Below are 72,089 nucleotides of genomic sequence, written 5' to 3'. Positions count from 1 at the left end.
ATCCTTGTTGGCAAAAGGCGATCAATCCAAACCCGGTATTTTGTTCCCTGACGATCTCCATAGCATTTTTTGAGTTTGTCTATGCTGTCATAAAGAGAGAGCTCCTCGCCAGATGGATGGATAAAACCCCCTGAAGGATGCTGTAATAATGCAACAAGAATGAGATTGGATGTAAAACACAGAGAATTGGAAGGATTCACACGCATATAATAACACGACGAAAAATAATAATCCACTACGACTTTAAGACATAATTCAACCATTTGGTTTTTCCATTTAACTCTTAACGACCCTGTTCAGAACAACTGCTAAACAAACTAGTTAAGCATTGTCCCAGATCTAATACAGAAGATAGAAGTCAATAACAGATGCAACTATAACAGATAAAGTGAATATCTACAAAGTAGTCCTCGATATTTCTCCACCACCAGCCAAACACAAAGAGGAAAAAATCTTAAAATTTACGAAAAAGACTACAGATGCATATTATTCCTGAACCTACATATACATGTACCATAACTCTTTAAGCACTTATGTTGTCCAAGTTTAACAAGCAAATATCAGATAATCGGAAATAAGGTACCTGGAAAGGACAGCATTAAAACAAAAATCTTGTGATTTTAATGCAATAAGAAATCATTACACACACAGGAATATAAGTAAACTAAACCATGTCAAAATAATAGATTTTATCAGAGACAAAAGGAAAAATTCACATAAACAATACCAACTATGCTGTTTCTTCCAAGAATAATATTAATCTAGTATAATCCTGACTATGGGGAGTACCTTCCCAGAATAAACCAATAACTTAAATTATCTGATTTAGCAGGTTACATGGGCCATGTGGCAAGTTGTGATTGTCACAAATTAATATTTTTTCTCAGAAAATCTACCTTCATTTTCCCACAACCTTTCTTAACTAACGACTCCAATCGTCGCAGGTAAGAAGTAATTTCCAATTTAACGCACGACTCTACGCTATGGGATGATTTCAGACTTTAAATTTTACCAAGTGATGTTGCGAAATGGTGTTGTATCTGGTGGTCTTAGGTGGCGTTGATGCGGGCACGAGGTATGAATGATGGTGGTGTTGGAGGCAGGAGGATAGAGAGATGAGGCGGCAAGATGGAATGAGACTTGGATGTAGCTGGGGCAGGGCTGTGAAGGGCGTGGTTTGGCTGGACAAGGAGAGTGTGGTTTGGGCTGGCATGGATTCGTAGGTGGTTGCATGGGGGCAGACAAAGGAAAGGGTGGCTAGGCAAAGAAGGGGGCAGGGAGAGGGGCGAAAAGAAAAAAAGAAAGAAGAAGTTACTGGTTCAACAAGTTGATTATAAAATCGGTTTGTTTTGGGAAGACACACCCTAATGTTGAGATTATATTAGAATAATTTATAGTTGGGTTTATTATGAGAAGAACAATTTTTCCAAAACAAAATAAGATTTAGATATCTAATAATGCAAAACCTTCTTCTGCCTTGCATAATTTACAAGAAAGCTGTCCAACTTTGGACTATAATGGCACTGCTCTCCTGCTGCTTCTTTAAAATACATTTATTGAAGAAGAAGCTCTGAGACAAAACACAGCATAAAAAACAGTCCACTCTCAGTTAAAAGAAAGCTTAGCCAATACCACTCTGAAAGTCTGAAGAAAAACAAAAGCATTACCAACTTAATTTTTCATAACATGTACTCTGTAGATCTCATCATCAGCCTTCAAATTTCAGCAACAAAAACTTTATACCAACATTTCCCAAGTACAAAACTTTTTTTCCCCAGAAAGCAAGCATACCTATAAGATTAATCAACTTTAAGCTGTAGATTGAAGACAAAAGGACAGAGCATATCCATTTATCACAAGCTCTCTTTTTGCATTTTGTTGCAACAGAATATAATACTCATGCTCTAATTTGGAAAGAATGAATGTACAAGGTTGTATCATCAAGAAATCTAGTCAACTAAAACAACGTTGCAACAAGTGAGAAAAGGTGAAACTCAATTCTGTTAAACAAGGTACAAAGGACACTAGCACTTTGAAGTTGGAATAAGAAAAGGGTTACAATGTAGAGTCAGCGAGTTACCTCAGAAACACCCCACAAAGGAAAGACAAAAAAGAGACTTGTATTGTCATAGAGAATATAGTGTTGCAAGTGCAAGCAGTATAATGCTGCTTCTGCTACAGACCTACAGTATACACTCAGCAAGAAACAATAAACAATCGAAACATATGATTCACTAATGAAAAAACAGACCCATGCTTAAAGCAGCTTACAGACAGATGCTAGATACCAAGGTGACAATCACAATTCATAGGACAAGCAAAAATAAGGAAAACGGGAAGCGTAAATCTCATAACAGCTATCATAAGACAAAAGACACTATTAACACAATTTCTACATTATGTATACTCTATGAATAAAGGACATACTGGCTTGTGCTTTGTTTCTAGCAAAATCATCCTGCACAGTGCACACTAGTAGCAACTCTTCCATCAAAGTAAACCTTCAAGCATCAGTTTCTAAATACCAGTTGGGGATAAAGGGATGTTCGTTCATTACAATATGCACCATTACGTATAAATGTCACAGAAAAGACAACACGAAACAGTTTTAAGGTTCCTCGCCATATCGCTTGTCCCTGAATCCCCACCACCGCAGCGATAAACACCAAAGTACAATACATAATTTCCCAACAAGGGCTAGTTGAAACTATATCATGAACTTTAGCTTAGTTTCTAATTGCCTGGATAGCAAACCATTGTCTTTTCCAGTAACTACAGGAACACACCGGAACAGCCAACAGCCAACAAAATCAACAAAATCAAAATAAAAATAAAAGTTGAACAAACGAAAATCAAAAACGAAAATCAAAACGAAAATCAAAACGAAAATCAAAAACGAAAATCAAAAACAATAATCAAAACGAAAATCAAAAACTAAAATTGAACCCTAATCTGAAAACGAAAATAAAAAACGAAAATAAAAATTGAACACACCATACCGAAACCACCGGAACCACGACGCCGAGCAACCACCGGAACCACGACGCGACGGGGAGATGCTGAACCCCCGGCCGACCAAGAATATATCTTTCAGTGACAGGCCGCGCGAGAATTGAACGGGATGGGGGAGATGAGGCGAGAACACCACACACCGGCGAAGACAGCGACGCAGGGCTGAGCAACGCTTGGGTTCGACGGCGACGCAGGGCTGAGTTCGACGGCGACCTTGGATATTTGTTTAAGGGAAAAGGCTTGGAGCTATAGCAGAGAAGGAACAACGTACGTTTCTCGTTTGAGCGCGGTTTGTTGCAACTAGGAAAGTAAAAATTTTGATTTGAAACGCGGACTTGTTGCAGCGGGCATTAACATGTACGCTGCAATAACTTCGGGTTGTTGCTGCGGGCTTTTATTTTGTACGCTGCAACAAACGCATTTGTTGCGAACAACTAAAATGTACGCTGCGATAACCCTTTAAAGGGTTTGACCCGCGTTGACCGACTGGTTGTTGAAGCGTATTTATACATGTACGCTGCAACAAGGGGGCTGCAACAGGGGTTTTTTCTACTAGTGTTAGCTGATTTTTTTATATTAGCTTTATGACTTCTTTTTTTCCCCACATGGAATCCTTCTCCAACTAATTCCATTTATTACTTAAATGAGAAAACAAATTAAAGAATTAACAACCACCAAAACACATGCAAGAAACAAAATTATGTAACTTACTTTTTCCCTCACCCAGCTTTCCTTGTTGCCTCACGGTTCTGAGCAAGCCTTCGTAGAGTCTACAATAATAAATCCTTAAAGATGTTACAAAAATGAAGCTACATGATGTCAAATTTCATGAAAAGAGAATGGTGAACAACTTTTAACCTTCTGATCTTTAGTCTCCTTCAATCTGTCACTCGAATCATAACCTGAATGAGTTGATGGAACGTTATCAAACTGCACAATAAGCGTCCGCAATATTATGCCGCAAGACATTAGTTACATCTATCAATAAATATAACTATTCAATAATGAGGTTGATATGCACATAAAGTGCATTCGAACTTCCCCAAATTCAAACAAAGATTTTAGAAAATTAGAGGGAAAAGGGCCAATGTTCCCTACAAGAAAGCTTCTAAACAATTCCTCCATTAACAAATATCATAAAGATGATGAGATATTACCCTCTTGTTTCTTTCATTTGTGTTTGCATCTGTTGGAATAGCAGTCACTGGACTACCATCTGCCATATTAGACTCTCTCCAACTTTCCAAACTGCTGGAAGAAATAAAAACCAGATTCTTTTGTAAACTGCTTTGTGACTTAGTACCACAATGATTTATATTAAGTAAACTTGATGCTTGTAGCATACAAAAATTAATAAAATAAATATTAAAGAGACACGTTAAGCCAGCAAACAAACACACAGATGCATATGAACAAACAAAAAACTCATCAACTTTGCTCTTTACCACATGGTATGCTCGAATAACCATCAACCAACATACTCTCCAGCCAACCAGCATTGGGTTGCAGAGAGAAAGAATTGAATCCAATAATGGTACACAAAAAATCACCCAAATCTCCGAACATTTCGTATATAACTAAGAACATAGGAACCCAAAAGAAAGTATAAGGCGCATTGTTAAGATCCAGGATGTTAAGTGGGGGAGGCGGTTGAGACTAAATCACAAATATATACTGAAGGAAATAGTGCCCTTGGTCCAAGTATGCATATAATATTAAGTCTAATAAATGCGGTTCAGTATTAATTAACAAGTTAATAATTCAGTGAGATCAAGTGAGCTGAATGCCTAGCTAGAGGCCGCTTCAGTTCAAGTGGAATTAATGATATTAATCCACAGCTTACTCTTGACTGAACCCGTAGGGTCACACAAATAGTACGTAAACGGATCAAGTATTTAATGGCATTAAATACTCCATCTATGGATATTCGGAATCGACGGATCTTGGTTTCAGTGGGAGCTGAGATCGTCACAGGCAAGAAATGAATACTCCGGAAACGATGATATTGCCGGAAACGGAAATATGGATCGTATCGGAAATATAAATATTATCCAAGTCGTAGATGTTGCCGGAAACGGAAACATGGTACGTATCGGAAACTATTATCGGAAATGGAAATATTGCCGGAATCGGAAATATTGCCGGAAACGGAAATATTGTCAGAATCGGAAATATTATCGGAATCGGAAAATAATTCCGGAAACGGAAATATTAAATATTTGTTCGAAACGGAAATTAATTCCGGAATCGGAAATATTAAATATTGTTCGTATCGGAAATGAATTCCGGAACCGGGAATTTAATCGGAAGCGTATCGTACGAATTAGCATCGGACGAGGCCTGCCAGACGAAGGCCCAGCACGAAGCCGGGCCATCGCCCAGCAAGCCAGCGCGCCACAACGCACCAGCCAAGGCTGCGCCAGGCCCACCGCAAGGCAGGCCCAGCGCGCGCCAAGGCTGCGGCAGCGTGTGGGCCTCGTGGCAATGGGCTGCGAGCTCGCGGGTTGCGCGCGCGCGCATGGCGCCCCTCGTGGGCTGCTGTGCGTGAGTGTGTGTGTTTGTGTGCTATACGAATCCTAAAGCTATCAGGTTTCGACATATGATTAAATTCCTAAACCTAAAAGGATGAATTAATTAAATAAGAATTCTATTAGGATTCTAGTTTAATTAATTCGTATCCTAATAGGATTCCAGTTCCTTTTCCATACCTCTATAAATAGGTGCCTAGGGTCATAATTTATAGACACGATTCAAGTATTCAAAATGATTTTTGAGAGCAAAAATTCAGTCATATAATTGCCTACATTAGCCGAAAATTCTAAGTACCTTAAGGGCGATTCTAGTTGGTCAAGCTTAAGGCGGATCCGGACGTGCTGTGGACTATCTACGGAGGGACGACATTTGGAGTCCTAAAGACTTGTTCTTGTTCGATTCGGGCGCAGATAGGGAAGGCACGCAACAAAGTGTATGCATCTAAACTATGCTAAATGATTATGTGTAAATAATATGCTTTCCTGGCTTTATGGTTTTTCCGCATGATTTATGAATTGTCATATGTATCATAACCTAACAGTGGTATCACGAGCCTCTTATTATTTTCATAATCTAAATTGCATGAACATGGTTAAATATTACAAATTTGCAAGAATTAAAAGGGGTGATTAATTTTCGTAATTGTTAATTAATTGCAAATTGCGTTTATTTAATTATACGTACGCAGTTTTTCGGCAGTTTCTTCGTTACTCATCCAAATCGAGTGATTTTTGTGTAAATTCCGCATGTAAAAGGCATTCTAAAATTTTGACAAAAATAAATTTTTTTCGGCCGAACCCAGAATTCTCAAATTCGAAGCCTAACTATGACTTTTCGGAGGTTTTAGTTTTTCGAATGCAAAATTTCGTAAATTTAAGATGTTAAATTAAATATTTGCGATTCTTGTTGATAAATCTTGAATTTTTGATTGACCTACTGTATATGTTTAACAAGTTTGAATGCCTAGCCTTGTTAATTATGCAATCTAATTTGTAATTATGATTAATTTGTTGAAAATTGGAATAATTTAGAATTAATTTGATTTTCATAATTAGTTATAATTTAATTAGATACCTATGATTAAAAACCACCATAAAAATTGTAAATTTATGTTAAATTTTAAATTTTTATGACCTAGACTTGAATCCATGTTAATCGGAAATCAATTAAATAATAAATTTTCGATTTGTCGCCCTAAAATTATGAAATTAATATTATTTATTAATTTTGAATATAAATTTTTAATTTTTTATGCGACTCGCTCATATAACTTGCACGCACAAAGCAATGGATGCTATGTGTTACCCTTAAGGGGTGTTGTATAGTGCGGGCATGCGACGACGAGCAAGGGAGCTCGTCGCCCATGCGGTACGAATGCAGCGAGCAAGGGCATGGTGCACGAGCACAAGGCAGGAGCCCTGCCTTGTGTCGTGGGCTGTGAGCAATGGGCGTGTGGGCAGGGGCGAGAGCAAGGCACGAGCAGTCGCGTGTGGGCAGCAAGCGTGCTGCGCCACAGCGCGCACTGCCTCGCGCAAGCAGGTGGAGCCTCGCGCGCAGCGAGCGCAAGCTCGCGTGCCACGAGCGCTACGCACAGCGTCGATGGCTCGCGCGCAGCGAGCGCCAGCTCGTATACTGCTGCCTCGTGCGATGAGCGCAAGCTCGCGTGCGGGAAAGGCAGGCGCGCAGCGAGCGATGGCTCGCATGGATCGAGCGATGGCTCGCGTGCATCGAGCACTGGCGCGCGCAGCGAGCACCAGCTCGCGTGTTCGATTGATGCCTTGCGATGGTGAGCAGCAGCGATGCGACGCAGCGCATGGGCTGCGCGCACATGGCCAGCGATGGCTGTGTGCGTGTGGCCCATGGGCGTGCATTGCGTGGGATTGTTGCGTTGCGATTAGATCGTTTTGAAATTTTAATTTGAAATTTTCAGTTTACGTAATTTTAATTAATTTTAAAATTAATAATTTAAATTATTTTCTTGGATTTTAATTTTAAATATTGTAATTATAATAAATTTTATTTATTCTAATTATTTTACTAAAATTAAAATCATGAATTAATTTAAATACGACTGAAATTAAATTAAACTTTTTGGATTCAATTATAAATTTATATGAGCTTTAAATTTTAATTAAATTTGTATGTTTCCGGTTAGACTAGAAATACATTTTTATGTTTAAAATTAGTAAAGCATATGAATTTATTGGTTTAAGTGGGAGCCCTTTTTAGTCATAAACTCTTGATTCGGTCTACAAATCCTTAAGGTTAAAACAACTTGATTAGAATTAATAAGGACTGAATAATTTGTAGATTATTGGTGCCCTTGATTAATTCCTGCAAATGTTTATGTGATGCATAATGTGTTTTACTAACCAGCAATGTGGGCCATTCATGATAATGAATGGGTGAATGGTATATATTGTATATGTACTGTTTTGCAGGTTATGAAGTGACTAGTATGGCCCAAATAGGATAGAAAATATGGTCTGCGTACCATTAATTTGAATGTAATTGGTCTAAAGTACCAAAGTTGTTTTTCAATTCAAATATGGTCTGCGTACCATCAAATAGTTGTAATTAGTTTTAATTATAGCTTATCCTATTTGAAGAAAATGGTGCCTCCCACGGAGATTTTCAAGACGGACTTTGAAGTTGAAGCTTCAAGATGAAGTCGGGCCATACTAGATCACATTTATCTTATGCATGTTTTAAGTTATTTATTGCTTTTAAATATGTCTTAAAATGCATGAGATCAAAGCTTGATTATGTTGCATGATTAAGGATTTTAGTTCACTTAAAATCTAACCAACATAGTAAGAGCCTTAAGTTCCAAACTTAAAAATTGAGTTAAAAGGTGCCATGCCAAAATATACACTTGCTTGGATATCCTTTACATCAATCTAGTAATAGTTTTCGCTCAGCGAGGTGTTACTTATTGGTCCTAAAGGGGCAAGGTACACAAATAATTGTGAGTACATGTTAGTTTTGGTGAAACTCAACGATATAAGTAAGGAGTCCTTTTATGTCGTGGCAAAATCGATAGGTTTACCTAATAAGTTCTTAGACGTACCTATCAACCAAGAATAGTTTCTAGACTATTAGCAAAAGGCTTTTGCTTACCTAAGATGTTTTAGGATTAAGTCGACAAACTGTGCTTAGTTCTTCAATGATTTTAGGATCTTGGAATCATTTTATTCACACCTGCCGGAACAATAAATTCGAATAAAATGCTAATAACTTGTTTGAATTGCATGATTGCTTTAATTTTCAAGTTATTACTCATGATAAATGTTTAGACTTTGCATGCTTCAATGTATGTTTTAATTATTGTTTATAATTAAATATCTTGCACTGCAATAAATCCTTTTAGAAAGGTAACAGTAAATTTCCTCGATTGGTAGTGAATCCAAGAACGATTCACGGAAATGAGAGAAAGTGAGCAATTTAAAATGTACATTTCTTATACCGACTTTTATGGTTGTTTTCGAATATCAAAATCGAATGACAAAACCAATTGGTGCTTGTGAATTCAAAATACACTGTAGTTTTGAGATCATAAAGCATTGAGTTTAATACGCTCAGCTTTACCAATGGTTAACAACCTAATATATTTGTCCATTTAATTCTCGAATGAGTCTAGTCCCTAGACATTCGAATAGATCGATGCTTAGAGAACTTTAGAAGCTTCTGGTACGATCATCTAGTTGAAACTTAATATTCAACATAAATTAAATGGTAAGAACCTTGTTGGGGTGACATTGGACATGTCTAACAAAGTATAAGAGTCAACACTAAAGAATTTAATTCTTAAGACTATAAGAAAGGGTACAAGAAATAGGAAAACGAGGAACAAATGAAAGGAATTTATGATTCCGTTTCTACCTATAAGTTTATGTTTAAAGAGAAGTGACCTAGCAATCAAACTTCCTTGGTATCATATACCGCTTGAGGTTCTTACTTCGGTAATAACTCAAACAATGGAAGCTAGGCTACACTAATGACCTACAAGTGGGAAATGAAGCATGGCAATGCTACATTAGTTGTAGGGTCATCTAGTTTGTTTTAAGTCCTTTCAAAGGCTGGAACTTAATGGCTATTTTGTTCCATAATCAGCATACCTAAATTTCTGTTTCAAACACAGAAAGACTCACATTCAGAAGAACAAAAACAATGTTTGTTTGTTTATTTGAATGAAATGGTCAATTACAGGTTGAGTCAATATGCTTGATTAAAACAAACAACTCTTTAAAGAACTTTACTAGGTTCAATCAACCCCTTGATTTGAGTTCCACTAATCTTTGGCATTGTTGCTTAGACCATATCAACAAGTTAACATTCAAAAGCTCTATTTTGATGGACTTTTGAAAGTTGATTGATTTCTAGATCATTTTAAGACAACTAGTCTTACTTGTTGAAAGTAACAAAAGATATGAACTATTGTTAGAACGCCTAGACAATAGAGTTCAAAGCTAAAGAAAGATTTTATGACTTTATTATTTCACATGGATTTGAGTGAATATAGGTTTATTTACTCAAATGTGATATAAGTTGAATCTGTTTGGCTAGTTCAAAGATTCAGAAGTATAAAATCCACTTGGCAAGAAATCATAAAAATCTAGGTTAGATCATGTTGATGATTACTTAAGACCAAATATGATCATCAATGATTGTGTGTTGTAATTTCACAATCTAGGTCCATAAGATATGGCATATCTTAGTTGGAATAATCGAAGTCAATTAGTACTTGATTCGATTAATGATGAATCATAAAGACTTTTCCTATAATTTCTAAAACAAAATGCTCAACTACCACCAAACTAAACCAAATTCGTCAAAGCTATTGAAAAGTAATTTCAGAATAACTTTTTATAAAATATATCTAGAGAGTTGCAAAACTCAGTGGGAGCTTAGTGTTTGTCGTTCGACAAACTAAAGCTCAAGTATAGATATATGTTTCATTGTGATTTATTCAAATGAGACACAAGGGTATTGTTTCTACCACGAATTTTTGAGAACATAATGTTTGTTTGCTCGAAATAATGTCCTTTCGGAGATTCGTTTCCAAAATGACAAGTGGGAGAAAATAGACCTCGAAAGTTTTCGAGGCGAACAACAAATATAAACGGACATTCCGGAGGCTTTTCGAAGTGCTTCAGAAAATCCGAACTTATTCTTTAAAGACTTTAGAAGTGGCTTTAAAGAATAGACATCTCTTAGAAGACTTTACAAGTGCTTCAAGGAGAACAGAATATTCAAAGGACTTTCAAGTGGCTATTGATATTCTATTGTTTGATGTTCTATACCCAAGTAGGCATAGAGTTCAAGTCACTGAAACTATGAGATTCTTCTATTAAATAGTGAAGAATCATGGAGTTCAGGTCACTGAAGCTATGCGATTCTTCTATTAGATAGTGAAGAAACCTACAACTTACAGTCAAACTATTATCATGTAGATTAATGAGTTTGTGACCTGTAAGAAAGCTACGACGAAACCCAGATTATATAGACTCAAATGTTTTAAATGGTTAGAGGCCATAAAACATACTCAATGTTTTGATGACAAAATTGAAATTTTGTTGATTTGCAAGAATAGTTTCACACCTATTGGTTGCAAGTTTGTTTTAAGGATAAAAACCATCAAACATGAAATTGTGTTCACACACAAAGCTAGATTAGTTGCTAAAGGTTACAAGCAAATTCACGATGTGGATTGTGTTGAAACCTCATGCAAAATCGTAATGCTTAAGTCTATAATTCAAGAAATGATTGCATATTGGTACATATGGCAATTGGATGACAAAACATCTTCCTCAGTCAAATATTGGAAGAAACTATGTACATGGTATGTCATAGGATTTGTGGATCCAAATAAATGCTTGAAAAGAAAAGCTAGTTTATAAAATCTAAGTACAGATTTAAGCAAGCAATTGGGAATTAGAACTATATTTTAGTGAAGCTAATAAGTATTTTAGTTTCATAAAATGTACATGATTCTTATAGATATATAAGAAGTTTAGTGGGAGTATATAAAAACTTAACTGGTCCTGTGTGTATCACACACATATCTCTCTATTGTGAAATAACATTCAAATGCTAATGACTTAGATTTGAAATTATTCATCAATGATGGACCAAGGCGAAACTTAGTACAAACTGGGTATTAAGATCTATTTACAAAGATCTTATATTATTGTTTTGGATTAAGTAATGGCATTTACTAAATCAAACACGAAATACTCCATTGGAGATATTCGACCCATGTGAATAAATCTAAGTAAAGAATGTTTGAACTATGTATAAGCATTTACTAAGTTAAAACATCAAAGGATCTAAGTGAGATTCTTAACCTATATTATATGTCAAAGAATTTAGCTGGATTCAGTATCTACTGAAATTGAATGAGCTAAAGTTACATGAATAGAATTCAATTGGAATTATTCTGCAAAAGAATTTATCATGTATGATATAATATGAGGATCGCCAAAAACGTATCGTATGACTTTAGGCATGACGAACATATACCAATCTCTATTGATCTAAGTAAAGATCAACTAGATTGAGATCAAGAATACTTATGGTACTTGAAAAGGTACATAGGAATAGTTCTTGATTCAAGGAAATAAAGATATGCTAAATATTGATGTACACGCATAAACACTGGCAAAGGATCAAGCAAAGACCCTTTGGAGTTAACCATTGACAAGGACGAGCTAAAGAGCATCGTGTTTCGAAATGGCAACATGGATTGGAGACCATGAGTTGTTGCGTGGGAAATTAAAATATTAATTTCTATGTTCTAAGATACAGCTGGAAAGTCTTCCACATATCTGTGAACTGCTTGGATAAGCAAATCCAAACAAAGCATCACTAGCAACCTAAACAGTTCAAGTAAAAGTACTTATTGCCTAAGAAGCAATAAAATAGAGTTGTTTATATTAAAGAGTTCTTCATTGAACTTGGGTGGATCACATGTCTGCTACCTTGATGGTTCTTCATTGAAAAAGGCGTAGAACCACTATTTAAGTAAGAAAGACTAGATCACATAATAAACAAACTCAAAAGATCTCATAATCATATCTCGAAAATCATTCGATGAAAAGGATGTTAAGATTGGCAAAGCATGATAACTAAACCTATGCAACAAGTGAGAAGCAACACTTACATTGTAGCACTGGAAATCAAGCATAGCTTTGAAATTCCATGAACTGTTTTAGAAGATGGGTTTGAGGCCCATGGTTGTAAAACATTGGGGTTGAACATTTATCATATATGAAATGTATTTTCATATTCCATTTAATCTTGGTTTAGTATTAAATGATGAGTCCCTTCAATTTGACGAAATATTCAAGATAGACTGTCAGGACCAGTCCTGTGACTAAGAAATGTCTATCAAGTGAACTTGAATGTCAAAAGTTGAAAATGGTCCCTGGTCGGAGTTTCTATAAAATTGGACGCATAGAAAACGTTAGACGATTAGAATGCAAGATGACTAGTAGTTCTGTTTCTTGAACTATGTGGACATGGCAATGTCATAATCATTTGCATAGATACTTACTTTGGGAAGACTAGTATCGGACAAGACCTATGAAACTTTACTGTAAGAGATGAAAATCTGTCATAAGTAAATTTCATTAAAATTATTAGACACTAAATCCTCAATACCTGAGTGATTTGAGATTACTTGTTTGAGAACTGGTTGATTTGACGTTGCCAACCGTCGCACCGTAAAAGGAGGCTATAAAGGCAACGCTCAGGTAATCACCTATCAAACGAAGTCTAATCTCAAGATCGCAAGATTGGGATTGTCCTCCCATAAATCGGGATGAGATGCTTAAAAGTTGTACAAGGCCACTCGGAGAGCTAGAAACTGTGAAATGCATGGCCGTGCTCGGATGAATCATAGGCTATGATTATCTGTTTATTTGATCAGTTGAACTCTGAAACCGAGGAACACCTCTGGACATAATAAGGATGACAACTCTTACCTTATGTTCAAGAGCAAGCATCGAGCGACAAAGGAATTAGGAAATGCACACTTGTCCCTAAGGACAAGTGGGAGACTGAAGGAAATAGTGCCCTTGGTCCAAGTATGCATATAATATTAAGTCTAATAAATGCGGTTCAGTATTAATTAACAAGTTAATAATTTAGTGAGATCAAGTGAGCTGAATGACTAGCTAGAGGCCGCTTCAGTTCAAGTGGAATTAATGATATTAATCCACAGCTTACTCTTGACTGAACCCGTAGGGTCACACAAATAGTACGTAAACGGATCAAGTATTTAATGGCATTAAATACTCCATCTATGGATATTTGGAATCGACGGATCTAGGTTTCAGTGGGAGCTGAGATCGTCACAGGCAAGAAATGAATACTCCGGAAACGATGATATTGCCAGAAACGGAAATATGGATCGTATCGGAAATATAAATATTATCCAAGTCGTAGATGTTGCCGGAAACGGAAACATGGTACGTATCGGAAACTATTATCGGAAATGGAAATATTGCCGGAATCGGAAATATTGCCGGAAACGGAAATATTGTCAGAATCGGAAATATTATCGGAATCGGAAAATAATTCCGGAAACGGAAATATTAAATATTTGTTCGAAACGGAAATTAATTCCGGAATCGGAAATATTAAATATTGTTCGTATCGGAAATGAATTCCGGAACCGGGAATTTAATCGGAAGCGTATCGTACGAATTAGCATCGGACGAGGCCTGCCAGACGAAGGCCCAGCACGAAGCCGGGCCATCGCCCAGCAAGCCAGCGCGCCAAAACGCACCAGCCAAGGCTGCGCCAGGCCCACCGCAAGGCAGGCCCAGCGCGCGTCAAGGCTGCGGCAGCGTGTGGGCCTCGTGGCAATGGGCTGCGAGCTCGCAGGCTGCGCGCGCGCATGGCGCCCCTCGTGGGCTGCTGTGCGTGCGTGTGTGTGTTTGTGTGCTATACGAATCCTAAAGCTATCAGGTTTCGACATATGATTAAATTCCTAAACCTAAAAGGATGAATTAATTAAATAAGAATTCTATTAGGATTCTAGTTTAATTAATTCGTATCCTAATAGGATTCCAGTTCCTTTTCTATACCTCTATAAATAGGTGCCTAGGGTCATAATTTATAGACACGATTCAACTATTCAAAGTGATTTTTGAGAGCAAAAATTCAGTCATATAATTGCCTACATTAGCCGAAAATTCTAAGTACCTTAAGGGCGATTCTAGTTGGTCAAGCTTAAGGCGGATCCGGACGTGCTGTGGACTATCTACGGAGGGACGACATTTGGAGTCCTAAAGACTTGTTCTTGTTCGGTTCGGGCGCAGCTAGGGAAGGCACGCAACAAAGTGTATGCATCTAAACTATGCTAAATGATTATGTGTAAATAATATGCTTTCCTGGCTTTATGGTTTTTCCGCATGATTTATGAATTGTCATATGTATCACAACCTAACATATACTACACGTGTTATTGTACATGGTAACCCTGAGTTTGTTCTGTTGGGGCAAAAGGATGAATACTTGTGAATTCAGGCCATGTAACTGGCATCATTTCAGCTGTGGAATTCAACTTACAAGATCCAAGTGGAATCATATTATGGCATAGTGACAGATCCTTTGACTGTAACTTATAAAGGTATCTCATCAGCTCATGCTCCTTGTGGTATCTAATAAAGAAAATGGCACTCAGAATTCAGCATAAAACTCATAACTATTGCATATTGAATACAGTGAAGAGAATCCATACGAGCAAAAAATTGGGTTAGTCAAATATGGGCTTTCCCTCACAAGGGAAGCAAGGATGACATTATCGACTTCTGGAGCAATAGATGCAACAATAACCTGACATATGATCAACATTATGTTGAGAAAATTGTCAGCATACTTTCAAGTATTGTGTGGTATCGTGAACTTCATTAAAACTATCAATACAAATAAACGAAACTCACAGCGTTGCCACCAGCAAAAACTTTGAAGAGCTTATATTTACCATATAAACATTTACCATACTTGTAATAGACAATCAGCACAAGTAATAGAATAGATACATAAGTGTTCTAAAACTGCAGGCAAAAAGAAAATGGCTACTTAAAGCGAGAGACAGACAAGCCTCGGGGTTTCCTGTTTTACAATGGCACGGAAGGAGAGAACAATATTCCAGAAAAGGAGCCATGGATTATTTTTGCTCCCACTATGCCCTGGCTAGGTAAACAAATCTCTCTAACCAATCAATCCTTGAAGGATTGGGTTCAAGGCTTAATTTAAAAAATACAGTATATTTATATGAAAGAAAGAAACACCATAGATGAGACTGTATTTTGAGCATTATAGCTCCAGGATAAGTAGTAAACTACCATAGAGATGGTATGAACTACATAATTAATGGATCATCGCAATAAAATTAACAATCAAGTCATGAAGTTATAATGACCAACACACAAGCATGCACTGAACAACTTCCATAACTCAAAGCCAAAAACAAAAGACAATAATAAATTGCAAACAAGAACATTGTTCATCACAAGAGTCAGATATTCAACTGCATGCCGCATGGTAATCCCATTAGAAAAGAAAAAAAATGCAACCAAACAAAAAAGATGCATCCACGTGCTGAAAATTCTATGAAGTTAAAGAATAGAGAATAGCAATGACATACCTCCTCCATCTCCTTATTCGGGGATGCTTTAGAATCAGACCTCCCAGAATTGTAAAGCAGGCGCAAACCAAAAAATAGATAAAGAACTGCATTAAGAGAAGATATACATCAAAACAAAAAGTCAAAAGAATAAAGTTCACCAATCTGCTAATGAAACCAACACCACCAACCAGACTCCCCTCAGACCCACCAACACTGGCAGTAATTAGAATAATATAGGAGTACAGGGTATAATAACATAAGTTGACTATGATATGTGATGTTCAATTATTACAGTAATGGTCAGAGAACAAACCTAGCTCATAAGTATCATACATAAACTTGCGAAAAGGCATCCAAGAACTCCTAAACCATAGTTTAAATTATGCCCAAATGTATGGAATCAACCTCTTTCCCCAGATGCTCGAGCACAATCTGCAACAATAACCCATATCTATTAAGTGATAATTGAAAAAATATAGGATAAAACAAAAATGGAAATATGAGTTTTTGTAAGATTGAGGAAATAAAACATACTTAGGGAAATGATTAATAAATCAATACAAGCAAGCCTGATATAAAAAATAAGCAAGCCCGAAAAGTGGGAAAATTAGACTCTTGAGTTTGTAAAATAGAAAAGTGTGATTGGAGAAGGTGTCCTACACAAATAACTATTTCCATCCCCTGTCTCTCACAAGATAGCACCTTTCTAAATTTCATCAATTTGAATAGTTAATCTCATTACTGCCACTTCCAGAAGGGACTGTCATGGAGTATATATGCATTAGTAGTTTAGTACCAAAAAGACATCGAAATTTGCAGTGCATGCCGCTGCATGAGGTGTTGGCAGCCTACTCTTTTCGTCATCCTTGGATGAGGAAAAACACATATATGACTTGTTGCCTCTTGTACAGTTGCCAGTTTGCTACCACAAAACTGCAAGAACTTTGATATTGCATGAGTTCAAAACCTCACGAGGGTATAATGGTTATCACCATGGGAGTCTTCTTGTAGAACTTCTCAATAAACTTTCTGTTGTTGCAACCGCGATGTGCTTGTAATATGTCATCTTTCACACATTGGCCTCCTTGTGTTTTTCTTCCAAAGGATTCCAATGGCAATATCCACCATAAATTCTTGCTAAACTTTTAACCTATGTTACTCAGACACGGGTGTCGGTGTCGTGTCGGACACGGGTGTCGGAGTATTTGACACTCCGATCCAAATATTTGCAGACACTCCGACACGGTCAAAGGAGTATCTTGACTTTTTTTTAGACACGGCTCCCGTACAAAGTGTCGGATAAAAAAGCGACACTTTATCTAAACATACAATAATAGTTGTTAAAATTAAAAAAGTAATAAAAAATAATTGTTAAATTAAAAAAAGATGAAAGATTAAATGAAAAACAGGAAAAAAAATGAATGGAAGAAACCAAACAGTCAGCACGTGGGTTTACCAGTTTTCCTTCCCAGTTCCCACAATCCCACACCTTATTAATTTATTATAAAAGGTAAAAAAAAAGAAAAGTTTTATTAAAAATAAAAACAAAAACTGAGAAAGTAGCCATGTGTCGATATTAATGTGGCAGATGTGGGTACCTACCACATAGGATACCTACTTTTCTAGATTCCCTGCCCTTTACAATTAATTATTTATTTTTATTTTATTAAAAGAGTAAAAGAACACAACACCAGCAAACCAGCAGCAGTTATTTTCATTCCTCTTTTCCACGGCATCAGCAAATTGACCGGCAAGATGGTCGCCGGAGACAACAAGATTTTCACCCTTGTACTCGCCTCAACCTCGCGAACAAAAGCCCTATCATTCCAACAAATAAATTGAATATATAACCCTTCAATTCCAGACCTAGGGTTTAATACTCCATCGGATCACCGATTTCGACACTGGAAATCGGACCCTATTCCGACACCGGTGTCGACACCTCCCCGGACACGTGTCGAGTGTCGTGTCGCGGGTCGGGTCGTGTCGACACCGACACCGACACCCACCTCCGACCGGAGTGTCGGAGTAACATAGCTTTTAACTCAACAACATAAAAGAAATTGCAATTTCTAACAATGACAAGTGATCCATATCCCAAGAAAATAGTAGACGGTATTTGTCCCAGTCATGGATAATAAAAAAAATCTATGTTAGGTTATGATACATATGAATAAACATAAATCATGCGGAAAAACCATAAAGCCAGGAAACATATTATTTACACATAATCATTTAGCATAATTCAGATGCATACACTTTGTAGCGTGCCCTCCCTAGCTGCGCCCGAACCGAACAAGAACAAGTCTTTAGGACTCCAAGTGTCGTCCCTCCGTAGATAGTCCACAGCACGTCCAGATCCGCCTTAAGATTGACCAACTAGAATCGCCCTTAAGGTACTATATATTTTCGGCTAATAGGTCGAGAATATGGCTGATTTTTCTACTTAAAAATCTTAGTTTTTTATTGTTTGAATACTTGAAATTGTGTGTCTATAAATTGTGACCCTAGGCACCTATTTATAGAGTTATGGAAAAGGACTTGGAATCCTATTAGGATACCAATTTGTTTAATTAGAATCTTATTAAAACTCTCTTAAACAAATTTTATCTTATTTAGGATTAGGATTTAATCATAGAACAAATTCCATTAGCTTTAGGATTTGTATTGAAACACAAACGTTGCACGAGCACGAGCATCGCACAAACCCGCGCAGGCCTTGCGGCCCACACGAGCTGGCGCTGCTCGCAGCCCACGAGCATCAGCACTCGCGCGCGCGCCATGCCTTGCTTGGCCTGGCGAGGTTTGGCAGCGTGTGTTTGGGCGCTTGGCTTGCTGTGGGCCTGGCTTCGTGCTGGGTCTTCCTCTAGCAAGTCTCGTCCGATGCTAATTCGTACGACGCGCTTCCGATTAAATTCCCGATTCCGGAATTCATTTCCGATACGAACAATATTTAATATTTTTGATTCCGGAATTAATTTCCGTTTTGAACAAATATTTAATATTTCGGTTTCCGGAATTTATTTTCCGATTCCGATAATATTTTCGATTCTGACGATATTTCCGTTTCCGGTAATATTTCCGATTCCTGCAATATTTCCATTTCCGATAATATTTTCCGATACGTACCATGTTTCCGTTTCCGGCAACATCTACGACTTGGATAATATTTATATTTCCGATACGATCCATATTTCCGTTTCCGGCAATATCATCGTTTCCGGAGTATTCATTTCTTGCCTTTGACGATCTCAGCTCCCACTGAAACCAAGATCCGTCGATTCCGAATATCCATAGATGGAGTATTTGATTCCATTAAATACTTGATCCTTTTACGTACTATTTGTGTGACCCTACGGGTTCAGTCAAGAGTAAGTTGTGGATTAATATCATTAATTCCACTTGAACTGAAGCGGCCTCTAGCTAGGCATTCAGCTCACTTGATCTCACTGAATTATTAACTTGTTAATTAATACTGAACCGCATTTATTTGATTCAACATTAAATGCATACTTGGACCAAGGGCATTATTTCCTTCAGTCTCCCACTTATCCTTAGGGACAAGTGTGCATTTCCTAATTCCTTTATCGCTCGATGCTTGCTCTTGAACATAAGGTAAGAGTTGTCATCCTTATTACGTCCAGAGGTATTTCTCGGTTTCAGAGTTCAACTGATCAAATAAACAGATAATCATAGCCTATGATTCATCCGAGCACGACCATGCATTTTACAGTTTCTTACTCTCCGAGTGGCCTTGTACAACTTTTAAGCATCTCATCCCGATTTATGGGAGGACAATCCCAATCTTGCGATCTTGAGATTAGACTTCGTTTAATAGGTGATTACCTGAGCGTTGCCTTTATAGCCTCCTTTTACGGTGCGGCGGTTGGTCAACGTCAAAGTAAGCAGTTCTCAAACAAGTAATCTCAAATCACTCAGGTATTGAGGATTTAGTGTCTAATTATTTTAATGAAATTTACTTATGACAGATTTTCATCTCTTACAGTAAAGTTTCATAGGTCTGACCGATACTAGTCTTCCCAAAGTAAGTATCTATGCAAATTATTATGACATTGCCATGTCCACATAGTTCAAGAAACAAAACTACTAGTCATCTTGCATTCTAGTCGTCTAACGTTTTCTATGCGCCCATCTTTATAGAAAACTCCGACCAGGGACCATTTTTAACTTTTGACATTCAAGTTCACTTGATAGACATTTCTTAGTCACAGGACTGGTCCTGGCAGTCTATCTTGAATATATCGTAAAATTGAAGGGACTCATCATTTAATAAACCACAAATTAAATGGAAAATGAATTCTATTCATTTATTGTGAATGATTAACCAATAATGTTTTACAAAGTATTAAACTCTAAAACTTTAAAACATTAAACAAGCACATCAAAGCCATTCTCCAATATGCTTGATTCCCATAGTTGCAGTGTGCGAGTTGTGCTTCGCCAGCGGCAGAGGTTTAGTCAATGGATCTGAGATGTTGTCATCAGTTCCAATCTTGCTTATCTCGACTTCTTTTCTTTCAACGAACTCTCGTAGAAGGTGAAATTTACGAAGTACATGCTTGACTTTTTGGTGGTGTCTAGGCTCCTTTGCCTGTGCAATAGCTCCGTTATTATGACAATATAGGGCTATTGGCCCTTTAACGGAGGGGACTACACCAAGTTCACTTATGAACTTCCTTAGCCATATATCTTCCTTTGCTGCTTCATGTGCAGCAATGTACTCTGCTTCAGTTGTAGAATCCGCAATGGTGCTTTGCTTAGCACTTTTCCAGCTTACTGCACCTCCGTTGAGGCAGAAGACAAACCCAGACTATGATCTGAAATCATCTTTGTCGGTTTGGAAACTTGCGTCCGTATAGCCTTTAACAATTAATTCATCATCTCCACCATAGACCAGGAAGTCATCTTTGTGCCTTTTCAGGTACTTCAGAATATTCTTGGCAGCAGTCCAATGTGCCTCTCCTGGGTCTGACTGGTATCTGCTCGTAGCACTGAGTGCGTACGCAACATCCGGGCATGTACATATCATAGCATACATTATTGAACCAATCAATGATGCATATGGAATCCCACTCATTCGTCTACGCTCATCAAGTGTTTTTGGGCACTGAGTCTTGCTTAGAGTCATTCCATGAGACATGGCCGGGTAGGTAGCCTCGCTTGGAGTCTGCCATCTTGAACCTTTCAAGCACCTTATTGATATAAGTGCTTTGACTAAGTCCAATCATCTTTTTAGATCTATCTCTGTAAATCTTGATGCCCAATATGTACTGTGCTTCTCCTAGATCCTTCATCGAAAAACATTTCCCAAGCCAAATCTTAACAGAGTTCAACATAGGAATGTCATTTCCGATAAGTAATATGTCGTCGACATATAATACTAGAAAAGAAATTTTTCTCCCACTGAACTTCTTGTATACACAAGATTCGTCTGCGTTCTTGATGAAACCAAAGTCACTGACTGCTTCATTAAAACGTATATTCCAGCTCCTGGATGCCTGCTTCAATCCGTAGATTGATTTCTTTAGCTTGCATACCTTTTCAGCATTCTTTGGATCCTCAAAACCCTCAGGTTGTGTCATAAACACAGTTTCTATTAAAACACCGTTTAAGAAAGCGGTTTTGACATCCATCTGCCATATTTCGTAATCGTAATATGCAGCGATTGGTAACATTATCCGAATAGACTTTAGCATTGCAACTGGTGAAAAGGTTTCATCGTAATCCACACCGTGGACTTGCCTGTAAAATTTTGCAACCAATCTAGCTTTGAAAACTTCAAATTTCCCATCCTTGTCCTTTTTCAGTTTAAAAACCCATTTGCTTCCAATGGCTTGGTAGCCATCTGGCAAATCGACCAAATCCCATCCTTGGTTTTCAGACATGGAGTCTAATTCAGATTGCATGGCTTCATGCCATTGCTTGGAGCTAGGGCTCGTCATAGCTTGTTTGTAAGTTGCAGGTTCATCACTTTCAAGTAATAGAACGTCATAGCTCTCGTTCGTCAAAATACTTAAGTACCTTTCCGGTTGAGATCTATATCTCTGCGATCTACGCGGGGTTACATTTCTAGATTGACCATGATTCTCACCAGATGCTTCTAAAGATCTCTGAGTTTCATCCTGAATGTCATCTTGAGCATTCTCTAGAGTTTGTTGTTCGACTCGAATTTCTTCGAGGTCTACTTTTCTCCCACTTGTCATTTTGGAAATGTGATTCTTTTCCAAAAATATACCATCTCGAGCAACAAACACCTTGTTCTCAGATGTATTGTAGAAGTAATACCCCTTTGTTTCCTTTGGATATCCCACAAGGATACATTTGTCAGATTTTGGATGAAGTTTGTCTGAAATTAATCGTTTGACGTATACTTCACATCCCCAAATCTTAAGAAAAGACACATTTGGAGGCTTTCCAAACCATAACTCATATGGAGTCTTTTCAACAGCTTTAGACGGAGCTCTATTTATAGTGAGTGCAGCTGTATTTAGTGCATGTCCCCAAAATTCTATTGGAAGTTCGGCTTGACCCATCATTGATCTAACCATGTCTAGCAAGGTTCTGTTCCTCCGTTCCGACACACCATTCCATTGAGGTGTTCCAGGAGGAGTCAATTCTGATAGAATTCTACATTCTTTTAGATGGTCATCAAATTCATATCTCAGATATTCACCGCCTCAATCAGACCGTAGTGCCTTAATCTTCTTGCCTAATTGATTCTCTACTTCACTCTGAAATTCCTTGAATTTGTCAAAGGATTCAGACTTATGCTTCATTAGGTAGACATAACCATATCTACTGAAGTCATCAGTGAAAGTGATAAAGTAGCTGAAACCACCTCTAGCATTTGTACTCATTGGTCCACATACATCTGTATGGATTAAACCCAATAGTTCAGTTGCTCTTTCTCCAACTTTAGAGAAAGGTTGCTTTGTCATTTTGCCAAGTAAACATGATTCGCACTTACCATAATCCTCTAAGTCAAATGGTTCTAGAATTCGTTCTTTTTGAAGTCTTTCCATGCGTTTCAAGTTAATATGGCCTAATCGACAATTCCATAGATAGGTGAGATCTGAATCATCCTTTTTGGCCTTTTTGGTATTTATGTTATAAACTTGTTTGTTGATCTAATAAATAAAGTCCATTGACTAATCTAGTAGATCCATAAAACATCTCTTTAAAATAAAACGAACAACTATTGTTTTTTATTAAAAAGGAAAATCCCTTAGCATCTAAGTAAGAAACAGAAATGATGTTTTTAGTAAGACTTGGAACATGGAAACACTTTTCCAGTTCCATTACTAGCCCAGAGGGCAACGACAAATAATAAGTTCCTACAGCTAATGCAGCAATCCGTGCTCCATTTCCCACTCGTAGGTCGACTTCACCCTTGCTTAACCTTCTACTTCTTCTTAGTCCATGTGGATTGGAACATAAGTGTGAGCCACAACCTGTATCTAATACCCAAGAAGTTGAATTAGCAAGTATACAGTCTATAACGAAAATACCTGAAGATGGAACGACTGTTCCGTTCTTCTGATCTTCCTTTAGCTTCAAGCAATCTCTCTTCCAATGCCCCTTCTTCTTGCAGTAGAAGCATTCGGATTCAGAAGTGAGTTGACTGACCTTCCTCTTTTCAGACTTGGCGCCATGTTGCTTAGTTGGGCTGGCCTTGTTGCCACCTTTCTTAGCATTCCTCTTCTTTCCAGATTTCTTGAACTTGCCCCCACGCACCATAAGCACATCTTGCTTATCACTTTTGAGCGTCTTTTCAGCGGTCTTCAGCATACCGCGAAGCTCAGTGAGATTTTTGTCCAGACTATTCATACTGTAGTTCAGCTTAAACTGATCATACCCGCTATGAAGAGAATGGAGGATGGTGTCTACAGCCATTTCCTGAGAGAACTGCTGATCCATCCGACTCATATTCTCAATGAGTCCAATCATTTTGAGAACATGTGGACTTACGGGCTCGCCTTTCTTAAGCTTGGTCTCAAGAATTTGCCTATGGGTCTCGAACCTTTCGACTCGAGCCAGATCTTGGAACATGTTCTTTAACTCACTGATGACCGTGAAAGCATCTGAGTTGATGAACGTTTTCTGCAGATCTGCACCCATGGTTGCAAGCATTAGACATTTCACATCCTTGTTGGCATCAATCCAACGATTGAGGGCTGCCTGAGTGACCCCTTCGCCTGCGGCTTCGGGCATCGCCTCTTCCAGGACATACTCCTTTCCTTCCTGCTTATGAACTATTTGCAAGTTCCTTTGCCAGTCAAGGAAGTTTTTCCCGTTCAACTTCTCCTTTTCGAGAATTGATCGAATGTTGAATGAATTGTTGTTTGCCATAATTAAAACTACAGTTGAAAAAGAATAAACAAATAAATAATCATTCACAGTTTCTCTTAATAAACTTAAATTCATGCATAATTTAATGTTCATTAAGCATTTTATTCAAGTTATGTGTTCCGGTAGGTGTGAATAAAATGATTCCAAGATCCTAAAATCCATTGAAGAATTAAGCACATTATGTATTTAGACTCAATTCTAAAATCTTTTAGGTAAGCAAAAGCCTTTTGCTAATAGTCTAGAAACTACTCTTGGTTAATAGGTACGTCTAAGAACTTATTAGGTAAACCTATCGATTTTTCCACGACATAAAAGGACTCCTTACTTATATCGTTGAGTTTCACCAAAACTAACATGTACTCACAATTATTTGTGTGCCTTACCCCTTTAGGATCAATAAGTAACACCTCGCTGAGCGTAATCTATTACTAGATTGATGTAAAGGTTATCCAAGTAAGTGTTATTTTGGCATGGCACCTTTTAACTTAATTTTTTTTAAGTTTGGAACTTAAGGCTCTTACTATGTTGGTTAGATTTTAAGTGAACTAAAATCCTTAATCATACAACATAATCAAGCTTCGATCTCATGCATATTTAAGACATATTTAAAAGCAATAAATAACTTAAAGCATGCATAAGATAAATGTGATCTAGTATGGCCCGACTTCATCTTGAAGCTTCAACTTCAAAGTCCGTCTTGAAAATGGATGGAAACTTCGTCTTGAATTTCACCGTGGGAGGCTCCATTTTCTTCAAACAGGATCAGCTATAATTAAACTAATTACAACTATTTGATGGTACACAGACCATATTTGAATTGAAAAACAAATTTGGTGCATTAGACCAATTACATTCAAATTAATGGTACGCAGACCATATTTTCTATCCTATTTGGGTCATACTAGTCACTTTATAACCTGCAAAACAGTACATATAGAATATATACCATTCACCCATTCATTATCATGAATGGCCCACATAATTGGTTAGTAAAAACACATTGTATGCATCACATAAATATTTGCAGCAATTAATCAAGGGCACCAATAATCTACCAATTATTCAGTCCTTATTAATTCTAATCAAGTTGTTTAACCTTAAAGAATTTGTAGACCAAACCAAGAGTTTATGACTAAAATTGCTCCCAGTTAAACCAATAAATTCATATGCTTTACTAATTTTAAACATAAAAATGTATTTCTAGTCTAACCGGAAACATACAAATTTATTTAAAATTTAAAGCTCATATAAATTTATAATTGAATCCATTTTATTTATTTTATTTTTCAGTTGAATTAAATGAATTTAAATTAATTCAAGGTTTAATTTTAGTAAAATAATTAGTATAAATAAAAATTTATAATAATTATAATATTCAAAATTAAAATCCGAGAAAACAATTTAAATTATTAATTTTAAAATTAATTAAAATTATTTCCAAACTGAAAATCTCAAATTAAATTCAAAACGCGTCAATCGTAACACGACGAGGCACTTGGGCTTGCGCCCAAGCCCCATCGAGTCATGAGGCAACCGCGCCCCATCGACTGATCGCTAGGCGCGCACGAGTAGGCCACACACATCGCAGCCATGCCAGGCCACGCTGCGCGCAGCCCGCATAGCACAACGCTACTGCTTTGCTCGCTGGGCGAGGCAGCGCGCGCTGTGGCGCAGCTCGCTTGCTGCCCACACGCGACTGCTCGCCTGGCACACGCCAAGCCCTCCGCCCATCGCCCATTGAGTCGCACACGCCCAGCTCCCTTGCTTCGCGCGCGCGCCTCTTGCTTGTTGCTCGTTCCATTCGTACCGCATGGCGACGAGCTCCCTTGCTCGTCGTCGCATGCCCGCACTATACAACACCCCTTAAGGGTAACACGTAGCTTCCTTTGCTTTGTGCGTGCAACATTTATGAGCGTTTTCATAAAAATGTTTAATTTTTAATTTAAAATTAACGACAAATTAATAAATCATATTAATTTCATAATTTTAGGGCGAAAAATCGAAAATTTAATAATTAATTAATTTCCGATTAACATGGATTCAAATCTAGGTCATAAAAATTTAAAATTTAACATAAATTAACCATTTTTATGGTGGATTTTAATCATGGATACCTAATTAAATTATTAATTAATTATGAAAAACAAATCAATTCTAAATTATTCGAATTTCAACAAATTAAACATAACTACAAATTAGGTTGTATAATTAACAAGTCTTCGCATTCATAATTGTTAAACATATACTGTACATCAATCAAAAACTCAAGATTTATCAACAATAATCGCAAATATTCAATTTAACATCTTAAATTTACAAACTTTTGCGTTCGAAAAACTTAAACCTCCGAAAAGTCATAGTTAGGCTTCGAATTTGGGAATTCTGGGTTCGGCCGGAAATTAGGATTTTTGTCAAAATTTTAGAATGCCTTTTACATGCGAAATTGACACAAAAATCACTCGATATGGTTGAGTAACGAATATTCTGCCGAAAAACTGCGTACTTATAAACACAATTTGCAATTAATTACGAAAACTAATCACCCCTTTAATTCCTTGCAAATTTGTAAAATTTAACCATGTTCATGCAATTTAGATTATGAAAATAATAAGAGGCTCGTGATACCACTGTTAGGTTATGATACATATGAATAAACATAAATCATGCGGAAAAACCATAAAGCCAGGAAACATATTATTTACACATAATCATTTAGCATAATTCAGATGCATACACTTTGTAGCGTGCCCTCCCTAGCTGCGCCCGAACCGAACAAGAACAAGTCTTTAGGACTCCAAGTGTCGTCCCTCCGTAGATAGTCCACAGCACGTCCGGATCCGCCTTAAGATTGACCAACTAGAATCGCCCTTAAGGTACTATATATTTTCGGCTAATAGGGCAAGAATATGGCTGATTTTTCTAATTAGAAATCTTAGTTTTTTATTGTTTGAATACTTGAAATTGCCTGTGTCTATAAATTGTGACCCTAGGCACCTATTTATAGAGTTATGGAAAAGGACTTGGAATCCTATTAGGATACCAATTTGTTTAATTAGAATCTTATTAAAACTCTATTAAACAAATTCTATCTTTATTAGGATTTAATCATAGAACAAATTCCATTAGCTTTAGGATTTTTATTGAAACACAAACGTTGCACGAGCACGAGCATCGCACAAACTCGCGCAGGCCTTGCGGCCCACACGAGCTGGCGCTGCTCGCAGCCCACGAGCATCAGCCGGCGCGCGCCATGCCTTGCTGGGCCTGGCCTTGCGCTGGGCCTGGCGAGGTTTGGCAACGTGTGTTTGGGCGCTTGCCTTGCTGGACGTGGGCCTGGCTTCGTGCTGGGCCTTCGTCTAGCAAGTCTCGTCCGATGCTAATTCGTACGACGCGCTTCCGATTAAATTCCCGATTCCGGAATTCATTTCCGATACGAACAATATTTAACATTTTCGATTCCGGAATTAATTTCCGTTTTGAACAAATATTTAATATTTCCGTTTCCGGAATTTGTTTTCCGATTCCGATAATATTTCCGATTCTGACAATATTTCCGTTTCCGGTAATATTTCCGATTCCGACAATATTTCCATTTCCGATAATATTTTCCGATACGTACCATGTTTCCGTTTCCGACAACATCTACGACTTGGATAATATTTATATTTCCGATACGATCCATATTTCCGTTTCCGGCAATATCATCGTTTATGGAGTATTCATTTCTTGCCTTTGACGATTTCAGGTCCCACTGAAACCAAGATCCGTCGATTCCGAATATCCATAGATGGAGTATTTAATTCCATTAAATACTTGATCCGTTTACGTACTATTTGTGTGACCTTACGGGTTCAGTCAAGAGTAAGTTGTGGATTAATATCATTAATTCCACTTGAACTGAAGCGGCCTCTAGCTAGGCATTCAGCTCACTTGATCTCACTGAATTATTAACTTGTTAATTAATACTGAACCGCATTTATTAGATTTAACATTAAATGCATACTTGGACCAAGGGCATTATTTCCTTCAATCTAAAGGCCACACCGTTTGATACAGAAGAAAGAAAATTCCCCAACTCACACTGGAGGTTGGCCCAGACATTTGCGAGGTCACCGACGGCTCTCTCTCATTACTTAGGGAATTGAGGGAGGGGATTGGTGCGTCGGAGGACATGCATCACCTATTTGGAGGTTGATATATACAACAACCTATGATGAGTTACACACCATTACATGTGTTTGCAAAAAGAAGCACAAATTTGATGAGTCTTAAGTTGGTAAGATGAAAAGGTTCAACAGGTAAAAGATTTAAAGTGGGCCACCGCCAGTCCGCCATTGAAACATGTTTGGAAGAACTTGTTTCAATGAATGTTCATATAATTGCTTCCCTATTGTGCCGATATTCACCCATAAAATCTTACCCTTCACAAGGAAAAAAGGTATTCCCCACCACATATTTCTACTATGACCTAAACTCCGAAGCAATAACTTAATTGAATTATTAGACAATGACACATGGAAGATGCCAAAAGTTTGACATTCAACAGTTTGTTAAATTTCATCTTTCCAAATCCTGAAAACCACACATGCCCTCATTTAAGTAAAACTCGAAAGCTTTAAAATGGGGATTACAATCGTATAAACTCAACTCCAATTACAATCATATAAACTGACATATCTCCACCTTCACAGTAACTCGTGACCAAAAAACCTCAGCAAAACCCTTATGGTGATGATGGGAGACATTGCAGAAGAGTAATTTTATTCTCTAAATCAAAATGGAAAATCGACTATGATCCCAGATTCTGCCAAATGAATTTAAATTACAATTCCTAGCTAAAATATGCGCCAAAAAACTAAGTCGTGTTTCAAAGAAAACAAAAACACCAAATAATATTCCAATTCAATTAAACCAGCCACAATTCAACAAAATCAACAATTAAAAGCAAGAAACAAAACCCTAATTGAAAAAATCAGGAAAAAGGAGAATCATACCAAGGAGAAAGAGACGAATAGATAGTGAAGAGATTCAAAATGAGTGAACACGGTGCCGCTTGTTGAAGAGGCGAATTATGAAGCAATCGGTTCCTCGCATGAGAGGGGATAGCTAGGTTGAAAATGGAAGTAAGCAGTAAGTTAAACCTAAAATAGCAAAATCGAACAAAACCATCGAAAACAATCGATTTTCACCTTCGAATGTATCAATGGTTCCATAGTTGGACTCCTCCTCGGAATCCTCGAACATGGGCCTTCGATCACCATAAACCAACATCCTCTTAAAGAAGAACGAAGATTGACGATATGAAAACCTAGGATGATGGAAGGAGATAGGTGAAGGGGGCGTAGGAGAAATCAGATATGAGAGTTAGGGTTTGATGAAAATGGAAGGGGAAGAAGATCCCAGAGTCGTGGAAAGAGAAAGGGAAACAAAGAGATCGAATAAGGAAGATGGATGATGAGAACACGTGGCATCATCCAACATCATGGCAAAATCCAGTAAATAAGTTTGGAAGGTGGGGGCAAAATCGGCACCACACTATTGTTGCAATAGTAACTTTAAATTTGCATGTTTTAAAGTGTTAGGATTATACTTTAGGCGTATATAGCCTACAGATATTCTCCTAACTAAAAGTAATTATGGATAAAGTTGTTATTGCCTAATTCGGTGGCTTATTTATTAAAAACAATAAACAAACAAGGGTACATAGACAAAATTATTTGCACCCCCATTCATCACATGTGTCAAACCAAGCCCTAGACGGCTGGACCCGACATTATTTTTTGGTAAGAGAGTTTAGAATTTTAAAACTCTATTCTAGAGTATTTGACAATTTGGTTGTCTGATTACATTATACTTTAGGCGTATATAGCCTACAGATATTCTCCTAACTAAAATTAATTATGGTAAATTGGTTATTGCCTCATTCGGTGACTTATTTATTAAAAAAACAAACAAACAAGGGTACATAGACAAAATTATTTGCATCTCCATTCATCACATGTGTCAAACGTACCATAGACGGATGGACCCGACATTATTTTTTGGTAAGGAAGTTTTGAATTTTAACACTGTACTCTAGAGTATTTGACAATTTGGTTTCTGATTACATTATACTTTAGACACATATAGCTTATAGATATTCTCCTAATTAAAATTAATTATGGATAAATTTGTTATTGCCCCATTTAATGACTTATTTATTAAAAAAATAAAAACAAACAAGGGTACATAGACAAAATTATTTTCATCCTCATTCATCACATGTGTCAAACGTAGCCCTAGAGGGATGGACCTGACATTATTTTTTGGTAAGAAACTTTTGAATTTTAAAACTCTATTCTCGAGTATTTGACAATTTGGGTGTCTATTTATAGAGCTTAAAATTTTAAAGCCGTTGGTATTTTTTTGAAAGTGTGTCAAAATATATCAAATTGGGTGTCTATTTATAGAGCTTAAAATTTTAAAGCCGTTGGTTTTTTTTTTATATAAATATTTTTAGCAAATATTATCGTTATAAAATAGAGTCGTTGCAAATTGTTGAGGAATTAATTTGATTGGTTGTTTGGCTGACTGAACATGTATCATGCTCCTAATGGATGCGTTGACGCGCCCAGTCAGCGTGACACTAGTTTTTTGGCATCTTGTTGTTTGGCATGAGAATTGGATGAAGATATACTGCAATTTTTTCGAGACATTTCAACAAGTGGGTCCCAATACGTGTACAACTACACATTTTAAAAAAACTCACGAAGAGTATTCCTTGAACAAAAGGTCTTGTGCGCACTAGGTGTACAATAAATTTATTGTACACCAAGATAACTTTTACTCAATTTTTGTAACTTTAACCTAGTTTTGATTAACTTTATATTAGTAATAAAAAAGTTGATAGATAAACATTTTAAAGGGTTAAATGATTAATTTTATACATTATTTGTCATTTTAAAGAAATAAGTTTTACTAAAATTAAAAAATTTATCACTAAAAAATACATAACTTTTACATATATAAGCTTAACTTTTAAGCATTTTGAGTTAACTTTTACTTTGGTGTACAATATTTATTGTACACCCATTGTAAATAAGAATTTGTGTTCCCTGAAAATATTCGTGAGTTTTTCTTCTACTCGTTGACGTGGCTAAGTGAAGTATTGTTTTTTGGATTGCTGGTAGTGCTCTTACAAATAATGTTCATCTTATCAAATGCATATGCATCTAGGAGTAAGTCCGTGTAACTAAAAGGTGTGCAACAAACCATCTCAGATCCGGATGAAAGTAAAAGGTTGGGACTGGGAGTAGCAAACATTGACCCAAAGGGCAACCATCTCGGCCTTGACTGAAAGCCCAAACATTGGAACTTGAAATAATAACAAAAAAAAAAGAGACACTCTGCACTTCAAAACTCTTAAACCCATAAACCCAGACAAGCGAAGCAGGTCTGAGAGTGTTTTCCATGGCGAAAAGGATCTTGGCTTCCCTCCACCACCATTTGCTCCGCCCTCATGCTCATCTTCCTTCCCTCGTATGTTTCTTCTCTCCTCCTTTCTCATGTATTTTCTTATCTTCCCCTTAAATCCCCTCTCTCAAAATAGTTGGAATTAATGGTACAGGGTAATGACAAAGAATACTATTTGACACACTTCAGTCGAACTGTTTATGGGTTTTTAGTTAAATTAATATATAATTTTTTTTATGGGAAATGATTAGTTTGATAACTTTGGGGGAAAAATGTTCAGATTATGATTCTAGGTTACAATTTTTTTTTAGTTTATTATGGGGTTTGTGTTAAATTAGGTATAATTAGTTCAACACATGATTAATTAGACAAAAATTTTTGGAGAAATGTTCAGTTTATGATTCTTGGTTTTGCATAACATGTGGTATATCAAAATTAAGCTTCTGAGTTTTTTTGGAATCATGAACATCTTTTTCTTCAGTAACTGTACTGTTAATATAACTTTATTAATGTGTATTAACTTTTCTGGGTTTTGATTGAACAGGGTGTTTCATGTAGTAGACTAATTTCAACAACCACTGTGACTTCAAATTCAAGTAATGATGAAATCCCATCTGATTTACTTATGCCCAAGAAAACTGCTTTCATTCCAGATCGTAATCAAGGTATGTGGTTTGGGGCAGAATTATTTTGCAATGTTTACCAATATAGCATCTATGACTATATAACTGTTGGAAAAGGCACGCTGACATTTCCAAAACTATGTTAACTTGACATTTTCATGTTGTTTCGAATGCTCATTTCGATTTTTATGCTTAACAGTTCATACGGGACTAAACTTGCAAGCTTTTCATAGAATGGTATAGTCTGACACATAGGCATGCACATATATTCAAGACGGGTGGCCGACAGTCGGCTAATTGTAGCTCAGAGCTTATGAGCTTATGGCATCATTAATAACACATTGATGTTAGTGAATGCTTTCCTAGACCCCCGCCCCCCTGCATTTCTCAATCCTCCGTAAAATGTCATAAAACATTAAATTTTAGCTAAAAAGCATCAGTTATAAGTTTAGCTCAACATCAATGTCGAGAGAAAAAAAATTATCTGCCACATCACAATAGTTTTAAGCTGAACTTCATGCAAGATACCATGTGACAGAAATTGGTAACAGCCGAGCCATATGCCGGATCAGTTGTTTCTAGTAATTGAAAAAAATGGAGTATCCAACTTAGCGTAGAGGGACCTGACTGGCCATTATTTCGATCCCTGTTGTTGTATAGCAGTACTAATGGGCCAGTGTATTTGAATACAATATCAACTGAAATGGCAGGCGTATTGGAAGCATGCAAGCATAGAAAACCCACAATTGAGCTTATCACATCTATTGGGGTTACTGTCACTAATCATATGAAATATTCAGGCAAACTAATAGTCGCGGATTCGAACTTCAAAGATAAGAATTATTGATACATACCTTTTAAAGTACTTAGTAGATTTTAAGGAATCCTAGCTATAAACTCTGACCCAAAACCCTATCAAACAATGTAAGGATTTTGGAGCGACACAATCTAATATTACGTATCCCATAACTGTCTAAACATTTACCAACCCTTATATGCCGCCCTAAAGAGTAAGTAAAAGAACCTAGTAGTAATAAACTCTCTTACGCTTTGTTTGGGTAGCAAGATAGAAGGGAAGAAGGAGAGGGAAAGAGGAGGAAGGGGAGGGGTAAAGAGAGGGAGGGGGAAGGCTAATCTCCATTTTCATCCAAATCCCTTCAATTTTGGAGGGGTGGTTTTTATTAAAGAGGGATCTTGTTCCCCCCCCCCCCCCCCCCCCCCCTCCCTTCCCTTCCTTCCCCAAGCGTATATCCAAACAAGGGATCTTGTTGACTTGTTCCCCCCCCCCCCCCTCCCTTTCTCTCCATCTTTCTTATCCATACCATGTGTATATATCCTCACTTATCAAAGAAATAATAATAATGAACCGCGATGATCTTGCATCGCATCACGAGGTATGATCAGTAAATAATGGCCGACGTCCATTTAAGATGAACGCAACAATCTTTGGTACTAAAATATTGCTACTAAACTACGTACAGTACACTTCTTTATTAATATTAGTTAGAATGTGACCCCTATTGATACCAATATGTGACCCTTGGCCCATAAGTACCTACAATACTATACCACACTAATTAGTACCAATAGTGGTCGCTTGAGTCCAAAATGGACGCCAACCACTTGTGTCAAAGACTCAACGACTTCCTCATCACATCACACCATGCAATGCTAAACTTTCAAATCTGCCTAAGTTAACCCAGTTTCCAAATACAACAATTGGCTCACAAAAGCCACAAACACCTCAGAATTGCTTCTCTTATTTTCCTTTCTTTCTTGTCATCAGAATCGACGTTCTGACAGAAAATACAACCAAATTAAGCATAGTTAAAAACAATAACTTATAAGTTAAAAATCTAAGTCTGAAACACGAAAATCAAAATCCATCTATCCATCACACACATTCCTACACCCCCTGGCATAATCATTCATAGCCTACTAATTGTTTGAACCTGTTTTTTTTATTCTAATAATTTCCGTCAGAGAATATAAATAATCATGTTCAACAATGGTGGGAAGCAACTCGAATGCATGACTGACGTTTCAATTTAGGTGATTAGTCAAGAATAGCTTTTCAGGTTTTGGATCAAATACTTGAAAGTAAACTTATACTTGGTGAAAATAACAATTATTGCCACTAATTGTGGAGAGATAATTAACACACACAACAAAAAATGAAAAAGATCCTAAATGACACAGTTTAAAACAACAAATAAAAAACATAACTCATTAAATCATCAAATTTAAGCATCACTTTTCACTCTTTATTTTTTGTGGGGATATCACTTTCCACCTACGAAGTAATCACATATTCACACAAATGAACAAAAGAAATTAACTAATTAGTGGCACTACATTCTCAACTTTGAGTGTTTACAATTATCTTCACAGTTACATTTTCCTTGAACCTAGCAATTAATACTTATTAGAGGAGGTCAATTACCTTTTAGATAAATATCATTGTCTTTATTCATTTTTCCCATTACTTCCATTCAAATTCCAATTAACCTTGTCCCTTCAAAAAAAGAAATACTCCATTGTTTTTAGGAACAAAGAAAAATCAGTATGAACAGATGCACTTATATTAAAAAAACCTACTAAAAAAATAGTGGCGGAATAAGGCCCACCCACATAAATAAATTGCAAGATGTAAATGAGCAGTTTACATGATTTAAATTAAATAAAAACAGAAAAAAAAAGGCATAATAAAATCATGACACCGCCAAAAATCATACCAGGTTTAAAAGAAGCAATCTGTCATTAACTTTTTTTCACCATGTTTCGTCACCCTTGATTATGAGGAGAGAGAGAGCGGGAATATGATTAGTGAAAGTGAAGAGGTGAAAATGAAGTGGAAAGGAAGGGGAGCAGTCAAATTTGTTTACAATGAATTTGTTTACAATCATTCCAACTTTCAGTGAAAGAGTGTGAAGTGGTGTATAAAAAAGCGCAAAGCGCAGTAAAGCGATATGAGTCCTAGAGCCTAAGCGCAAGAGTAAGGCGCGTGCTTGATCGTAGTGAAACACACTTTTTAAGAATTAAAGGTTTTTTTACTGTTATGCATATATATCTTACTACAATAACCACAAAAATATATAAACATCCAATTTGCTTCCAAAATATATTACTCTTTGTTTTAACAAAACTAAAGCATATAACATAGTGTTTATCAAGAAACTAGGGCCGGCTGCTGTGAGTCCTGTGACTTTTATCTTCTTATTTTCCCTTTTCTTTTGGACATTTGGACCACTTTCTGTTGTTAAGGATTAATAGGGTGTAGTCCAAAACACAATAACAATATATAAAAAAAGCTGTCAACGTAAAGTAACAAAAATAATAAAGAATTTCAATGAAGCGCCAAAAAGTGCGCCTTTTGCGCTTCATGCGCTTAAGCGCACCCGCTTTGTCCTATAGCTTGGCGCTTCAGCGCGCTTTTTTAAACACTGGTGTGAAGTAAGTATGTAAGATACTTTTTTTAATGAAAAAGACTGAGAGTACAGCTCATGTTTCTAAAGAAAAGGCCAAAAGGGAGTAGTCATCAGTCGCAGTTGAGGAAGGAAACCACAGTAAGCAAAAGATGTTAGTGTGGGAAAACAATTCATGTGTACATTTTTGGGGAAAGATGATGCCAACGGTTTTTGCTTTAGTTGTAGTTAAAGATATTATGCTTTAATTTGGTTATATATGGTTTCTCAATGTGTATCTATTGTAAAGACAAGACTATGATCAAAGGGTAAATGTGCCGTCACGCAGGGTTGAGCTTATTTGGTCTCACGAACCATTTGAAATTTTAGCTGTAACAAATATTGTATACTCTCAGTGATTGATTTGTTAATAATCTCATGTCTATGCTGTTGCTGATTTGTTGTGTTGTTTGTGTAGGGGTGTACCAGGATGTAGTAATCCCTGTGACAAATTTTCATTTTGAAAATAAGGGACTTATGTCATTAGCTGGGGATGTGTTTGATGTACCAATCAGGAAAGATATTGTTCATAGAGTTGTGAGATGGCAGCTTGCCAAACGTCAACAGGTGATTAATGATTTATATACTTGGAGACTGACCCCCCTCCCCGGGCTCGAATGAGAATGAATAAAATCATAAGATTTAAGGATCAGTTTTCTTGAAATTCACTTGTGTTGTTTTTACTTTTTAGTACCTGATGTCCTTGGTCCTAGATTTTTGTAATGGTTACATATTATGGAAGTAAATACGAGTGCAGCTCAGCATAGACCCCTTTTCTTGTGATCTTCTTCCACAATACGTATCACGACGTAGTACCTGATGTCCTTGGTCCTAGATTTTTGTAATGGTTACATATTATGGAAGTAAATACGAGTGCAGCTCAGCATAGACCCCTTTTCTTGTGATCTTCTTCCACAATACGTATCTTAATAAAGCATGTCGTGTATGGATTTCAGGGAACTCATTCCACTAAAACAATCAGTGAGGTAAGTGGAACTGGGAGAAAGCCGCATCCCCAGAAGGGTACTGGTCGAGCAAGGCAGGGATCACGACGTAGTCCTCATGTAAGGAATATTCTTCTTATTGATCCATTTTTCGGAATTTTTTTCTTTTACTTTACCATGTTGGGTTTGCTTATTAGTAATCGGCGGCTCAGTACTATAGAATAATTTGCCAAATTTTATGGAAAACGATAGATGAGAGGAGGTTCTACCATGCATGGTCCTAAACCACGGAGTCATGCTTTTAAACTAAACAAAAAGGTTCGGCGTTTGGGCTTGAAGATTGCATTATCAGCACGCGCTGCAGAAGGGAAGGTAAGACTCCTTTGCTTCTCTCACAAGATGCATCCAACACATATAGGTGCTCATGAATTTAAGACCATGCAGTATTTTACTGCTTCTGAAGATGTAACAAAGATCTTCTCTGTTCTTCCACCAATCCATCCATATTTTGAATGTGAACCATTTTGTGTCTAACCTTGGATGAATGGATTTGTTGCCTTTTTCTGTTATGACCTAGTTTTTGAGGCAAATTATATGGTGATATCTTATACGGCTCTGTAGTTAATACCTTACAGTTTTTCTTTTTCTTTTTCGGGGGATGGGGGTGACTGAGTGTTCCACTGCTTCAGAAGTGCTTTTAGTCCCGCTGAAGGTTCGCACTTATCTGGTCAAATAAAGTTGTGTAAATTTACTTGCATGTACAATATAGTTTGTAATGGCTTGGACTACTTGATCAGAATCGCCCTTTTTATATATGTAACTACGTTTTCGCTGTGTTTGGGTTGGTCATAATAGTTTGCATCTAAAGTCTGTTTAGATTTAGGGTCAAATGTTAAGGGTGCTTATAAAAAAAATATACTGACATTTGGTTTTGTTTTTTTGCACTCACCGAGCGTAGTTTAATGTTTAGGGGTATATGGTGCACAAATTTAGATAGGAAAGAGGGTGTATTTTTAGTTCTGCAGAAATACAAGGGTATCCAATGAAAATGCCCTGATACTTTTGGTGTATTTGCTACATTGGCTGATTTGTGAATTCTTACAGAAAGAGTTATCTCCCTTCCCTCACTGCTTTACTCAGTTTTAGAGTTATATTTTCTTTAACTTGTCATACCGATCTGCCCACTTGTGAGTTCTTATTTACCAAAATTTGCGTTAATAGTTTAGTTATGTACAGCTTGTGATTTTTGATGACCTGGAGGTCCCTACTCACAAGACCAAAAACATTGTTCATTGGGTCAACGGGCTGGACGATTCAAAGAAATTGCTGTTGGTTGATGATGGTGTTATTAATGAAAAGTTGAAGTTGGCTACACAGAATATACATTACGTTAATGTGTTGCCTTCAATTGTAAGTTGCAGCATTTTATGATCTAATCCTTTTTATGTAAGTGTGTGAACATAACAACTACAGGAAAGTCACAATGTTCCCACCAAACCATACCAAGTCTCATACTCTCCTTGTAGCCTTGCAGAATGTTTCTCTTCTTTCACCGGGGATTGTAAAACCTTTTTTGTTTAAGGGGGCGGGGACTTATTTTAGTTGGTTCCTTATTCGGGTTTCTTGCACATTTTGGTATATTCAAAGTCCCTGCTAATGCTCCATTTGTTTTCCAGGGTTTGAATGTCTACAGTATCTTGCAGCATGACACTTTGGTAATGTCTCGTGCTGCTGTGAACCGGATAGTTGAGCGGATGAACACCCCAATCAAACGGTGAGGATATGAGAATTCGTAGTCATATTTTTTCAGGAGATTTCAAACGACGTACAATTTGGCAGCTAAAAATGGGATGTAGTTTAAAGTTGTTCAAGTTCAACCCATTTCACTTAGCTTAGGATGAAATATACTTGTACTTTCTCTGTATGTGTCAACCAACCTGATTGAACTGTGTGCATGTATTACTTGGCACATTACATGGCTTTTCATGAAGCTGTAAATCGTCTTAGCTCACATGAGCCTTTCCCTGGCTTGTTAATGTGAGCTTGATACTTCAATAAGGAACAAAACCTCTAGATTGTGATTTATAGCTGTTTTTAAGAATTATGATGTGAATCAGTTTCGCTGACTTTCCTGTTTAAAATTGGGAAAATTTGTCAGAAAGGACCTTTTAAAACACAAAAATTGTGAGAAAGGACCTTTTAAAAAAAAAGTTGTGAAAGAAGGCCTAATTGGGTTTTTTTTTGTTGTGAATAAGGACCATAAGCCATATTCCGGTGGTCAACGACTATTTTTCGGCGTTGACCATCACGTGACATGCACGTGTCTTAAATTTTTACAATTTTTTTTGAAAAGTTTCCCTCCATGTTTCCCCCACCCCCCACCTAACTTATTCAGATCTTAAAAAAAAAACCGATTCTTGAAATTAGGTAAAGAACCCTAATTTCAAGAACCAAAAAATTGGAGAAATTTGAGGAAAAAAAATTAGGGCTTTTAGTGTTATCTCGTACGAAAAGGCCCGACAAGCAATTGGGTTGCGCGAATTAGGTCGATTTCAATTGGGGAGAAGAAATTCGTGGTTGGAAGGAAGAAGAAAATGGTGGAGGAGCAGCAGAGCAGGAGAGAGAAAATCGTTTTTTATTTAAGATCTGAATAAGTTGGGGGTAGGGGAAACTTGGGGGGAAACTTTAAAAAAAAATGTTATACACGTGCGTGTCACGTGATGGTAAACGCCGCAAAACAATCGTTGACCACTGGAATATGGCTTATGGTCCTTATTCACAACAAAAAAATTCAATTGGGCCTTCTTTCACAACTTTTTTTTAAAAGTTCCTTTCTCACAATTTTGATGTTTTAAAAGGTCTTTTCTGAAAAATTTTTTCTTAAAATTGTTATGATTCAACATCAAATAGTCCATTTGTCCAGTTCAGCCCATGTGGAATTTAGCAATGTTTCATAGCAAGAAATCTCAGGTTATTTCCATTGATATGAGCATAAAACGCTGCGATGCTGCCTCTATCTTTTTTTTACGAATAAAATTAACCAAACCCCATCAACATTGGAAGAAAGAATGAAGTTGTACTTTCACACGTACTTTCCTCCCAACACACATGGATATGAAAACCATTATGCTACCAACAAAATGAAACAATAGTTTCAAAGAGGGAATATATCATATTTCAATAATTGTGTTTCCAATCTTTTTACAAAAAGAAACAATAGTTTCAAGAGGGAATGTATCATATTTCATTCGTCGTACTCTCTTACAAGAAAATGCTACTCCCTCTTACAGAACTAGAAATACTACTCTATGGAAGAAGTGATATGGGTCCAGGTGGGAATATATTATATTTACCTGTCATGCTCGATTTAGCGTATTATTGTGATTGTTATTGTAACAGATTATTATAATTTGTTATAACTATAGCACAAAAAAGGAGAAGTTAGCTAGCAAACTTGACAAGCCGAGCATACAAGTAGCTCTTCTCTCTTGTAACTCAGGTCCTATGTTAAATAATAATTCTTCTCTCTAATATCTCTCATCAATCTTCTTCCTCTCGGTCCTGTTCTATTTCTAAGAAACTATTACAACTCAATTCTAAGAGCTGTAACATTGGTATCAGAGCCATAATTGTTGCATTACACTCATTTTGCCTTCTTTCTATTTCTTACAAAATTCCACCATTTTCAACTCTTGAAGAATTTATGTAACACCCTAATAATTCCTTGCTTTTTATAAAACATTTTCCAACTTAAAACACAGGAATTACCAAGATATTACCGCCACCGTGATAACGGCTAAGGCTATTTACCAGAATTACGTAGCAGAATTAACTAACTTTCAAAACATATTAAATAAGTAGTTAATGGTTATCAAAACAAGTTGGAACCGTTGAGGCCCAAATCCAAAGTATTAAACCATTTAAAAATCCATTAACTGTAGATAGTGTTAGTAAAAACGATAGTCATGACTAAATAAAAATAGAGTTTATAAAGTACGGAAGAATAAACTCTCAACTCGAATCCCATGATAACTTCTCCCGCAAGTTATCTCTACAAACCTGCTTTATTATAAATCTACTCCCCAGCAACGCAAATGCAATTGATGGATCATCATAGGGTCATTAAGGCAAAGACCATGACCAGAAGACATGAAGCACGAAGTCAGCAAAAGCTGAGTACGAACAAGCTATAATAACATTCTATCCTAACATGCTTCAATCGACAAATTAGATAGTCCACATGCAAAAGCCATTTAATAAACAGATAAACATGGAGACAAGACTCGACACTTGACACGACTCTTGACTCACAGATTAATAAAAAGTAGCTTCGAACGGGTAAAGTAAAGTATCCTCAAAAGGAAAAAAAAGGGTGATGGGAGCCAACCACACACCAAAATAAGTCGGGCTACTACGGACAGTCGGGCCATACCGACAGGAATTCCAATGCACAACGGCATAAAAGAGAATGAAACAACGTCTTGTATCATTCTAGGAGTACAAGTTTTTCCGGCAAGACTCTCCCAATTGTTCATACTCAAGGTATATACGTTCCAAGAGTTTTGAAGCTCTTTGGGTTACACTTTACGTTAATTAATATGTTATGTTCAAGGCGACTCAAGACTCTACTCAAGACACAACATACAAACAATTAAACAATTAAAAAATTCCACAATGACTCTTCATTATTTTACTTTTTTAGGACTTGTGATCAAACATAGACTCAAGTGAAATTACTCCCATTGTTCCTTCTCAAAAACACTAGTTGAGATAACCCGACATTGCCTATTAACAAGCGGGGTGTGCCCTTAGCACGAATTGTCCTTAATTCAATTCACATAGACTCTCTAACATATTCTACCCCTTTGGTAGAATATATATTGCTCACTGGCAATATTCGACTGGCTCCATAATTATGCTAGACATCCTGTACTATAGCATAACAATAATAACAACTTGCATGCGCAATACTCATACATGCAAATCAACTTGAACAACATGCTTGATATAATTCAACGATTATAAAAGTCCATAACATGATAGTTCAACAGAATCTATAAAGCATAATTCAATTCATAACAAGCTCGTTCACATAGATTCAATAATAATAATAACATGCTCGTTCTTAATATCAAACATGAATTCATAATAACATATTCTTTCTCAATCATCAAACATGAATTCATAACAACATATAAGTTCACATGATTCGCATTCAATACACTTCACAAAGTCCTCAAGGGATGGGAGGTCACCCTAGTCTTGTACGTACCTGGAATACCTAAGTACGGGGGCCACTGTGCGAATCACGACTCACTAGAAATCAACTCTATAAACAAAATAAGAGAACTAAATTATTATCCATGTTTACTAAATTTCCAGCAACTATTTAAAATTCTAAAACTCTTAGTTTAATTAGAAATTAATCATTAATCGTTAATTTAATAGTCTCAAATAGTCAACTCAAGTCCTAACATAAAACATTGACTTTTTAGCTTTAAAACCATTAAAAACCAACTTTTTAAAGCTTATAAACAATCTGAAAATTTTAGTTGATCCTCATAATTTAAATTGTCATTAAATTATGTGAATCAACCGCTTAATTAATTTGAAACCAAAATCCTAACAATAGTTTATTCCAAAAACATGTTTTGACTTCAAAAATCAACACTTTATAAACTTATTAAATCTGAAAATTATAAATTCAATCATCAAACACAATACTAACCCAATACGGTGTTCATAGCCGTTTTAATTAATTTAAATAACCCAAATATTTAAAATAATCACAATAATTAAATCAATTTAAAACTGAAAATTAATATTTTTGAAAATACGGTTTTTGAAAACCCAACAATTCCCGATTAAATAAATTCATCGTATTTATTTAATAAGATACGGTTTTTGAAATTAATTAATAATAATATTAATAAGAATGAAAGCACATTTAATTCTCATTAAATGAAATTAATTTATAAAAGTACTTTATAAATACGACGAAATGCTTTATAAATATAATAAAATATATTTATAATTATAGAAAAATACGAGGTATTACAGTCTATCCTCCTTAAAAGAAATTTCGTCCCGAAACTTGGGTACGGAAATCACAACTTTAAAACTAGACTTGAGACTATTGTGAGACTTTAGTGAGTTTTCTTTGCAAAAAGTTTTAGTTGTTGTACTCTTTAAGTAATTCAACATGACAATAAACAGTGAAACTTCACTGGAAACAACGATTCAAGCATATCTTAAAGGATAAATTGGGTAAATAAGGTAAAAAGCGCGAAATTCTACCGCACTCTACCCCCTTAAAGAAAACGAGTTACGGCCCCGTAACTCAACTAACCTCGGGAAAAAACTCGGGGTATTTCTTTCTCATTTCCTCCTCCGTTTCCCAGGTAGCTTCCTGAGACTCTTGGTTAGACCACAACACTTTAACGATCTTAACATCCTTAGTTCGTGTACTACGCACTTTGCTATCAAGTATTTTGACAGGTCTTTCCTCAAATGTCAAATTTTGGTCTAACTCTATGGTCTCCAGTTGCAGTACATGAGACTTATCCGGGACATACTTTCTCAACTGAGATACATGAAACACATTATGCACTCTATGCAAGTCCATGGGCAAGGCTAGTCTATACGCTACCTTCCCTATCCGTTCTAGGATCTCATATGGGCCTATATACTTTAGGCTAAGTTTTCCTTTCTTCCCAAATCTCATCACACCTTTCATTGGTGAAACCTTAAGCAAAACTTTGTCACCTATTTGGAACTCTTCGTCCCTACGCTTTAAATCTGCGTAGCTCTTTTGGCGATCTTGCGCGGCTTGGATTTTGGATTGAATAGTCCTAACCTGATTCATAGTGTCCTCTATCAATTGGGGACCTAATACAACGGTTTCACTAATGTCACTCCAACATAGTGGACTTCTGTATTTTCGTCCATACATGGCTTCGAATGGTGCCATCCCAATACTGGCATGATATCTATTGTTGTATGAGAACTCAATTAGATCTAGGCTATCTTCCCATCCTGTAGACACCTACTTTTGTCCCCATTCCCGAAAGGGAAGGTTCGATGATGAGAACATAAATCTCCACTTGACAACGCATCTCCTATAAAATAACGAATCTCAATTCCCCTTTTCAATTCACCCGAAACCTGCTGTTTATAGAAACCTGCTATTTATGGAAACCTGCTAAAAATAGTAACTGCCGTAATGGGTAGTTGTTAAAAGTGGCAAGTCATAAAAGATACAAACCTGTCAGAATTAGGTGTTGCACTCCAACATAAATCCTAAATGAGATAGAAATTGCGAGAGAATCCTATTCCTAATACGATTCGAAAATAAGAGTTACGTATTAATTAAAATCCTAACGAGCCTAGAGTTCGTAACGGGCCCAGATGCATTCCATCGTAAAATTAATACGCACTAAAAGACTCGATTAAAGTCTCATACACTCCGGATTCTAAGAATCCTAATCTGACAAAGAAACGGCCCAGACCCTATTTTCAACGCCTGGCTCTGGGCGCTGAAAATACCTGGGACGTATTCTTTCCTAATTCCTCGTGGATTAGAGTTCTACAATTATATCTTTCCACGAACTCTTTTCTATAAATAGGGCCCTAAGTTCGACGTGAAAAGAACACAACACACAATTATTATTTTGAGTATTGACTCTAAACCCCTAAGCCTAAGCCTCACGCTGCAAAACTGATCACGCGTTCTGTCGCAATCGATCCAAACATCGAACAGAACGTATCCTGTCCTATAATTTGAGATTCGTTAAATAAAATGAGAAATAGCAAAGTCAAAGTGGTTAGTTTTCTGAGAACCGTGACGCACCTCTCAAGGGTGCATCGTAATGTGTCCCTTTTCCATGGTTTAATTGCTTTCCTCGCCCTTTTATGAACTGTTAAACTAATTAAATCTGATTGTTCTATCACGCCTAATAAAGATAATATGTTGGGAAATTGGATTATCATGCTAGGTCCCTTAATACAATCTAAATCAGATAATCGCACTCGATCTAGTACTATATGTTGCATATTGTTAAAATCAACTCAGATTAGTTTAATAGTTAACGTATGTCCCTTCAATTATTTATGCTGAGCTAGTAAGGATATCCTGCCTCTGGAGTTATCGAAGAGCGAGTACTCCTCTCAGTAGTTACAGTCCCCCGAACCCTCAATCTCCACCTTGCGGGTGTATGCTGAGAGATCCCCACACAAGGGATCACAAGGGAACCTACGACCGTCGTGGTCAAACATAATTGCACTCCCTTTGTGTCACGATAACCGGGTTTTGTCAGTTTTTCTCATTGTCGTTAAAAACTGAATGGCGACTCCTATATTACTAGTCAATTGGGTGTAAACTCACAGGAAATCCAATTACACTTGATTTGACAAAAAGAAACGTCACACCCACGAGGGACAAGGTCACGCATTAGCCTCATGCTTTTTCGACCCCCTCACAGTGGCGACTCCATTGGGGATAGTGAAGGAAATACTCGTGCTTGTAGGTAATCAAAATAGCCGAAGGGTGAAACGATCCTACCCTGCATTTATTTCCCCATCAAGTTGGGACGACCTGAAAATCAACATATTAGAACGGACAGAACCGCATAACGAATCTTGGCTCCCTTGGATGTTTCATCTCGGGAGTTGGGACTAAGGATACCCATCGCCAACCGGGGGGTGCATACGCTTCGAATGTTGTCCACTCGGCACTTTCGCTAGTAGTACATCTGTCCCAAACCCAATCGCTCGCCCATTAGGTCCCTCTCATTGGTGCTGTTGGGTTATGATTCATATGACAATTCATAAATCATGCGGAAAAAACCATTAAGCCAGGAATACATATTATTTACACATAATCATATAGCATAATTTAGATGCATACTCTTTGTCGCGTGCCTTCCCTAGCTGCGCCCGAACCGAACAAGAACAAGTCTTTAGGACTCCAAGTGTCGTCCCTCCGTAGATAGTCCACAGCACGTCCGGATCCGCCTTAAGATTGACCAACTAGAATCGCCCTTAAGGTACTATTATTTTCGGCTAAATGGGCAAGAGTTATGGCTGATTTTTCTGCTTAAAAATCCTAGTTTTGAATACTTGAAAACTTATGTATAAATAATGACCCCTAGGCCCTTATTTATAGAGGTATGGAAAAGGAATTGTAATCCTACTAGGATGTGGATTTGTTAATTAGAACTTTATTAGGACTCTAAATAACAAAGCAATTCTAATAAGATTAGGATTTTAATCTTCGCACGAATCCCAATAGAATTAGGATTTCCGGCATACGCATCGCACAAGCCGTGCACCCGCGCAGGCCTTGCGGCCCACGACAAGCGCACAGCCCATGTGCGGTGCTGCGTGCGCGCGCGCGCCCTTGGCTGGGCCTGGCCTTGCGCTGGGCCTGGTCGAGGCGTGCGTTGCGTGCGGCTCGCTGGGCGATGGTCTGGCTTCGTGCTGGGCCTTCGTCTAGCGGGCCTCGTCCGATGCTAATTCGTACGATACGCTTCCGATTAAATTCCCGATTCCGGAATTCATTTCCGATACGAACAACATTTAATATTTCCGATTCCGGAATTAATTTCCGTTTCGAACAAATATTTAATATTTCCGTTTCCGGAATTATTTTCCGATTCCTATAATATTTCCGTTTCTGACAATATTTCCGTTTCCGGCAATATTTCCGATTCCGGTAATATTTCCATTTCCGATAATATTTTCCGATACGTACCATGTTTCCGTTTCCGGCAAAATCTACGACTTGGATAATATTTATATTTCCGATACGATCCATATTTCCGTTTCCGGCAATATCATCGTTTCCGGAGTATTCATTTCTTGCCTGTGACGATCTCAGCTCCCACTGAAACCAAGATCCGTCGATTCCGAATATCCATAGATGGAGTATTTAATGCCATTAAATACTTGATCCGTTTACGTACTATTTGTGTGACCCTACGGGTTCAGTCAAGAGTAAGCTGTGGATTAATATCATTAATTCCACTTGAACTGAAGCGGCCTCTAGCTAGGCATTCAGCTCACTTGATCTCACTGAATTATTAACTTGTTAATTAATACTGAACCGCATTTATTAGATTTAACATAGAATGCATACTTGGACCAAGGGCATTATTTCCTTCAGTCTCCCACTTGTCCTTAGGGACAAGTGTGCATTTCCTAATTCCTTTGTCGCTCAATGCTTGCTCTTGAACATAAGGTAAGAGTTGTCATCCTTATTATGTCCAGAGGTGTTCCTCGGTTTCAGAGTTCAACTGATCAAATAAACAGATAATCATAGCCTATGATTCATCCGAGCACGGCCATGCATTTCACAGTTTCTAGCTCTCCGAGTGGCCTTGTACAACTTTTAAGCATCTCATCCCGATTTATGGGAGGACAATCCCAATCTTGCGATCTTGAGATTAGACTTCGTTTGATAGGTGATTACCTGAGCGTTGCCTTTATAGCCTCCTTTTACGGTGCGACGGTTGGTCAACGTCAAAGCAACCAGTTCTCAAACAAGTAATCTCAAATCACTCAGGTATTGAGGATTTAGTGTCTAATAATTTTAATGAAATTTACTTATGACAGATTTTCATCTCTTACAGTAAAGTTTCATAGGTCTTGTCCGATACTAGTCTTCCCAAAGTAAGTATCTATGCAAATGATTATGACATTGCCATGTCCACATAGTTCAAGAAACAGAACTACTAGTCATCTTGCATTCTAATCGTCTAACGTTTTCTATGCGTCCAATTTTATAGAAAACTCCGACTAGGGACCATTTTCAACCTTTGACATTCAAGTTCACTTGATAGACATTTCTTAGTTACAGGACTGGTCCTGACAGTCTATCTTGAATATATCGTCAAATTGAAGGGACTCATCATTTAATACTAAACCAAGATTAAATGGAATATGAAAATACATTTCATATATGATAAATGTTCAACCCCAATGTTTTACAACCATGGGCCTATAACCCATCTTTAAAACATTTCATGGAATTCAAAGCTATGCTTGATTTCCAGTGCTACAACGTGAGTGTTGCTTCTCACTTGTTGCATAGGTTTAGTTATCATGCTTTGCCAATCTTAACATCCTTTTCATCGAATGTTCTTTGAGATATGATGATAAGATCTTTTCGAGTTTGTTTATTATGTGATCTAGTCTTTCTTACTTCGATGGTGGTTTTACTCATTTTGCAATGAAGAACCATCAAGTTAGCAGACGTTTTTCTTGCTTCAAGAGTGGTTCTACGCATTTTTCAATGAAGAACCATCAAGGCAGCAGATAGGTGATCTACCCAAGTTCAGTGAAGAACTTTAAACAACCCTGTTTTATTGCTTCTTAGGCAATAATTACTTTTACTTCAACTGTATAGGTTGCTAGTGATGCTTTGTTTGGATTTACTTATCCAAGCAGTTCACAGACATGTGGAAGACTTTCCAGCTGTATCTTAGAACATAGAAATTAATATTTTAATTTCCCACGCAACAACTCATGGTCTCCAACCCATGTTGCCATTTCAAAACACGATGCTCTATAGCTCGTCCTTATCAATGGTTAACTCCAAGGGAATCTTGCTTGATCCTTTGCCAGTGTTTATGCGTGTGGAATCAATATTTAGCATATCTTTATTTCCTTGAATCAAGAACTATTCCTATGTACCTTTTCAAGTACCATAAGTGTTCTTGATCTCAATCTAGTTGATCTTCACTTAGATCAATAGAGATTGGTATATGTTCGTTATGCCTAAAGCCATACGATACGTTTTTGGCGATCCTCATATTATATCATACATGATAAATTCTTTTGCAGAATAATTCCCAATTGAATTCTATTCATGTAAGTTTAGCTTATCTAGTTTCAGTAGATACTAAATTCAGCTAAATTCTTTGACATATAATATAGGTTAAGAATCTCATTTAGACTCTTTGATGTTTAACTTAGTAAATGCTTATACATAGTTCAAACATCCTTTACTTAGATTTATTCACATGGGTCGAATATCACCAATGGAGACTTTTGTGTTTGATTTAGTAAATGCCATTACTTAATCCAAAACAATATCATAAGATCTTTGTAAATAGATCTTAATACCCAGTATGTACTAAGTTTCGCCATGGTCCATCATTGATGAATAATTTCAAATCTAAGTCATTAGTATTTGAATGTTATTTCACAATAGAGAGATATGTGTGTGATACACATAGGACCAATTAAGTTTTACGTACTCCCACTAAACTTCTTATATCTCTATAAGAATCATGTATATTTTATGAAACTAAAATACTTATTAGCTTCACTAAAATACAATTCCAATTCCCAATTGCTTGCTTAAATCTGTACTTAGATTTCCTAAGCTGGCATTCATTTCAAGCATTATTAGGATCCACAAATCCTATGACATGCCATGTACATAGTTTTATATGTACCAATATGCAATCATTGCTTGATTTATAGACTTGAGCATTACGATTATGCATGAGGTTTCAACACAATCCATGTCATGAATTTGCTTGTAACCTTTAGCAACTAATCTAGCTTTGCGTGTGAACACAATTTCATGTTTGATGGTTTTTATCCTTAAAAAAAACTTGCAACCAATAGGTGTGAAACTATTCTTGCAAATCAACAAAATTTTAATTTTGTCATCAAAACATTGAGTATGTTTTATGGCCTTTAACCATCTAAAACATTTGAGTCTATATATAGCCTCTAACCATTTTAGGGAATCTGGGTTTCGTCATAGCTTTCTTACAGGTCACAAACTCATTAATCTATAATAGTTTGACTGTAAGTTGTAGGTTTCTTCACTATCTAATAGAAGAATTGCATAGTTTCAGTGACTTGAATTCTATGCCTACTTGGGTATAGAACATCAAACAATAGAATATCAATAGCCACTTAAAAGTCCTTTGATTATTCTGTTCTCCTTGAAGCACTTGTAAAGTCTTCTAAGAGATGTCTATTCTTTAAAGCCACTTCTAAAGTCCTTAAAGAATAAGTTCGGTTTTTCTGAAGCACTTCGAAAAGCCTCCGGAATGTCCGTTTATGTTTGTTGTTCGCCTCGAAAACTTTCGAGGTCTATTTTCTCCCACTTGTCATTTTGGAAACGAATCTCCAAAAGGACATTATTTCGAGCAAACAAACATTATGTTCTCAAAAATTCATGGTAGAAACAATACCCTTGTGTTTCATTTGAATAAATCATAATGAAACATATATCTATACTTGAGCCTTAGTTTGTCGAATGACAAACACTGAGCTCCCACTGAGTTTTGCAACTCTCTAGATATATTTTATGAAAAGTTATTCTGAAATTACTTTTCAATAGCTTTGACGAATTTGGTTTAGTTTGGTGGTAGTTGAGCATTTTGTTTTAGAAATTATAGGAAAAGTCTTTATGATCCATCATTGATCGAATCAAGTACTAATTGACTTCGATTATTCCAACTAAGATATGCCATATCTTATGGACCTAGATTGTGAAATTACAACACACAATCATTGATGATCATATTTGGTCTCAAGTAATCATCAACATGATCTAACCTAGATCTTTATGATTCCTTGCCAAGTGGATTTTATACTTCTGAATCTTTGAACTAGCCAAACAGATTCAACTTATATCACATTTCAGTAAATAAACCTATATTCACTCAAATCCATGTGAAATAATAAAGTCATAAAATCTTTCTTTAGCTTTGAACTCTATTGTCTAGGCGTTCTAACAATAGTTCAAATCTATTTTTACTTTCAAAAAGTAAGACTAGTTGTCTTAAATTGATTTAGAAATCAATAAACTTTCAAAAGTCTATCAAAATAGAGCTTTTGAATGTTAACTTATTGATATGGTCTAAGCAACAATGCCAAAGATTAGTGGAACTCAAATCAAGGGGTTGATTTGAACCTAGTAAAGTTCTTTAAAGAGTTGTTTGTTTTAATCAAGCATATTGACTCATCCCGTAAATGACCATTTCATTCAAACAAACAAACAAACAAGCATTGTTTTTGTTCTTCTGAATGTGAGTCTTTCTGTGTTTGAAGCAGAAATTTAGGTATGCTGATTATGGAACAAAATAGCCATTCAGTTCCAGCCTTTAAAACAAACTAGATGACCCTACAACTAATGTAGCATTGCCATGCTTCATTTCCCACTTGTAGGCCATTAGTGTAGCCTAGCTTCCATTATTTGAGTTATTACCGAAGTAAGAACCTCAAGCGGTATATGATACCAAGGAAGTTTGATTGCTAGGTCACTTCTCTTTAAACATAAACTTATAGGTAGAAACGGAATCGTAAATTCCTTTCATTTGTTCCTCATTTTCCTATTTCTTGTACCCTTTCTTATAGTCTTAAGAATTGAATTCTTTAGTGTTGACTTTTATACTTTGTTAGACATGTCCAATGTCACCAACAAGGTTCTTTACCATTTTAATTTATGTTGAATATTTTGTTTCAACTAGATGATCTTACCAGAAGCTTCTAAAGTTCTCTAAGCATCGATCTATTCGAATGTCTAGGGACTAGACTCATTCGAGAATTAAATGGACAAAGATATTAGGTTGTTAACCATTGGTAAAGCTGAGCGTTTAAACTCAATGCTTTATGATCTCAAAACTACATTGTATTTTGAATTCACAAGCACCAATCGGTTTGCCATTCGACTTTGATATTCGAAAACAACCATAAAAGTCGATATAAGAAACGTACATTTTAAATTGCTCACTTTCTCTCATTTCCGTGAATCGTTCTTGGATTCACTACCAATCGAGGAAATTTACTGTTACCTTTCTAAAAGGATTTATTGCAGTGCAAGATATTTAATAATAAACAATAATTAAAACATACATTGAAGCATGCAAAGTCTAAACATTTATCATGAATAATAACTTGAAATTAAAGCAACCATGCAATTCAAACAAGTTATTAGCATTTTATTCGATTTTATTGTTCCGGCAGGTGTGATTAAAATGATTCCAAGACCCTAAAATCATTGAAGAATTAAGCACAGTTTGTCGACTTAATCCTAAAACATCTTAGGTAAGCAAAAGCCTTTTGCTAATAGTCTAGAAACTATTCTTGGTTGATAGGTACGTCTAAGAACTTATTAGGTAAACCTATCGATTTTGCCACGACATAAAAGGACTCCTTACTTATATCGTTGAGTTTCACCAAAACTAACATGTACTCACAATTATTTGTGTACCTTGCCCCTTTAGGACCAATAAGTAACACCTCGCTGAGCGAAAACTATTACTAGATTGATGTAAAGGATATCCAAGCAAGTGTATATTTTGGCATGGCACCTTTTAACTCAATTTTTAAGTTTGGAACTTAAGGCTCTTACTATGTTGGTTAGATTTTAAGTGAACTAAAATCCTTAATCATGCAACATAATCAAGCCACAATCTTATGCATAATTAAGACATATTTAAAGCAATAAATAACTTAAAGCATGCATAAGATAAATGTGATCTAGTATGGCCCGACTTCATCTTGAAGCTTTGACTTCAAAGTCCGTCTTGAAAATCTCCGTGGGAGGCACCATTTTCTTCAAATAGGATAAGCTATAATTAAAACTAATTACAACTATTTGATGGTACGCAGACCATATTTGAATTTGAAAAACAACTTTGGTACTTTAGACCAATTACATTCAAATTAATGGTACGCATACCATATTTTCTATCCTATTTGGGCCATACTAGTCACTTCATAACCTGCAAAACAGTACATATACAATATATACCATTCACCCATTCATTATCATGAATGGCCCACATAGCTGGTTAGTTAAAACACATTATGCATCACGTAAACATTTGCAGCAATTAATCAAGGGCACCAATAATCTACCAATTATTCAGTCCTTATTAATTCTAATCAAGTTGTTTTAACCTTAAGGATTTGTAGACCTAATCAAGAGTTTATGACTAAAAGGGCTCCCACTTAAACCAATAAATTCATATGCTTTACTAATTTTAAACATAAAAATGTATTTCTAGTCTAACCGGAAACATACAAATTTAATTAAAATTTAAAGCTCATATAAATTTATAATTGAATCCAAAAAGTTTAATTTAATTTCAGTCGTATTTAAATTAATTCATGATTTTAATTTTAGTAAAATAATTAGAATAAATAAAATTTATTATAATTACAATATTCAAAATTAAAATCCAAGAAAATAATTTAAATTATTAATTTTAAAATTAATTAAAATTACGTAAACTGAAAATTTCAAATTAAACATTCAAAACGATCTAATCGTAATGCAAACACCCTACGCATCGCACGCCCATGGGCCACACGCACACAGCCATCGCTGGCCATGTGCGTGCAGCCCATGCGCTCGTCGCATAGCTGCTGCATTTTCCCATCGCAAGCCATCGCACAAGTGGTGCTCGCTGCGCGCGCGCCAGCGCTCGACGCACGCGAGCCATCGCTCGCTATGCGCGCTCGCCAGCGCTTGCTGCGCGCGCTCCAGCGCTTGACGCACGCGAGCCATCGCTCGCTGTGCGCGCTCGCCAGCGCTTGCTGCGCGCGCTCCAGCGCTTGACGCACGCGAGCCATCGCTCGCTGTGCGCGAGCAATTGCGCGCTGCGCGCGATCAGCGCTGGGCGCAGCGCTCGTGGCACGCGAGCTTGCGCTCGCTGCGCGCGAGGCTGCGCGCGCTTGCGCGAGGCAGTGCGCGTTGTGGCGCAGCTCGCTTGCTGCCCACACGCGACTGCCATGCCTTGCCTTCGCCCATGCCCATTCATCCATAGCTCGTGGCCCACGACACAAGGCAGGGCTGCTGCCTTGTGCTCGTGCACCATGCCCCTGCTCATTGCATTCGTGCCGCACGGGCGACGAGCTCCCTTGCTCGTCGTCGCTTGCCCGCACTATACAACACCCCTTAAGGGTAACACGAAGCGTCCATTGCTTTGTGCGTGCAAGTTATATGAACGAATCGCATAAAAATTTAAAATTTATATTTAAAATTAATGACAAATTAATAAATTAATATTAATTTCACAATTTTAGGGCGAAAAATCGAAAATTTATTATTGAAGTGATTTCCGATTATCATGGATTCAAGCCTAGGTCATAAAAAATTTAAAATTTATCATAAATTTACAATTTTTATGGTGGTTTTTAATCATAGGTTTCTAATTAAATTATAATTAATTATGAAAATCAAATTAATTCTAAATTATTCTAATTTTCAACAAATTAATCATAATTACAAATTAGATTGCATAATTAACAAGGCTAGGCATTCAAACTTGTTAAACATATACAGTAGGTCAATCAAAAATTCAAGATTTATCAACAAGAATCGCAAATATTTAATTTAACATCTTAAATTTACGAAATTTTGCATTCGAAAAACTAAAACCTTCGAAAAGTCATAGTTAGGCTTCGAATTTGAGAATTCTGGGTTCGGCAGAAAAATATTATTTTTGTCAAAATTTTAGAATGCCGTTTACATGCGGAATTGACACAAAAATCACTCGATTTGGATGAGTAACGAAGAAACTGCCGAAAAACTGCGTACGTATAATTAAATAAACGCAATTTGCAATTAATTAACAATTACGAAAATTAATCACCCCTTTTAATTTCTTGCAAATTTGTAATATTTAACCATGTTCATGCAATTTAGATTATGAAAATAATAAGAGGCTCGTGATACCACTGTTGGGTTATGATTCATATGACAATTCATAAATCATGCGGAAAAAACCATTAAGCCAGGAATACATATTATTTACACATAATCATATAGCATAATTTAGATGCATACTCTTTGTCGCGTGCCTTCCCTAGCTGCGCCCGAACCGAACAAGAACAAGTCTTTAGGACTCCAAGTGTCGTCCCTCCGTAGATAGTCCACAGCACGTCCGGATCCGACTTAAGATTGACCAACTAGAATCGCCCTTAAGGTACTATTATTTTCGGCTAAATGGGCAAGAGTTATGGCTGATTTTTCTGCTTAAAAATCCTAGTTTTGAATACTTGAAAACTTATGTATAAATAATGACCCCTAGGCCCTTATTTATAGAGGTATGGAAAAGGAATTGTAATCCTACTAGGATGTGGATTTGTTAATTAGAACTTTATTAGGACTCTAAATAACAAAGCAATTCTAATAAGATTAGGATTTTAATCTTCGCACGAATCCCAATAGAATTAGGATTTCCGGCATACGCATCGCACAAGCCGTGCACCCGCGCAGGCCTTGCGGCCCACGACAAGCGCACAACCCATGTGCGGTGCTGCGTGCGCGCGCGCGCCCTTGGCTGGGCCTGGCCTTGCGCTGGGCCTGGTCGAGGCGTGCGTTGCGTGCGGCTCGCTGGGCGATGGCCTGGCTTCGTGCTGGGCCTTCGTCTAGCGGGCCTCGTCCGATGCTAATTCGTACGATACGCTTCCGATTAAATTCTCGATTCCGGAATTCATTTCCGATACGAACAACATTTAATATTTCCGATTCCGGAATTAATTTCCGTTTCGAACAAATATTTAATATTTCCGTTTCCGGAATTATTTTCCGATTCCGATAATATTTCCGTTTCTGACAATATTTCCGTTTCCGGCAATATTTCCGATTCCGGCAATATTTCCATTTCCGATAATATTTTCCGATACGTACTATGTTTCCGTTTCCGGCAACATCTACGACTTGGATAATATTTATATTTCCGATACGATCCATATTTCCGTTTCCGCCAATATCATCATTTCCGGAGTAGTCATTTCTTGCCTGTGACGATCTCAGCTCCCACTGAAACCAAGATCCGTCGATTCCGAATATCCATAGATGGAGTATTTAATGCCATTAAATACTTGATCCGTTTACGTACTATTTGTGTGACCCTACGGGTTCAGTCAAGAGTAAGCTGTGGATTAATATCATTAATTCCACTTGAACTGAAGCGGCCTCTAGCTAGGCATTCAGCTCACTTGATCTCACTGAATTATTAACTTGTTAATTAATACTGAACCGCATTTATTAGACTTAACATAGAATGCATACTTGGACCAAGGGCATTATTTCCTTCAGGTGCATGCCCCCTTGGCTTACATCGTGATTGGCCTCTTGGGCGAAATTCGTCTGTTGAAGGCACGACCTCGACCGGGGCATGTGTTGGATCTGCTATAGAAGCGGTACCAAGCCAGGCGCAAAAACTACCCATAGAAGCCTATCATAAACTACGTGACATATTATTATTGCCTCATGATGTAATGTTAGTTATGTGTAGAGAAATACGTAACAAACAATATTAGAAAACCAACGACCTTAAAAATTGTCCAAACATTCATAAACCAATTGGCCAAAGAGTTATACCGAGATACGTGTTCCGCAAACCCGAACGATCGCCACGAAAATAAGCGACGCTCGGGATGGCTTGTAACGAATCCCACAAACGCTGCACAACGCGTAAGGACGTTATTAGGCAAGCACGCTAAATCAAAGTCGCATAAACAAAATAGACGTAAACAGAAAACGAGAACCAACCAGGGATGCATTTTCATCGCCCCTGGCTGGGCGCCAAAATTTCTCACGCCCCACGCTGGGCGCTGAAGTTGCTGCCTGGCCATTTGGTCAGGCGCAGCAGCCTCGGTGCCCGCGCAAAAAATATGTAGCAAAAAAAAACCATTCGTAAAAAAAAATTGCTGCAAGGGCGTATGAAAAGCACTCGATTCTTAAAGCGATTAAAAAAAATATATAAATAACTCTTCGAGTCGTTGTTAGGCCTCCTACGACGACAACGCTCGGCACCAAAACCGAACATGCCAATAACTATGAATGTCACAATGGGCAAGTGTTTCGAAAATCCAAAGAATGACCAAAAGAAAGAACCAAAAGTGTACCAACAAAAGAAAGAGCAAAGAAACCAATAGAAAGAGTCAAAGTCTAGACTAAGTAATGCTTGAAACTTTGGGGCCTAAACTTTATCTTATCTTATGCATAGGACTGGTCCTGCCACTTGGGGCCGATCGGGAAATCAAAGGTTAGTGCGTCTCGAAGATACATCGCCAACACCAGGTTTAGTGACTCCAAGCTCCGTCCGTCGTCCCTCATTTCAAGGATCTCCGCTTCCCCAACCTCGATTCGCACCCTCAAACATGTCCATCGAAGAATTGCGAGACCAGATGGCCCAAATGACCCAACTCATGGGCCAACTGAAAATGGAAAACGAAGCCTTAGCGGCTGCAAAAGCCAAAAATGACCTCGATAACGAGAAGAGGATTGAAAAAATGGTCCTACAGCAAACCATGGGGAGCAAGTACTTCTCCCTTGATCCTGAACCTTTTCCTGGCAAACTACCAGAAAAGTTTAGTTCATCTGACTTACCAAAGTTTAAAGCCACAGACAATCCCCGTGATCATCTATTGAGCTTTGTGAATGCTATTAACTTGAAAGGCGTGGATAAGACCATGTATTTACCTGCCTTTCCTTTGTCCTTGGAACCTGTGCCGCTCAAATGGTACTACCACCAGGACCCTAAGCTCTTCCCCACTTGGGAAGACTTTGTCAATGTCTTCATCAAGCAATACTCGTCGAACATGGATTTTCAAGTCACCATGCGCGAGCTGGAAGTTCTCTTCCAAAAGAAAAATGAAGGTTTCACAACCTACTTTGCTAGATGGAGGGACCAAGCGGCCCAGCTAATCAATAGGCCTCCCGAAACAGAATTGGTCCAAAAATTCATTGACAACCTGGACCCGGCTTACAGACAACACCTTAGGTACCTGGGACTTGACACTTTCAAAAGAGTTTATGATGTGGGAATAAAGATCGAGGATGACCTCGCAAAAATAATACAAAGTAAACCCGCATACAAAAGCAACGCCTACAACAGGGGCAACACATCCCAAGCCCAAGAAGTCCATGCCGTAGAGGAGACTCCCGCCCGAAGAAACCCTGGAAGATGGGTCCGAGACCGAAAGTTTGCCCCACTCGGGTCAACTTTGGTACAAGCCTTTGAAAGACTAACCAATCAAGGAAATTTAAGGCCTATAGGTCCCACCCGTGACCCTCCTGTCAAGAACAAATATTGGGTCGAAGGTACTTACTGCAAATTCCATCAAGGAAATGGGCATGACACTGAAAACTACTGGGGCCTAAAACATACGATCCAGGACATGATAGAGGATGAAGTGATACCGCTCCCTAACGTTGGCAAACCCAACAACAACAAAAGCCCACTCGGCTCTTGTCACCTCTCTCTCGACCAACTAGAAAATGAGAACTTCGGCCCTACGGTGTATATTACACCTCAAGGTGCACCACTCGCTGTGGTCCCTATGGATCGAATCGAGGGAGAAGTGTGCGGTGTGTGGGATGATGATGCTGAAGATATCTACCTGTCTCAAATCTCGGGCCAGGACCTCTTTATTGAAACTTGGCCCGGGTATGCTCTCATTGACACCACCCCTCAGGAACCTGAAGTTGACAATCTCACCCGATCCGGAAGGATATATCAATCGGATATTCGCCCACCCCCTATGGACGATATCCCAGTCAGACAAACTCCTGAGAATGGACGACACACCACCGTCGCGGAAGTCATTGAAAATCCTCTCTTGAAGCAGATAAAAAGAACCAAGGCCGAGATTACCATCTGGGACCTCATGTGTACTTCAAAGGAACATCGCGAAAAGCTTATCCGCTCACTTGACCTCATCTCGGTACCTACAGATATCACACCTGACTCATTGGTTAGCCACGTCACGAGAGATGCTCGAGAAAAGGCCATAGTTTTCACTGACAAAGACTTGCCCAAGGAGGGGGGTGCTCATAATAAAGCCCTCTATCTAGTGGTCGGATGCAAGGGACAAAACATCCCCCTAGCGCTCGTAGATAACGGTTCAGCGGTTAACGTTTGCCGGTTGCGAACCGCCAATTGCTTGGGGCTAGGAAACGATGACTTCCAAACCTCCACGCAAGGGGTACGAGCCTATGATAACTCTCGAAGGCCTGTGTTGGGAAAAATCAACCTTACCATACAAACCGGGCCTGTGGCACGCACCACAAAGTTTCAAATAATCGACATCAAGCCCACTTTCAACCTCCTCTTGGGGCGACCTTGGCTCCATGACTTGGGAGGTGTGGCTTCTACCTTGCACCAAAATACTGGAAATTCGCGCCCCTCCTCTCGACGTCAATTGTACTATGGTCGGCATGGCCGAAACTGCAGACGACCTTTATGGGTTTCAAATGGATGAAGCAATCCAGTTCATTAAAGATTATGATCCAGCATTCCTAGACCCGCGCGCATCCCGAGTCGTCCCTAGAATGTTGTTAGCTCAAGGTTATTTCCCAGGAACCCCATTGGGCATAAGGAAGAAGGAATACACGTTCCATCCTTTACCGAACAAATCTACTCCCTTTGGCTTAGGCTATGAACCAACGGAGGAAGACATTGCTGACCGCCTGTCTAGGCTACGCCTCAACAAGGCCAAACAAACCACCCTCCTTCCCCCATATCATAGGACCCTTAACGGGATGTTCATTCGGGAAGGAGAAGAACACACATGCTGTGATTTCCCTAAACCCTTCGTTCAGGATGGCTTGCTAAAACCCGGATTTGAAATTTTCCATGACTGCCACACCTTGGATGAGGCACCCCACCTCACCAAGACCAAAACAGCTGAAATAGTGGACAACCAGGCTCTATGGACATTGTTTAACGAATCGAGGACTATGGAGGACGAGACTGTGATGACTACCCTAGCTTTACAAGATGAAGGTTTCGATCCAACCCGGTTAATCTCTCCTGCATCAACACTAGAAGAGATCGAGAACAGATGGGTGAAGACATATCAGTGGGTCAACGCAAAAGGAATAGAATTCAAGATGAGTACCGGTGAAGGACCAAAGTTTTACGAGACTAAACCCAAGGCTTGAGCCATATAGAGCACCATAGTAAAAAGCGCCTAGTAGTTCTTTAGATTGGTAGAAAAAAAATAAAAACTTTAGATGGTCCTAAGACCCCTTAGAATATAGGTGAATTTTATTTCAGTGTGTTTTCCTTACTTTCCAAATTAATAAAGGCGTAATATTCCTGCTAAAAACTTTATTTCTAACACTAAAAAAGCATCAAACGTACTTGTAAAGAGGCGGCCCACTCTAGGCCCAATAAACAAGGCCCACTCGGTCTTGAATCGTGACATCGAAATTCATCAAACCCCAAAAGAGAACCACATTATCATATTACCAAAACATAAGGGTCTAACCCAAGCAACCCAAAGAAAGCAAAAGAAACCATACAAATATTGCTCAAAAAAAACTCATAAAAATAAACACCGCCCCCGGCATCAACACGCACCTCAGCCCACTCAAAAGCCTACACAAAGATCTTCATATCTTCCACACACTAACCCAATTCTCAAAACCGTTTCGAGTCACGAATAGGAAAAATTAATCCGGACAAAAAATGCGTCTCACGCTAACAGTCAAAAAAGCCTCCGAAATAGCCTCAAAATTGACTTTAATACGAGTAAAAAAAGCAAAGCACAAAACAAAGAAAAAAAATATAATAAGTGCAAAAACATGTTAAGCAAAGCGTCGAAAAACGACCGCCCAGAAGTCATTTTCAGCGCCCAGGGCTGGGCGACGAAATCTTTGACGCCCCAGCCTGGGCGTTGAAACTCTCTGCCTACCTAAACCTGTTTCCAGAAAGTGTTCGTCATTTTATCCGCACATAACAGAAAAATAACGACCACTTGGGGGGTACAACATGTATCTAGATATGCATACCAAAAAATAGCCGCACAAAAAAAAAACAGCAGACGAAAATAATGACGATACTTCACTCATTTGACCGATTAAATAATATGTTTCCACCTCAGGGCATATCTATTAAGATCCGGCATCCTAGAATTTATTCTAGCTAGAACTACGCGCGACCTGATTCTAAGTTAAAATTATTTAACAAAGATACGTAGGCAATCCTATTTATGGATTCGGTCCAATCAAGTAAAAAATATATACATTGTGCAAAAGTGTTAGAAATATATAAAAAATTAAGGAGAAACAAAAAATGAAAATGAAATAAAACGCGCCTTTATTAAAAAATAATAAGAAGGAAAACAAAGTGCTAAGGAATGAAAAACAAACACAACTGGAATAAACAAAGGGCACTGTAGACACCTACTTTTGTCCCCATTCCCGAAAGGGAAAGGTTCGATGATGAAAATATAAATCTCCACTTGACAACGCATCTCCTATAAAATAAACGAATCTCAATTTCCCTTTTCATTATACCCGAAACCTGCTATTTATAGAAACCTGCTAAAAATAGTAACTGCCGTAAAGGGTAGCTTCTAAAAGTGGCAAGTCATAAAAAATAGAAACCTGTCAGAATTAGGTGTTGCATTCCGACATAAATCCTGAATGAGATAGAAAACTGCGAGAATCCTATTCCTAATATGATTCGGAAATAAGAGTTACGTATTAATTAAAATCCTAACGAGCCTAGAGTTCGTAACGGGCCCAGACGCATTCCGTCATGAAATTGATACGCACTAAAAGACTCGATTAAGTCTCAAACACTACGGATTTCAGGAATCCGAATCTGACTAAGAAAACAGCCCATACCCTATTTTCAACGCCTGCCAGGCCTGGGCGCTGAAAATACCTGGGTACGTGCTTTTTCCTAAATCTTTGTGGATTAGAACTCTGCAATTCTATCTTTCCACGAACTCTTCCCTATAAATACAGCCCCAAATTCGACGTGAAACACACACAACACACAATTATATTATGAGTATTGACTCCAACCCTTAGCCTAAGCCTCACGCTGCGAAATTGTTCACGCGTTCTGTCGCAATCAATCCATAAATCGAACAGAACGTATCCTGTCCCATAATTGAGATTCGTTAAATAAAAAGGAGAAATAGCAAAGACAAAGTGGTTAGTTTTCTGAGAACCGTGACGCACCTCTCAAGGGTGCGTCGTAATGTGTCCCTTCTCGATGATTTAATTGCTTTCCTTGCCCTTTTTATGAACTGTTAAACTAACTAAATCTGATTGTTCTATCACGCCTAACAAATATAATATTTTCGGGAAATTGGATTATCATGCTAGGTCCCTTAATGCTACTTAAATCAGATATTCGCGATCGATCTAGTATTATATGTTGCATATTGCTAAAATCAACTCAGATTAGTTTAATATTTAACGCATGTCCCTTCAATTATTTATGCTGAGCTAGTAAGGATATCCTGCCTCTGGAGTTATCGACGAGGAAAGTACTCCTCTCGGTTAGTTACAGTCCCCGGAACCCTCAATCTCTACCTTGCGGGTGTATGTTGAGAGATCCCCACACTAGGGATCACAAGGGAACCTACGGCCGTCGTGGTCAAACATAATTGCACTCCCTTTATGTCACGATAACCGGGTTTTGTCAGTTTTTCTCATTGTCGTTAAAAACTGAATGGCGACTCCTATATTACTAGTCAATTGGGTGTAAACTCACAGGAAATCCAATTACACTTGATTGAATAAAAAGAATCGTCACACCCACGAGGGACGAGGTCACGCATTAGCCTCGTGCTTTTTCGACCCCCTCACAGTGGCGACTCCGCTGGGGATAGTGAAGGAAATACTCGTGCTTGTAGGTAATCAAAATAGCCGAAGGGTGAAACGATCCTACCCCACGTTTATTTCCCCATCAAGTTGGGACGACCTGAAAATCAGCATATTAATGTGAACGGGCAGAACCGCATAACGAATCTCGGCTCCCTCTGGAGTTGAGACTAAGGATACCTTTTTTCGCCAATAGGGGGGTGCATACGCCGCGCATGTTGCCCACTCGGTACTTGTGCAGGTAGTACACCTATCCTGAACCCAATCGCTCGCTCATTAGGTCCCTCTCGCCTGCATGCCCCCTTGGCTTGCACTTGCGGGTTGGCCTCTTGGGCGAAATTCGTCTGTTGAAGACACTACCTCGACCGGGGCATGTGTTGGATCTATGATAGAAGCGGTACCAAGCCAGGCGCAGATAACTACCCATAGAAGCCTATCATAAACTACATGACCTGTTATTATCGCCTCCTGATGAATGTTAGTTATGTGTAGCGAAATATGTGATTGTGTGTGACAAACTATCCTGGAAAACCAACGACCTTAAAAAATTGCCCAAACGTTCATAGACTAATTTGCCAAAGAGTTATGCCGAAATACGTGTTCCGCAAACCCGAATGATCGCCACAAAATAAGCGGCGCTCGGGATGGCCTGTAACGAATCCCACAAACGCTGCTACGCGTAAAGGACGTTATTAGGCAAGCACGCAAATCGAAGCCACAAAAATAAGCGGCGCTCGGGATGGCCAGTATTTCTCACGCCCCTCGTTGGGCGCTGAAGTTGCTGCTTGGCCTTCTGGTCGAGCGCAGCAGCCTCGATGCCCGCGCAAAAGGAAAATATGTAGCACAAAAAAATGTTCGTAAAAAGAATTTCTACGAGGGCGTAAGAAAAGCACTCGATTTCAAAAGCGACTCGTAAAAAAATTAATAACTCTTTGCGTCGTTGTTAGGCCTCCTACGACGACAATGCTCGGCACTAAAAAGCGAACATGCTAACAGCTATGAATGTCACACGGGCAAGTGTTTCGAAAATCCAAAGAATGACCAAAATAAAAAAAAAACCAAAAAGTGTACCGACAAAAGAAAGAGTGAAAAACCAATTTAGAGAGTCGAAGTCTAGACTAAGTAATGCTTGAAACTTTGGGAACCTAAACTTTAGCTTATCTTATGCCTAGGACTGGTCCTGCCACTTGGTGCCTATCAGGGAATCAACGGTTAGTGCGTCTCGAAGATACATCGCCAACATCAGGTTTAGTGACTCCAAGCTCCGTCCGTCATCCCTCATTTCAAGGATCTCCGCTTCCCCAACCTCGATTCGCACCTTCAAACATGTCCATCGAAGATTTGCAAGAGCAGATGGCTCAAATGACCCGACTCATGGGCCAAGTGAAAATGGAAAATGAAGCTTTAGCGGCTGCGCAAGCCAAAAATGACCTCGATAACGAGAAGAGGATTGAAAAAATGGTCCTACAGCAAACCATGGGGAGCAAATACTTCTCCCTCGATCCTGAACCTTTTCCTGGAAAACTACCAGAAAAGTTCAGTTCATCTGACTTACCAAAGTTCAAGGCCACGGATAACCCCCGTGATCATCTACTGAGCTTTGTGAATGCCATGAACTTGAAAGGCGTGGGCAAGTCCATGTATTTACCTGCCTTTCCTTTGTCCTTGGAACCTGTGCCGCTCAAATGGTACTATCACCAGGACCCTAAGCTCTTCCCCACTTGGGAAGACTTTGTCAATGTCTTCATCAAGCAATACTCGTCGAACATGGATTTCCAAGTCACCATGCGCGAGCTGGAAGTTCTCTTCCAAAAGAAAAATGAGGGTTTCACGACCTACTTTGCTAGATGGAGGGACCAGGCGGCCCAGCTAATCAATAGGCCTCCCGAAACAGAATTGGTCCAAAAAATTCATTGACAACCTGGACCCGGCTTACAGACAACACCTTAGGTACCTGGGACTTGACACTTTCAAAAGAGTTTATGATGTGGGAATAAAGATCCAGGACGACCTCGCCAAAACCATACAAAGAAAACCCACATATAAAAACAACACCTATAATCGGGGTAACACATCCCAAGCCCAAGAAGTCCATGCTGTAGAAGAGACTCCCGCCCGAAGAAGCCCTGGAAGATGGGTCCGAGACCGAAAGTTTTCCCCACTCGGGTCGACTTTGGTACAAGCCTTTGAAAGACTAACCAATCAAGGAAAGTTGAGACCTATAGGCCCCACCCGTGACCCTCCTGTCAAAAGCAAATATTGGGTCGAAGGTACTTACTGCAAATTCCATCAAGGAAATGGGCATGACACTGAAAACTGCTGGAATCTAAAACATACGATCCAGGACATGATAGAGGATGAAGTGATGTTAGGTTATGATACATATGACAATTCATAAATCATGCGGAAACAACCACTAAGCCAGGAATGCATATTATTTACACATAATCATTTAGCATAGTTTAGATGCATACTCTTTGTTGCGTGCCTTCCCTAGCTGCGCCCGAACCGAACAAGAACAAGTCTTTAGGACTCCAAGTGTCGTCCCTCCGTAGATAGTCCACAGCACGTCCGGATCCGCCTTAAGCTTGACCAACTAGGATCGCCCTTAAGGTACTTAGAATTTTCGGCTAATGTAGGCAATTGTATGACTGAATTTTTGCTCTCAAAAATCACTTTGAATACTTGAATTTTTTTTTTTTTTTTTTTTATAAATTATGACCCTAGGCACCTATTTATAGAGGTATGGAAAAGGAACTGGAATCCTATTAGGATACGAATTAATTAAACTAGAATCCTAATAGAATTCTTATTTAATTAATTCATCCTTTTAGGTTTAGGAATTTAATCATATGTTGAAACCTGATAGCTTTAGGATTCGTATAGCACACAAACACACACACGCACGCACAGCAGCACACGAGGGGCGCCATGCGCGCGCGCGCAGCCTGCGAGCTCGCAGCCCATTGCCACGAGGCCCACACGCTGCCGCAGCCTTGGCGCGCGCTGGGCCTGCCTTGCGGTGGGCCTGGCGCAGCCTTGGCTGGTGCGTTGTGGCGCGCTGGCTTGCTGGGCGATGGCCCGACTTCGTGCTGGGCCTTCGTCTGGCTGGCCTCGTCCGATGCTAATTCGTACGATACGCTTCCGATTAACTTCCCGATTCCGGAATTCATTTCCGATACGAACAATATTTAATATTTCCGATTCCGGAATTAATTTCCATTTCGAACAAATATTTAATATTTCCGTTTCCGGAATTATTTTCCGATTCCGATAATATTTCCGATTCTGACAATATTTCCGTTTCCGGCAATATTTCCGATTCCGGCAATATTTCCATTTCCGATAATATTTTCCGATACGTACCATGTATCCGTTTCCGGCAACATCTACGACTTGGATAATATTTATATTTCCGATACGATCCATATTTCCGTTTTCGGCAATATCATCGTTTCCGGAGTATTCATTTCTTGCCTGTGACGATTTCAGCTCCCACTGAAACCAAGATCCGTCGATTCCGAATATCCATAGATGGAGTATTTAATGCCATTCAATACTTGATCCGTTTACGTACTATTTGTGTGACCCTACGGGTTCAGTCAAGAGTAAGCTGTGGATTAATATCATTAATTCCACTTGAACTGAAGCGGCCTCTAGCTAGGCATTCAGCTCACTTGATCTCACTGAATTATTAACTTGTTAATTAATACTGAACCGCATTTATTAGACTTAACATAGAATGCATATTTGGACCAAGGGCACTATTTCCTTCAAGTGATACCTCTCCCTAACGTTGGCAAACCCAACAACAACAAGAGCCCACTCGGCTCTTGTCACATCTCTCTCGACCAACCAGAGAATTTCGACCCCACGGTGTATATTACACCTTAAGGTGCACCACTCGCTGTGGTCCCTATGGATCGAATCGAGAGAGAAGTGTGCGGTGTGTGGAATGATGATGCTGAAGATATTTACCTATCTCAAGTGTCGGGCCAGGACCTCTTCACTGAAACTTGGCCCGAGTATGCTCTCATTGACACCACCCCTCAGGAGCTCGAGGTCGACAACCTCACCCGATCCGGAAGAATATACCAACCGGATATTCACCCACCTCCTATGGACGACATCCCGGTTAGGCAAACTCCTGAGAATGGACGTCACGCCACCGTCGCAGAAGTCATTGAAAATCCTCTCCTGAAACAACTAAAAAGAACCAAGGCCGAGATTACCATCTGGGATCTCATGTGTACTTCAAAGGAACATCGCGAAAAGCTTATTCGCTCGCTTGACCTCATCTCAGTACCTACAGATATCACACCTGACTCATTGGTTAGCCATGCCACGAGAGATGCCGGAGAAAAGGCCATAGTTTTCACTGATAAAGACTTACCCAAAGAGGGGGGTGCTCACAATAAAGCCCTTTACCTAGTGGTTGGATGCAAATGACAAAACATCCCCCTAGCGCTCGTAGATAATGGTTCGGCGGTTAATGTCTGCCCATTGCGAACCGCCCATTGCTTGGGGCTAGGAAACGATGACTTCAAAACCTCCACGCAAGGGGTACGAGCTTATGATAACTCCCGAAGGCCTGTATTGGGAAAAATCAACCTTACCATACAAACCGGGCCTGTGGCATGCACCACGGAGTTTCAAATAATCGACATCAAGCCCACTTTCAACCTCCTCTTGGGGCGACCTTGGCTCCATGACTTAGGAGGTGTGGCTTCTACCTTGCACCAAATGGTTAAACTTAACCATAACGGGGTAATACTAGAAATCTGCGCCCCTCCTCTCGACATCAGTTGCACTATGGTTGGAACGACCGAAACTGCAGACGACCTTTATGGGTTTCAAATGGAAGAAACAATCCAGTTCATCGAAGATTATGACCCAGCATTCCTAGACCCGCATGCATCCCGAGTCATCCCTAGAATGCTGTTAGCTCAAGGTTATTTCCCTGGAACCCCATTAGGCATAAGGAGGAAGGAATGCACATTCCATCCTTTTCCCAACAAATCTACTCCCTTTGGCTTAGGCTATGAACCAACGGAGGAAGATATTGCTGACCGCCTATCTAGGCTACGCCTTAACAAAGCCAAACAAACCACCCTCCTTCCCCCGTATCAAAGGACCCTTAACGGGATGTTCGTTCGGGAAGGAGAAAAACACCCATGCTGTGATTTCCCTGAACCCTTCGTTCAGGATGGCTTGCTAAAACCCGGATTTGAAAATTTCCATGACTGCCACACCTTGGATGAGGCACCCCACCTCACCAAGACTAAAACAGCTGAAATATTGGACAACCAGGCTCTATGGACATTGTTTAACGAATCGAGGCCTATGGAGAACGAGACGGTGATGACTACCCTAGCTTTACAAGATGAAGGTTTCGATCCAACCCGGTTAATCTCTCCTGCATCAACACTAGAAGAGGTCGAGAACGGATGGGTGAAGACATATCAGTGGGTCAATGAAAAAGGAATGGAATTCAAGATGAGTACCGGTGAAGGACCGAAGTTTTATGAGACTAAACCCCAGGCTTGAGCCACATAGGGCACCATTAGTGAAAAGCGCCTAGTAGTTCTTTAGATTGATAGAAAAAAAAAATAATAGAGACTTTAGATGGTCCTAAGGCCCCTTAGAATATGGGTCAGTTTTATTTCAGTGTGTTTTCCTTACTTTCCGAATCAATAAAGGCGTAGTATTTCTCCTAAAATTTTTTATTCTAACACTAAATAAACACCAAATGTACTTGCAAAATACAAAAATAAAGAGGCAGCCCACTCCAGGCCTAACAAACAAAGCCCACTCGGTTTTGAAATAGTGCCATGGGAACCAATTCCCGAAACCCACAAAATAAACCACACTATCCCATTCATATCCCCAAAACCTAAAAAGCCAACCAGTGTCATCATAAGAGTCAATCCATGCAACCCCAAATCAAAGGAAATGAAAATCCAAAACAATGCAAATGTTACCAAAAAACAGATTCATAAAACATAGATTCCATCATACCCTTCACTAACAACACGCACTTCAACCCACCTCAAAAGTCTACACAAAGATCTTCATAACTTCCGTACCCTAACCCCATTTTCAAAACTGTTTCGAGTCACGAATAGAAAAAATTAATCCGGACAAAAACGCATTTCACGCTAACAGTCAAAAAAAGCCTCCAAAATAGCCTCAAAATTGGCTTTAAATACGAGCAAAATATCAAGGCACAAAAAAAAGAAATAAATGCAAGAACATGTGAAGCAAAGCGTCAAAAATTGAGCGCCCAAGTCATTTTCAGCGCCCAGGGCTGGGCGCCGAAATTTCTGACGCCCCAGCCTGGGCGTTGAAACTCTCTGCCTGACAAAAATTTTCTTTTCAGAAGTGCTCGTCATTTTATCCGCACACAACGGAAAAATAACGAACACTTGGGGGGTACAGTACGTATCCAAATAGGCTTACCAACCAAGAATATAGCCATACAAATTAGTCGAATTTCGAATTTCATATTTTACGCGACTTATGGCAAAAAAAAAGCGGCAGATGAAAATAATGATAATACTTCACTCATTTGACCGATTAAGTAATATGTTTCCACCTCAGGGCATATCTACCGAAATCCGGCATACTAGAACTTATTCTAAAGCTAGAAATACGCGCGACCTGATTTTGACAAGATACGTAGGCAATCCTTACCAAGGATTCGGTCCAATAAAAAAAAACAAATATTCTTTGTGCAAAAAGTGTTAGACATATAAAATACATAAAAAAGAGGAGAAACAAAAATAAATGAAAATGAAAAATAAAAATACGCCTTTATTGAAAAAATAATAAGAAGGAAAAAAAAGTGCTAATAATAAAAACAAACACAACTGAAATAAATAAAGGGCACCTACACCCTAGCAAGAACTACACTACTCTAGTTCTTCCGGATCATCAAATAAAGTCTTGTAGAGGGCAATGTTCGCAGGATCCACCCCCATAGTCTTCTGCGCTGCCCCAATATCAATCTCCATAAGAACCGGCTCCTGGACACTAACTTCCAAAGATGCCAAGGCTTCAGGAACATTCTCAGTTATAGCTCGCTCAGCCTCAAGGGCACAGACAATGGTGGGAGAAGGATTATTATCATCAACTAGACTAGCCACTGTTTCTACAGGCGGCTGAGCCTTCCTAACCCATACATTGTTCAGGCGACAATCTCCGCGAGAGCTTGCATTTCTTTTAACAACAGCAGGCCCCTTCATGTTAGGCATCTTTTTAGGCCTGAAACTGGAACGGGGAGGAACTTCCTTTCGCTTTCGATCAGGACGAGCTTTCACAGTCTTAATACTATAGGTACGAGGTTTGGCAGAATCAGGACCCTCATACTTAACACGAATACGAGGTATCAAAAGCTCAGCCGGCTCCCCATTACGAGCCTCGGCCCTCACATCTTTATCATCCGAGCTCATCCACAACTTGTAGTTTTCAGAAAGACCCACAAAGCCATTTGTAGCTACGGCCCAACGCGGGAGACCATCATAATACTTAGCCCACGCTAGGACCCGTGTTTGTGAAAAGGCCGCTACCTTAGGTGGTACCGTATCAGAAAAGGGGATAGTCTGCCTTAAACCATATTGACGCATGACTCGGTAAGGGAAAATATAAATGGGACGAGATAGCCCCAACAAGGAAACATAAACCGATACATCAGAACCCCCTGTCATAGAAGTCAAACCCCACCATGGTACCACCCACTTAATAGAACAAATGCCATAAGTAAAAAAGGAGGTCCATTCGGCCTCGTCCTGGCCTTGGTGCAAGTATTTTCGGTTACCCAAGGCTATAGGGCGATAATGTTTAGGATCGGCAGGAGCTTCCAAAAGTCTAAGCCGTTCCGCAAGCCAAATCTGCGAAAACAGGTACAATCGAATCAAAAGAATGAAAAAAAACCGGTCCCTGGGGCGCAGTTTCAACGCCCAGGACCAAGCGCCGAAAACTCCAGCGCCCAGCCCTGGGCGCTGAAACTCAGCCCCAGGCAAAAGAAATATATGCAAAAGTGGCGTATGCGTGCGTAGAGAAGAAAATTGATTACCTGCAGTAATAGGGGGCTTCCCTTAAAATGTTCAGATTTGGCATCCTTCTTCAGCTCATCCGCACTCAGCAAAGTCTCGGCAACAACCAACGGCATGATAGAATAGCAACTTTCCATCTGGCTAATCAAGGGGATCAACCTTATGTCACCGAACTCACCATTGTTATTCGATAGCAAATAGTGATTCAACAAGCAAAATACAAGGGCTCGAATATTCAATTTCTGTTCGGTCATATTCTTACTAGGCCTAAAATGATGTTTTACAAGTTTTGCCAAGTTAACCTTGTCATTTACAACAATTTCAGCAAACATGTTATCATCTAGTCCTAGGAAAGCCCTTATGGTTGTTTTACCCTCTTCGATAGTGCCAGGAGTAACAGGAGTAGCATTAGTAGGATAACCAAGGATTGCAGCAAATTCATCGGGCAAAGGACATATTTCGTTGCCCCGAAAGGAAAAAACATGATGATCGGAGTCCGAAAAGCTTAGGGCAGCATGCAGAAAGTTATAATCAATATTAATTTGTTGTAAGCCTAAAAGTGCCTATAAGTGGTATTCTTTTAACAAAGCCTTTTCTGTGGGAGTAAGGGCCCATAGCCAACGCCTAACAGTCCGTTGGAGTGAGAAAGTAGGGATCGACATGGCAAAAGCAATGAGTAATTAAAAACACAACAAAAAAAGAGGGAAAGAATTTGAGAGTGGTGGAAAATAGGGACGTATCTAGCCCCTATATATAGCTGGACGCACCCAGTGACATCCTGATCCCATTCGGAAACGTGTTAGGAAATCCGAAAGTCAAATATCACCAGGAAAAGACTTTCAGCGCCCACGGCTGGGCGCCGAAATGTTTAACGCCTGGCCTTGGGCGCTGAAAATGCAGCCCAAGGCCCAGATTTCACAAAACGCGGAACAAGAAAGGACTTAAGACCGTGTTGCTAAACACGAGGCCCTATTGCAAGTAGGATCAAGCCCAAAGCACCTTTAGCTCCCAAATAAGCAAAAAATAAACATAAAAACTTGGTCGAAACTTAGACTTGTCTCAGAAAATGCTTATGTACACTTTTCAAAAACAAATAAAATATCATGGCCATTCTTTGAAACACCAAAATATGTGTCGTTAAGTCGTTGGTTTTCCAAAATGTTTGTCTGTCAAAGGATTAATCCGGGCCAAGCTAAAACCGGATGTCGCCTGAAAACTAAAGTCGCATTCCACGGCTTCGCTGAAGTAGCACACTACTATAAAAGGTCGCTCGCACATACGAGTATGACCCCAAACATGATTACAAGATGCGAAAAACAGCCGACGATCCCCAGTGCTTGGGGGCTCGCGAAAAATAGACTCCAAGAAGGAGCGCACGATCAAAATCACA

The 72,089-nt window shown here is 38.5% G+C and overlaps 2 protein-coding genes across 2 annotated transcripts in view; one reads left to right on the top strand and one right to left on the bottom strand.

Moving 5' to 3' along the window:
- LOC130468927 (probable sucrose-phosphatase 3) overlaps positions 1–2,139 on the bottom strand; it is a 2,248-nt gene extending 109 nt beyond the window's left edge. Inside the window, exons 1-2 of the mRNA XM_056837997.1 lie at positions 1,467–2,139; positions 1–140 (exon numbers count right to left, since the gene is read on the bottom strand). The exon at positions 1–140 is cut by the window's left edge and continues 109 nt beyond it. Coding sequence (XP_056693975.1) covers positions 1–140; positions 1,467–1,553 — 227 coding nt within the window. The 5' untranslated portion in view covers positions 1,554–2,139. The remainder of the gene's footprint in view (positions 141–1,466) is intronic.
- A 29,774-nt stretch (positions 2,140–31,913) lies between these two features.
- Positions 31,914–39,121, top strand: LOC110779002 (uncharacterized). The gene is made up of 7 exons (XM_021983534.2): positions 31,914–32,071; positions 32,550–32,670; positions 36,511–36,659; positions 37,049–37,156; positions 37,289–37,408; positions 38,273–38,446; positions 38,713–39,121. The coding sequence occupies exons 1-7, from the start codon at positions 32,003–32,005 to the stop codon at positions 38,812–38,814; spliced, it is 843 nt and encodes a 280-aa protein (XP_021839226.1). The 5' UTR covers positions 31,914–32,002; the 3' UTR covers positions 38,815–39,121.
- Positions 39,122–72,089: the final 32,968 nt, after the last annotated feature.

Source organism: Spinacia oleracea, chromosome 1 (assembly GCF_020520425.1).
Source record: "Spinacia oleracea cultivar Varoflay chromosome 1, BTI_SOV_V1, whole genome shotgun sequence".
In the NCBI taxonomy this organism is placed as follows: domain Eukaryota; kingdom Viridiplantae; phylum Streptophyta; class Magnoliopsida; order Caryophyllales; family Amaranthaceae; genus Spinacia; species Spinacia oleracea.
The sequence above is the reverse complement of the archived record's forward strand: the minus strand, read 5'-3'. Positions and strand labels throughout refer to the sequence as shown.

What these genes read in the sequence shown, in the direction of transcription:
- LOC110779002 (XM_021983534.2), top strand. Translation starts at nt 32,003, where the DNA reads ATGGCGAAAAGGATCTTGGCTTCCCTCCACCACCATTTGCTCCGCCCT. An exon ending in GATCACGACGTAGTCCTCAT is followed by an intron (nt 37,157 to 37,288) that starts GTAAGGAATATT and finishes GGAAAACGATAG; the next exon opens with ATGAGAGGAGGTTCTACCAT. An exon ending in TTAATGTGTTGCCTTCAATT is followed by an intron (nt 38,447 to 38,712) that starts GTAAGTTGCAGC and finishes TTTGTTTTCCAG; the next exon opens with GGTTTGAATGTCTACAGTAT.